The sequence below is a fragment of the Peromyscus maniculatus genome, chromosome 8, assembly GCF_049852395.1.
Source record: "Peromyscus maniculatus bairdii isolate BWxNUB_F1_BW_parent chromosome 8, HU_Pman_BW_mat_3.1, whole genome shotgun sequence".
NCBI lineage: Eukaryota > Metazoa > Chordata > Mammalia > Rodentia > Cricetidae > Peromyscus > Peromyscus maniculatus.
In genome coordinates this window covers 81,188,751-81,258,774 of record NC_134859.1, presented here as the reverse complement: position 1 = coordinate 81,258,774, position 70,024 = coordinate 81,188,751, and the positions used below count along the sequence as shown (strand labels likewise).

General features: G+C 49.6%; 2 protein-coding genes across 5 annotated transcripts; one reads left to right on the top strand and one right to left on the bottom strand.

The window, feature by feature from the left end:
* Positions 1 to 3,480: 3,480 nt before the first annotated feature.
* On the bottom strand, positions 3,481 to 9,697 carry Ankrd40cl (ANKRD40 C-terminal like). 2 transcript variants are annotated; one of them, XM_076543179.1, is made up of 5 exons: positions 9,623 to 9,697; positions 9,093 to 9,189; positions 7,429 to 7,503; positions 6,182 to 6,357; positions 3,481 to 5,276 (listed from the first exon to the last, which is right to left on the bottom strand). In XM_076543179.1, exons 2-5 carry the CDS (start codon positions 9,130 to 9,132, stop codon positions 5,133 to 5,135), a joined length of 435 nt encoding a protein of 144 aa, XP_076399294.1. In that variant the 5' UTR covers positions 9,133 to 9,189; positions 9,623 to 9,697; the 3' UTR covers positions 3,481 to 5,132. The 2 variants fall into 2 exon arrangements, with proteins under 2 accessions (XP_076399294.1, XP_042139387.1); XM_042283453.2 differs by having other exon boundaries at positions 9,093 to 9,642.
* A 33,606-nt stretch (positions 9,698 to 43,303) lies between these two features.
* Positions 43,304 to 54,307, top strand: Wfikkn2 (WAP, follistatin/kazal, immunoglobulin, kunitz and netrin domain containing 2). Of its 3 annotated transcripts, none has more exons than XM_076543177.1 (3): positions 43,304 to 48,576; positions 48,879 to 49,109; positions 51,571 to 54,307. In XM_076543177.1, the coding sequence occupies exons 2-3, from the start codon at positions 48,909 to 48,911 to the stop codon at positions 53,089 to 53,091; spliced, it is 1,722 nt and encodes a 573-aa protein (XP_076399292.1). In that variant the 5' UTR covers positions 43,304 to 48,576; positions 48,879 to 48,908; the 3' UTR covers positions 53,092 to 54,307. The 3 variants fall into 3 exon arrangements, with proteins under 3 accessions (XP_076399292.1, XP_076399291.1, XP_006972052.1); XM_076543176.1 differs by having other exon boundaries at positions 48,729 to 49,109; XM_006971990.4 differs by lacking the exon at positions 43,304 to 48,576 and having other exon boundaries at positions 48,637 to 49,109.
* The last annotated feature ends 15,717 nt before the right edge of the window (positions 54,308 to 70,024 follow it).

The following is a 70,024-nucleotide window of genomic DNA, read 5'->3' as shown; positions in this document are numbered from 1 at the left end:
CAGGTGATAATTTCATATGGAAGTAGCAGCATGTTTATACCTAGCTCCATCGACTATTGTATAAAGTATTATCCCCAAGTACATATGTTGATATATATAATAGCAGTTCCTGTGGCTTACAGCTTCTCAATGCTAACATCAGTTTATAGGTAAAGAAACTGAGCGGCACATTGTCTCATCTGGGGAGTGGCTTCATGTCGGTCAGTGTAGGGCTTGGAGACTGGGTCTCGGCCTCTTCTCACTGTTGTGCCACTGTGTTCCTTCTAGTGTGCATTGTGGATCGTTACAGGATTTATTAAGTAAAAACTCTCTGCCAAACTTTGACGAATCATGAAGCCATCATTTCCAGAGACACTATATGAGAAATGTTAATGGGGACAGAGCCCTCTTGGCTTCCCCAGATGATCTAGAGATACAGCAGTTGGTGGGGAGGCTGTTTCTGAAGCTGTGGGAGGTTAAGGCAGGTGTAAATGAAGGCAGTTGTCAACAACAGTCTGGCAGACGCAAAGTCACCTAACTAAGCTCTGCTTTGTGTAGCATGTAGTTCGATGACATTGTTGTATTAAGAACATAATGTAAGAAATCTGCTCAAGTACTAAATGCCAGATTGCTTTCTTCTGCCTTGTCTAGACTAACAGTGAATTGAAATGAGTACAGCGATGGGCTCCTGTGAACACTTGGGTCTATTGATGCAGATCTAAGATTGGAAAAGGCTTGATCATTGGTGTCTGGTGTAGAAGCTAGGAACTAACTTACTAGAAGAAACAGTTCTGTTGTGTAGACCAAATAGCTGTCTCTGTCATTTGGTGTGTGTGTGAGAGAGAATTGTGAATGTGTCATGTCTTTTTGGAGAGCTAGTTTTAATCCAATTACTGTGTAATTTTGAAATCAGAGCACACAGTTAATCTTTTTTAAAGTGCTTTTTATTTTGGAATTTTTTTTACCTCATAAGAGTATAATCAATCTCTGTTAACTTATCTCCTGTAAGACTCATAGCCATAGCTAGTTCCTGTATGTGTGCATGTGTCTGCGTATGGGGTAGGGTGGGGTGCACAAGTGTGTATGTGTGTGTGTGTGTGTATGTATGTGTGTGTGTATGTCTGCTCCTCTGTATTCTTAAGCAAGTCTCAGTTATGCTGTTAATTTGTCTCTGAAGGAGGAGGTTCCCCAAATAGTTCATTGTAAAATCTGATGAGCGTTTACTCTGTAGTTCTCAGACTGATGGCCCTTTACCTTGTAAATCTCCAAAGGACAGAAGATGAGCATCTCCTGGAGAGTGTAGACAGACTAGACAGATGGCCTCTGCAGCAGATCCCAGCTACCATATTTGTACCTGTGTAATCATGAGCTGTTAAGTTGTTCATGCTGTTCTGCTGAGAGTTTCTTCTAGAGCATTTCACACCTTGAATGCAGCTAGTGTCACAGGAGGACCAAAGGTCATTCCAGGGTCTAAGAACATGGCTCATATAACCTTTAAGCTGAGCCATCTAATTAAAGATTTTAGGGATGTACAAACTGAAAATTTTGTGGTGAAGTTTTTTGAGTTCACATCTGTTACATTTTTAAAGATGCATAGATGCATTGTAGATGAGTGATAGGAATATGCCTAACTTTTTATGTGCATGAAACATTCTATGGAGTGACACTTCATTCAGGGTTGAGTTTTAAGCTTGTGTTTTTGACTGGTTTTTATTTGCTTGTGAAAGGACCCAGGATGACTATGCATTTTAACTTATTTGATAACTGCAATTGTAATGCCTGTTCTTGGTTTAAAAGCTACAGCCGAAGTGTTCGGTGATCTGTGTCTTCCTTTGCTCCTGCCTGTCTGCTCCCCTAAGAGTTCCCAGTGTTGCCTATTTCAAGCACTTGGATGGGGCAAGAAGTAGGAGGTGGGGAATACACAATATCTATCTATCTATCTATCTCTCTATCTATCTATCTGTCTGTCTGTCTTTTTTATATATGATGGTGTCCATCATATGTTCTGAATTTGCCATTTTCAGTTACTATATTTGAAAACATTTATTTGAGATGTAGGATACAGCACTTTGAAGTTGATCATGTTGCTTTTAAAGAGTGTGTTTCAAGTTAGCTGAAACAGGGTAAATGACATTTTCATTGTGTCAGAATTATGGATTTTCTATTAAAATGCATTTCCAGAGTTTCATAGTTGATCTATTTCTTCCCCTTAGCCATACCAAGTAGATCAGTTGTCTATCAACAGGTTGTTTAGGAGCAACTTTGCAAACAGTGCGGCACAGCTAAGTGCTGTATTCAGTCCTAGGTACATACTCTTGAAAAACTCTTAAATGTGCCAGGAGATGGATGAACAAATGTCTTAATGTCATCTTGTGTGACGAAGAAAAGAAAACCCAAACCAACAAAACCCTGGGAAGATCCCATCAGCACTTGTGTTGGATAACTAGTGTGACACTTCCCCACCACGGAATTCACAGGCGTGAACATGAACTTTGGCTTCACATGTGACCATGGATGACGCAAGATATAATAATATCCCCAAAACGCAAGCCACAGAAGGATCTATTCATTGTGGTTCACTTTGGTAAAGGTCAAACCAGGCTGTTAAAAATACATTGAGAAATGAAAGAAACGTCAAACAGTTGACATACAGATCAGTTAGTGGCTCCTTTGAGAATGACCTTGGAGGGCAAAAGGGTTTTCAGAGGAATGGCCACTCCTCTCTCAAGCTGGGCGGGCTCTTTTCTTTTTGAATTGTATGTTTTTGTGCTTTTGTGTATTTGCTATTTCTTAATAAAAATTTTTTTAAGTGGGAAAGGTTTTGGTGTAGGTAGTGACTAATAAACATACTAAATTAACCTTAATGCATGGCAGATTTTAAAAGGCACACTTTCTCCTTTCATTCTTTAAATGGTCTCACTGTATAGCCCAAGCTAGCTTGGAAATTGGAAATCTTTTTCCCAACTGCTTAGGTTATAAGTACAGCACCACACTTACACTACATACAAGGCATGCACACTGTGTGATACCTTTTTTTTTTTTTCCCCATTTAGGTGGCAACCAGGGAATGGCTGCTTCTATCCTAAGTAGCTTTCCAGGGAAGGGTTAAGTACCATGAAGTATTAGCAAAAATGTTGACTCTTTAAGACAAAATGATCAGGACTTGAAAACCCCGAACAGATATATGCTCAGGGGTCACATAGCCAAGAATTAGTTCCTAGCAGTTACTCCACCACATCCTGCTCCTCAGGTGAGATTCAGCCCTTTTTGAGGTGAGCTTGAGGATTGGTTTTGGTTTGTTTGTTTTTGTTTTTTTGAGACAGGGTTTCTCTGTGTAGCTTTGGCTGTTCTGGAACTAGCTCTATAGACCGGGCTAGCCTCAAAAAGGTGTGCACCACCGTTGCCTGGCATGCTTAGTAATCTTAGTAGTGGGGTGGGTCAGTGAAGAGAACAGGAGCAGCGCCCCCTGTCCCCTGCCCCCGCCCCTTACCTCTTGTCGTCTCGTTGTGGGAGCTGAGCTGCACCTGGACTACCACCACAGCACAGCACAAAAGGAGGTGCATCACTTAACAAGCTCCGTCACTGGAAAGAAACAGGCTGTGTGCATCAGGGAGTCAAGGGGGTTGAATTTATTGTAACCCATACATGCTCTGGGGCTTCTTAGTCTAAGATTCTGCTGCATGGTTCATACCACTTGAAACTGGGAGTTATTATTGGAGTTCTTTCCTCTTGTTTTTACACTCAAGATACAAAGTAAAACTTTACTTACTTTTGAAACTCTCAGGTTTTGTTTTAGGACTTAAAGAAAGGGGTCTTTGAATCTGTAATCCCAGCACATGAGAGGTTCAGGGTCACCCCTCAGCTACACAGGAAGTCTAAAGCCCCCTGGGCTACTAGAGCCCCGTGTGTGCCCCCCCCCCGCCCCCTATTTTGTTTGTTGTGGAGTGTGCTTATTTACTTAGAGCAGGTAAGAATTTGCTCTTTAGCCTTGTGGTTGAATTACTGTTCACACTGAAGCCACTGGATAACACCTACTTAGGTTCTGCCCTTAGGATAGATAGCCTTACCCTCCTGATAAATTTGTCGTGTTTCAATTAAAATTTATTCTAGCCGGGCGGTGGTGGCGCACGCCTTTAATCCCAGCACTCGGGAGGCAGAGGCAGGCGGATCTCTGTGACTTCGAGGCCAGCCTGGGCTACCAAGTGAGTCCCAGGAAAGGCGCAAAGCTACATAGAGAAACCCTGTCTCGAAAAATCAAAAAAAAAATTATTCTAAACAAATGTATTAATTTAAAAACAGTTCTCGGTGTTCTGCTAATGGTGATTTCTAGCTGTTAACCAATCTCACACCCCTGCTAAATTTTCCTCATTATTGAAAGTGAAGCACAGGGCAGTTGTCACTTGGGGCTCCTTCCTGTCGTCAGTCAGTCGTTACTGGAGCTGGAACACTTCCAAAGCGCATGTCCTGATAGTGCCCCTTCCATTAGAGTTCTGATACCAAGCACATGGCCATACTGTAAGCCGTACTCCTCCAATAGTTGGGTAGTGCCTGCTCTGCCTTTCCCTTCCTCAAATCTCAGCTGCTGGGAAGTCAGTGATAAGGAGACTGGACTGTGAGCTGGGAATACAAATGGAATGTGTGGGTCCATTAATTAAACTCATTTCATAACGATCAGAGGTGATTGGATAGTTGAGGAGATATGGCTACGTAAAGAGGAATGGGTGAGTGAATGTGGGCAAGTTACAGCCATCTAAGACGGGCCAAAAATGTACTTCAGAAGACTAGCTGGGGATATGACAACCACCAACCTTTGAGTAAGCTAGTGAAGCCACCACCAACTACAGTGGTGTGAGCTGTTGTCACAGGTCTCAGCCTTGAGAAGTTAGTTGTTGACTCAGATCCTAAGTCATCCCATTTGATAGGTAAGTGGGGCTGGGCGTGTATGCAGCTCAGTAGTAGAGTGTCAGTATTGGGGTACAGCACTTCAAAATCAACTTGGCCTCTCATGGGTACTGTAGCTGTGTTTGTCAAACAATTCCTGCTCAGAGAGGTCGGAAATGAGGAAATTTTTCAAAGTTCAAATGTGGTTAGCTAATTGTCACATGGGTCTAGGCCTCATATTGACAATGATTCCAGATCCTTCTCTCGTGGAGCTAGTAAGTCAGTTTTGCAGCTTCACTGTTGTAGCAGGGTCTCTCCGTCAAGGGTGATGCTGTGTGCTGAGTCCATTCAGAGTTTCCACTCTTCACCAAGAGTTCTATCTCCTGAAAGTTCTGGAGTCTTTGAATGTCTTTGTCCTAAAAGTTGGGGAAAGACTTAAATGATTCTGGAGTACTCTGTGAAGTCACTGGAATAAGTGGCACTGGTCATTTCAGGGTCTTTGCCTCCAGGATGAATCATTAGCAGTTGGTTTATTCTTAAAATTTTAGTTTTTGAGATGGGCTCTCTGTGTAATCCTAGCTGGCCTAGAACTCAGATCCATCTGCCTCTGCTTCTCTAAATGCTGGGATTATCAAGGTGTATTCCCTTAAGCCCAGCTCAAATTTATTTTTCCTATTAAAGCTGTCTGGAAATTATGATTATCTTGTGACATAATGGTAGTTTACAAAGAATACATCAACGAGATAAAAATTGTCAGAGGCATTGGGGGGGGGGGCGGTGTCCTGGAACTCATAATGTAGACCAGGCTGGCCTTACAGAGATCCGCCTGCCCCTGCCTCCCAAGTGCTAGGGATTAAAGGCGTGCGTCATCACACCCAGCTGGGAAAAAAAGATTCTTAAGGAATGAAATTTGGTGTTAAAACTTGAGATCTGCATTTTCAGCCTGGAAAAAAAATTCAGAGAAACATCATTTCTCGGGATTGCAAAGGTGGACCTTCCCTAAGTGGTAAGGGCTGGCCACATTCCAGTCTGAGGACAATGCTGCTTTTTATCAGCCAGTCAGTGTTGCAGAGATTGGCAGAGCTAAATATAAAAGTCTTAAGTTGGGGTGTCACTTGTCACTCAGGTGTTTAAGAAGTGTCTGAACTAGATTTGTGTAACTAGCAGAAATGTGACTGGGAGTGGCCAAGCTGCCTTGTGGCTCTCCTATAGGCAGTCTCCACCATCTTGAACTTTGTGCATGGTACATGAAAACGAAACATTGGGCTTTGTGTGACATCATTTACCCGTAGAATTATGTACTTGGTGGTGTGTGGCGTACCTTTCTAAGCAGTGTGTTCGGCAGCTTCCTCAACTTGTCCACTTGCTCTGGGTGGATCCCCAGTTCACAGCAGCTCACTTGTAGTAGGTTCTGATAACTCAGCTCTTGTCTGTGCAGTTCAATTTCAATGAAGTCATTTTCCTTGGAGTTGTGAATTCTTACTTTAAGCACCAGCTCTGATCACCCATAAATTCAAACATAGGTTTTTAGATAAGAGACCCATTTTAAAGATTGTTCATATTATCAGTCATCACAGCAAAGATGACCCTAAAAACCTCGGAGCTTTTTGAGCTGGGACTTCAGAGTGCTGGGCTGACCTGAGTTGTGTGCCCCTGTCAGATCTACTACAAACAGAAAGCTTGCAGTTTGATGCCAGCCAGTCATTCAAGGGGTGTTAATATTTTGAAAAAAGATGTGTCTTTCTGAATACCATGTTGTGTGCAGTTGCCTGTGGCCAAAGCATGCTGGATGCTCTGGAGCTGGAGTTACAGGCAGTTGTGAGCTTCCAGATGAGAACCTAACTGGGTTCCTGGAAGACCAGCACTCAGCTTACTGAGCCTTCTCTTCAGGCTCTGTTTATCTTTGGAAGCCCTTTAAGTCCTGCTTCAGCCTTCCGAGTGCTAGAATTGCAAGCATGCACATCACGCTTAGCTAATTCCTTTCTTGTGGTTGGGGATCTGGAGCGTTAAGTACATGTGGGAGGGTGTCAGTCTACCCTGAGGTTATATTTTCAGCCCGTAGGAAGAGATTTGAAATATGCGCTGTAGGGCTGGAGAGATGCCTTGGTGGTTAAGAGCACTGGCTGCTCCTCCAGAGGACCTGGGTTCCATTCCCAGCACCCACATGATAGCTGACAACTGTCTGACTCCAGTCCCAGGGGATCTGGTGCCCTTTTCTGGCCGCTGAGGGCACCAGGCACACACATGGTGCAGATACACATGTAGAAAGAGCACCTGTACATATAAAAGTAAAATACACAGTGGGTATTTTAATGCATTGGCAATGTGTAGCAATCATGGTACTTAGTTGGCCATTTGAGAAGTTACTAGGAAATATGTGTCATTGGGCAAGGTACCAATCACGGTACGATTCTTACGGCATCCCTTAATAGCTAGGATGAGTCAATGTCTTGTGGGACTATGGCATTGAGTGGGAATCTTGTCAGCTTACTCTCCCAAGGACAGTATGAACTAGAACTCCACTGGGCAGACCACATGGTGAGCACAGCTCTACAGCATGGTCCTTACCTGCACCCATGGTGTCAGCTTGGCCGTCACACGCGTCAGTCGGCAAGTGTGGATTCGTGCCTTGACTTTCTTCACCTGGCAGAGAATCGGGAAGGAAACGGGCTGAGAAGTAGCAGTCCCCAGCATTTGCCTCTGCTTCCTGCCTCCCACCGCCCTTCCACAGACAGGCCAGGGAAAGGACAGTAGTTCATTTTAATCTAATAGTAAAGTTTATTTTATTTCCGGGTGGGGCATGCCATAGTGCGTGTGTGAAAGGTCAGAGCACACCGCACACCTGAAGTGGGCTCTGAGGGTTGGGCTCGGTCTTGATCTTGTGTGGCACGTAGCCATCCCATAGACCCTAGTTTTGATCTTGAGTGAGTTTTCTTAATTACCAGCCAAATCATGAAAGGAAGCCAATTCTCTATTTTAAAGTGATGCCTAATCTGGGAAAGAAATATTTATAATCTATGCCCTTAACTTTTTGCTGGTATTTTTGATATGCACTGTTTTGTGTTTCTTGCTCTCTAGTAAAGCTATATAATAGAAAGCAAAGACGTATTAGAAATCTTCCTTAGAGGAAGATGAATCGCTGAGTTCGAGGATAGCCAGGGCTACACAGAGAGACCCTGTCTCAAAAAACCACCACCACCAACAACAACAACAAAAAACACTTGAAGGAACTGGGAGTGGGGTGGGGTGGTGCACATCTTGAATCTCAGCACTCACGAGGCAGGATGAGTTTGAGGCCAGTCTGGTCTACAGAGAGTTCCAGGACAGCCAGGGCTACACAAGGAAACCCTGTCTTACAAAACCTTGAAGAGCTGAGGAATTTGCTCAGTGGTACAGCACTTACCTGTCGTGCCTGAGTCCCTAGGCTCAGACCCCCCCACAGAGCAGCAGTGAAACTCCAAAGACATGAATGAGTTTACAGTAGAAGAGGCAGGTGATGGTAAGGGGGAAATGGCAGTGATGCCCAGGTGAGGTAAAGGCAGAACACAGGACTTAACAGTAGGGAAGTGAAAATGAGTAATTTCAAGCCAACATCTCTGGAACACTAGATCTGAAGCCTTGAGTGTCTCCAAACGCAAGCTCTACTTGTACAGCAGTGTCCAATACTCCCAGCAAGGAGACTCCCTGCTCAGCACAGCCTCCTCACACAGCAGTAATGTCCCTTTCCTCAGCATACAGGGATTGACAGGTTTTGTCTGTCTGTCCTTCCAACCTCAGCCATGGAGATGACTCAGCCCTGTGTCCCAGAGGCTGAGGCTTCTGTCTGAAAGCAGCATCTCAGACACCAGTTTGTAAGTGGACTGTGCTAACTCATCCAGGAACTGTCCCAAGTCTAACTAGGAGGAGACAAATTCAGGCCTGAATTCTTCCTTTGACACAAGTTCTGACACTTTGGGCAAGGTATGAAAGCTCTCAGCCTATTTTCTAGTCAGGAAAATGAAGCTAAGAAGCCCTACCTCATGGGGTGGTGAGAAGAAAAAGATGCTCGCTCATAGGGTCCTCCTAGCACCAGTTACCAGAGAGTGCTGGCTGCTGCTTGCATTTGTATAGTTGATGCAGGGACAGAAGCTTTTCAGTTCTGTGCGCATGCCTGGCCCACTGGCCACCACCTTCTGAACACTGCCCTCTGCCGCCATTCCCCTTGAGGACTGTTAGAAACAGGATCCGCTCACCTGCCAGCTTCTCCTTGATGTCCTGTTCAGGCTCCTCCATGACAGATGAGTGGCTTCTCTCAAGTTACGTGTAAGCTCACAACCAAATAAGTGTTTCCTGGCATCTCAACAAAAGTATGGGAAGTAAGGTAGTATGCTCATCTGTCACCGGCCTTGTAAAATGGGCACGGTCTTGTTTATTGCTAAGTACACAGGCTTAGGTGTGCCATGTGACTTATATAGCGTGCTGCAAGTGAAGTGAGGCTGAAGTTCAAGCTTCACCTCCCTCCTAGGCTGGGACTCCTGGATACAATGCACAGGAGTAACAGTTGGGTGGGAATGGAGCCCTTGGCTCTGGCCTGAGTACCAGGGACCAGCCAAGCACCCTAGAACCCTCCACCAGAGTCAAGTTTCCCTTGGGAAAGATTTGTGGATCTATATCAGGGATAAGAAATGTCAAACCCTTGATTCCTGGGAGTGAACATTCCCTCCCAGCCCGTCCCTTAGTTGCTCTGCATGGCTGGAAAGAAGCTGGAAGCCCTTGGCCATACCTGGGCAGGCTGTCTTCTTGTGAACGTGATCCCTTGATTGCAAGCATCAAAGTGCAAGAGGGGAGACTTGGTGAGGGGTGGGTGGGGCGGGGCAGGCCAAAGTCCCCGGTGAGGCTGCTGGACCACGCTCTCAAAAGCAAGCATCGCAGCCGGAGGAGCGTGGACTGAGAGCATGTGTATGGGTGACTGGCATTTAACATCCCTGTAACAGAAGACAGCAAATGGACAGTCCGTCCCGTGCACTGAGTGGTCTTCAACCTCCAAACCCCGGAGGATCCAGGAGCTCACAGATGATACTCACACCTACTGCAGGAAACCCGCTGCCTGGCCCGCCACCCTACCAGGAGTCCGAGTTAGGTGGTCTTCAGGGGGGCCAGTAGGCACTCTGGTTAAATGGTTCAAGTCCTCTGATTGTAATGCACAGCTATGGTTGAAAATCACTGATTTAGCCAAATTGCTTAAGGAGAAAATGAGGGAAACTTTGGTCCAAGAAAATGAAATGCTTACAGACAGTCATGTGGTCAGCTAGGCACAGGCTGGCAAGAGACTTGGATGGCATGGCTGCCTCCCGTCCCCCACCCCCATGCTGATGATGTCTTCCTGTGAGGAGCGGAGGAAGGTAGGAGTGACAGACAGGAGGAGGCAGGTCTGCCTGACCTGAGCATGGATATGGAAATGTACTTTGGCCCGTTGGGCTGCCAGGGTGTGGTGAGCTGAGCCATAAACAGGCATCCTGAATCGCCCCACCTGTTGGAACAGGCTGGGGACAGGAGCTGCAGCTGGTACACTGAGGGAGGCCTCTGTCACATTCCCGTCACAATACTGTGGTGTCCGCTCAATCACTCGGTGGGCATGTGTGCACTCAGTCACCCAGCGGCGCCCATTGCTTTCCTGTTAGCTCCCCACCTGCTTTGATGATTTGAAATCCGCCTTCACTCTACTGTTCCCTGTGTCTTACTTGCCCATTGGTGTCTTGTCTAACTCGTGCTAAGGTATCACCGGTTTAATTATAGAGGATTATACTGTGTTTTCCACAGCCAGAAGAGCTAAATCCCCTTCATAGCCTTTATTTTCCAACTTTTTTTCCTAACCATTGTTGCAGGGTTTGTTTTGTTTTGTTCCTTATACATTTTTTTCTTTTAAAAGTGTACCAAGGGCAGATAAGATGTGGATCAGTAGGTAAAAGAGCCACCAAGCCTAACAACCTGAGTTCAATCTCCTGAGCCCAGCTAAGGATGAAAGAGAACCAACTCCATATGCAAGCTTTACCACTGAGCTACACCCCCAGCCCAGGAGACAATTCTTTATGGGTCTTCACATGCATTTTGGCAGAGCGCAGATAGTGGCTGCCTTTTTTCCATGCCGGTCTTTCTTTTTCTTTTTCCCCGAAACAGGGTTTCTCTCTATTGCCTTGGCTGTCCTGGAACTCACTCTGTAGCCCAGGCTGGCCTCAAACTCAGAGATCCTCCTGCCTCTGCCTCCTGAGTGCTGGGATCAAAGGTGTGGCGACCACTGCCTGGCTCCACACAGGTCTTTCAAGGATGTTTGTACCAATCAGCCTTGGAAGGCAGACAATGCTCTCCTGACCCCATATAATAAAGACATATAATAAAGACAATGTCTTTTGGGGAAGCATGATACACACACACACACACACAAACACAAACACAAACTCAGAGATGGGGCAGCAAGGTGGCTTTGCAGTCTAGGAGTTTGCTGTGAAAACCTGCGACCTGAGCTCCATCCCTGAAAGCCACATAAACGTGCAAGGAAAGGAGTTGTGGAAGTTGTCCTCTGACCTCTCTGCACTCACTGTGGTTCACACACTGTGGTACACTCATGTCCCCACACATCATGCTCGTAGGAACAATAATAAAAACTAGGAACAATAATAAAAACTTTTCAAGATTGTTTTCTCGTACCCTAGGTTCTGCCTCTGGAAGCTGTTTATTATTATTCCTATCTTTATTATTTACTTAGAGACAAAGTCTAGTGTATCCCAGGCTGGCCTCCAGCTCCCTATGTAGTTGAGAATGACCTTGAACCTATAACCCTCCAGCCTCCCCCTCCCAAGTTCTGGGATCACAGGAGTGCACCACCACCCCTGAGTTAGGTGGTGATGGGGAATGAACCCAGGGCTTTGTGCATGCTGGACAAGCACTCTACCAACCTCACTATGCCTCCGGCCCTGCTCCTGTTTTAGCTATTGTACACAGTATGGGGGGGGGGAGAGTTTGTTTTTGTGGGGGCGGGTTTTGAGACAGGGTTTCTGTGTAGTTTTGGTGCCTGTTCTGGATCTCGCGCTGTAGCCCAGGCTGGCCTTGAACTCACAGAGATCCGCCTGTCTCTGCCTCCTGAGTGCTGGGATTAAAGGTGTGTGCCACCACCGCCCGGCAGGGGGAGGGGGAGGATTTTTAATGGCAGGAAGGTTTGGTAAGCAGCCTCATAGCACCTTCTGCATCCCCGTGTGGTGTGGAAAAGATAACTGGGGAGTCTTGGTGACCCTACAAGGTCCAATGGTGTGGACGAGTGTGTTGGGTTTGGAGATGAAGTCTCCCTGTAAAAAGCCCATCATTCCAGCTGGGGGTGCTGTTGGGAGGTTATTGGGTCTTGGGTATGCTAAGTATGGGGTTAGGCCCAGTTGGAGGAAGTGGATCAGGAGGTGAGGGCCGGGTCTCTCCTGGGCCTCTCCTGTCATCTAGGCTCCCTGGCTGCCGTGAGGGGAACAGCTTTGCCGAGGCCCCTCCACTTGATGTTTTGCTTCAACACAGTCCCACGGTGCTGGTGCCACAGGAACTCGAGTGTGGCCTCTGAAACGAGAAGCCCAAAGACATCTCTCCTCACTTGTTTGTCTCAGGTATTTTGTCACATTGACAACAACTGAAAGAAAAAACAAAACCCTTGCTTGTAGGAAATAAAGACTGAACCAACTAAACGGCACTCGAGTCCTTGCCGGCCTTCACACACAGAAACAACAGACTCAGCACAGAAAGACCTATACAGGCTTGTCAGGTTCCCTCCAAGGAGGGGCACAATCAGCCCAAGACAGAGAATTACAGGTTCTTTTATGGGCTGCATCAGTATTTCAGGTTGTGGCTCTGGCGTTTTCTGGCTGATTCCTCATAGAGGCCAACATTTCCAGACTCTTGCCTACTAAACACCTGTGTAAGTCTCTACAGGGAAATTCTTAGGCACAAGATCACTGGGCTGAAGGAAGGCACACAGTGTCCATGTTGATACAGCATCATGGTGGCTGTTTCTGTATCTTATTTTCTTTTTGTTCTTGAGGGTGTTTTGACTTGCATTTAAAAAGCCTCCCCCTGCCCCCTGAGAATGAAGAGATGATTTATTGGTTAAGAACACTTGCTTCACAATCATGGGGAGCAGAGTTTAAACCCAGGTTTCCACATGACAAGACATTCTACACGCTTGTAAACCCCAGCTCTGAGGAGGGCAGAGACAGGTGGATTGATGAGGCTTGCTGGCATCCCATCTAGCTGGCAGAAAAGTGAGTGCTGTGGAATAATCCTGTACACTGAAAATGTGCCCTCATTGTTAATAAAAAGCTGATAGGCAGGATATTCGGAGCAGAGAGAATGCCAGAAAGAGGGATGGAGTCTGAGGAGTCGGAAGCCAGATGCAGAAGAAGCAACATGGGAAGTTCATAGATGAGGTAAATGACCTGGGGGTAGCACATATAGAAACGGGTTAATTTGAGTCATAAGAGCTAGCTATAAATGAGCCTAAGCTATTGGCCGAGCATTTATAATTATATTAAGTCTCTGTGGTTATTTGGGGATTGGCTAGTGGGACAGGAAAGTCTGTCTACAAGTGAGACCCAGGTTCAGGGAGAGATCCTGCCTCAGGGGAGTAAGCAGAGACTGGGGAGGACAAGAGGACACTTCAACATCCTCTTGTTTCCATGCATATGTGTATATTTATGTGTGAGAGTGTACATGTGATTGTAGGTGTCCACAGAGGCATCACATCCCTTGGAGCTAGAGCTACAGGTGGTTGTGAGCCACTCTGTGGGTTCTGGAGATTGAACTTAGGTCTTAGGTCCTCTCCAAGAGCAAAATTCTTACCAGGGTATGGTGGCACACCCATTTAATCCCAACAGAGCCAGAAGCAGGCAAATCTCAATGAGCTTGAGGCTAGCCTGTTCTACATAGTTCCAGAACAGCCAGAGCTGTCTCCCCCCAAAAAAATCTTTGTAAGGTGATTAATATGCCATAAACTTTGCTTGATGTATCTTGCTGTATTGGGGATCAAACTTGCTTCACAATCATGAGGACCAGAGTTTAAACCTAGGTTTCCACATGACAAGACATTCTATACGCTTGTAACCCCACAGGCATGTTGGGCTAGCACTCTACCACTGACCTAGCCCTCCAGCCCATACTGACCCATTTTAAAGTATTCAGGCTTTTTCCCCCTCCTGCATGCACAGGCTTGTGCAACATTCACTGAGATCTTGTTTCAGAATTGTTTTCTCACTCTGAAATAATATCTTGTGTTTATTCTCTGTTACCTGTTACATGTCGTTTCCCTTGCTCGTCCTAATAGTGTATCATCTACCATTGGTACCTATGGATTTGTCTGTTCTGGACAGCTCATGTCTCTGGAGTGATATGTAACTTTTCCTGTGTCTGATTTCTTTCACTTAGCATAGTGTTTTCAAGACTGTCCATGCTACAGTTGGGATCAGTCTTTTGTTTCCATAAATTGATGGAGATTTGTTTTGGTCCCTATGATTTTGAGCTATGATGGCCAATGCTGCCACAGTCTTGCACAAGATTTTGGTGTCAGATGTTCTGTGTTTCATGGGACGATCAAAGAAAGAGGGTCACTTCAAGATGCAATTCAGACTCTGTCACAGCAGGGAGGAACCGTCCCTAGGAACTGAACCCCAAACAGCCCTGCAAAGGAGGATTGATTGATTGTTACACAAAAGTCGTTTTTTTGGGTAAAACAAGTTCCTTGTAACAAAGCCCTGATCTAATCTGTATGTTTTCTGAAGGAAAACCTCACACCCCTGCAATTTTAGTCCTTATTGTGTACCGTTTGCAGTACCCAATAATGCAAGACACTCCAGGTGTGCCAGGACTGTCTAGTGACCAAAGTCACGCAAAGGTTGTGAAGCTCCTCCGGAAAAACAGCTCCATAGATGATGGGAAACAATCACTGTTTTCTACAGTGATTTCCTCAAGAGCTAAGTACTTCTACATAACAATTATTCATTGTGATGTTTACCTAGATATAGTGAAAACAACTATTTCATTCGATACAATGATTCTTCTAGATTTCTACTACATTTTGGTTGTTTTGTTTTTGTTTTTAAGACAAGTTCTCACTATGTAGCTCTGCTTGTCCTGGAACTCAGATCCTTCTGCCTCTGCATCCCAAGTGCTGGGATCAAAGGTGTGCACACCATGACCAACAAAATTTTGGATAGACTTGTATCTTTTTTTTTTTTTTTTTTTTTTTTTGGTTTTTTGAGACAGGGTTTCTCTGTGTAGCTTTGCGCCTTTCCTGGAACTCACTTGGTAGCCCAGCCTGGCCTCGAACTCACAGAGATCCGCCTGCCTCTGCCTCCCGAGTGCTGGGATTAAAGGCGTGCGCCACCACCGCCCGGCAGACTTGTATCTTTGTTCCTCTTGAAGATATAGATATGTAGGGCTTGCATTTTGGTTTGGAACCACCCCTATGTTGAATGTTTTCAGGAGCTGCCAGACTGTTTCCAAAGTGACTGCTACTCCAGTGTCACTGACCTTTTGAGAGGCTCCAAGCTCTCCACTTCCTCACCAAGATTTCATTCCTATTGTTTTCATTTAGTCAGAAATCTAATTTCCAAGATCGTCAAAGATGATTACAAAGAATCTCTCTGAAAATGTCCCAAATTAAATTAGAGGCTCTTCATCCAAGTGAGACATTTGTGCTATAAAAGCTTTTAGGCTATGATATTTTAATGCTACTTAGTTTTTCTTAATATTTAAAATATCATTGTGTGTGTGTGTGTGTGTGTGTGTGTGTGTGTGTTAAAGGACAACTTGAGGGAGTGAGTTCCTCCCACTATGTGGGTTCTAGGATCCAACTTGGGTCATAAGGCTTGGTGGCAGAGAGCCTCTATCCATGGAGCCATCTTCCAGCTCCACGACATCACTTGTTTTAAACTGTTCCCTCTACTATGTATGTGGGTTATATCTCAAACTTTGGTTTTGAGACAGTGCTTCACTATGGAGCTTTGGTTGCCCTGGAACTTGCTATGTAGACCAGGCTGACCTCAAACTCATAGGGATCCTTCCTGCCTCTGTCTCCCTAGTGCAGGGGTCAAAAGCATGTACCACCATGCCTGGCTTGTATATTCTTATTTTAGTGTAGTAGTAGTTTTTCTCATTGCACACACACACACACACACACACACACACACACACACACACACACCTGCCAACAGCATCTTATTTTGGCTCGTGAGTTGAGGGAACTGTCCATCGTGGTAGGGAATGCAGAGCAGCAGGGGGCAGCTGCTTTCTGTGTCCGCAGTCAGGAAGCAGAGAGAGACGAATGCTTATGCTCAGCTGGCTTTCTCTTTTTTATCCACTCTGGGAACTCCACTCACACTTAGGTTGGTCTTCACACCTTAATTAGCCCAACCTAGAAACTTCCTCACAGGCATGCTCAGAAATGTGTAGCTGATTCTGGATCCTGTTAAACTGATAGTATTAACCATTGCACTTAGCAGTTGTAAATTCATGGAAAAAGAACACATTTTAGCTGGGTAGTGGTGGCACACACCCTTAATCCCAGCACTTGGGAGGCAGAGGCAGTTGGATCTCTGAGTTCGAGGCCAGCTTGGTCTGCAGAGCGAGTTCTAAGACAGCTAAGGCTACACAAAGAAACCCTGTCTTGAAAAACAAGAAAGAAAGAAAGCAAACAAACAAACAAAAACCAACAACAAAAATCAAAATTTAGCAACAACAAAGCAAACAAAAAACAACCCTACACATACATACACATACACATAGGATGAAAATCCTGGGAGAAGCAAATTACAAATACTCAATTTTTAAATAAACAAAAATGTTTTCTTTTCTAAAATGTAATTATCCAGTAAATAAAAGATACATAGAGGCAGGAGGATTAGAAGTTAAGGTCACCCTTGGTTACACAGTTTGGGCTACATGAGAGTCCATCTTAAAAAAAGAGAGGGGCTGGAGAGATGGCTCAGTGGTTAAAGAATACTTCTGCTCTTCCAGAGGACCTGGGTTCTGTTCCCAGCACCTACATGGTGGCTCACAAAGCCTGTAACTCCAGTTCCAAGGGATCTGACACCCCCTTTTGGCTTCCAAGGGCGCCTGCATGAGTTCACCTGGAGCATACAGGCAAGCACACACACATCTACACATAAACACGGAAGAAAGAAAAAAGGGTGTTTAAAGGCTTTTCTCAATGAACTTCTCCACATGGTCTTCAGAGGGAAGCCTGGGACCTGGCCTTCTGAGAGGCTGCTTCTGGCCAGAGAGCGAGCACTGACCCTGTGAGTATCCTTGCAGGCATTCTGCATGCCATAGTTTGAAACTGCAGTCTCCAGAGAGACCTTAGTCCTCCATTGGCCTCCAGTTTGAGTGGCTGTGCGTTTACTGTCTTTTAATTCTAGCCTCTAGTGAGTGTGAAGGAGGATCTCAGTTTAGTTTCGACTGTGGAGGTCAGAGGACAACTTTCTGGAGTCCTTTCTCACCTTCCACCCTGACTCGGGTACTAGGGATCAAATTCAGGACACCACGCTTGTGCGGCAATTATCTTCATCAATTTTTGCTTTTTTATCTTTTTTTCCACATGGATAGTCAATGCTTAGTGAAAGTCTATTTCCCTTTTCTCCATCTTCCCAGAATGACCCTCCCCAGGCCTGAATCCCCTGGAATAATCACTGCGGTCACAGGCCTGAACTCCTCTCCCCCCAGCTCACACATGGGCCATGGGCAGGGCGGTCCCATGCTGCCATTCCTCTCACGTCCACGAGGGGTCGCACCATACCTTCCTGAGTTCTCTCCAAGAACCTGCGTCTCGGTTAATCCCATCCCTTGGCCCCTCCCATCTCTCCCAACACCACCTTCGGGTTTAAAGCTCCAGAACTGTATTCCCGGCTAGCCCAGAAACTCATCTTTGTAGCCACCTTGCGTGATTTGAACCGACCTGTGGGAAGCATGCATTCTGACGTCCTCATTCAATACTCCTGTACTGTACTTTCCTCATCAACAAAATATAATAATAATAATAATAATAATAATAAATTCCCATTGCGCTGAGCACTATCCGAGTGAGTGGGGAGCAGGATCTCATTTTGGCCATGGTGCTCAGCATATCCCAGGTGCTCCGCATTTCCCAATATACAGCAGGTGCCTAATGAAAACAAGTCCCCTCACCAAGACTTTGAAGTCTCTTCATAACTCTCGCTACAGCCTCGAGCTCTCTTTAACCTTTGTTTTCTTAGGCACAGGGGGCAGCAAGATTCGCTGGATGGGATCCCTATAGTGGATGCAGACTCCACAAACCAAGTCAGGCGTGAGCTTTTTTTTTTTTCTCTCCATAGGAATTTCAGCCTCCATCTCTGTTTCCTATGTTGCATGGTATGAAAGCATTTTCTGAAAAACTCAGGGTTGCCTTGGTGTAATCTAAACGTTTTTGCCCTCCTCCTTGGCATCCTAGCTAATGAGGAGATGGCTCCTGATTTCCAACACTTATTTTTCGTGGTGGACATCTACAAAGATGGCCTCCGGCCTCACTCAACATCACTTGCTAATGTCTTTCCACTTCAGATACATTGTTGCCAGTGTCCACCACTGCTGTGCCCACCAAGGAGCCAAAGATCTTCTGGGTCTCAGCTTCACCCTCAGCTTCTCTTGACCCCGGAACCTTTCCTCAGCCCCCAGAGTAGGAAATGGGGGCCTGGGCTATCTCAGGCTCTCTCTTTACAGACAAACCATATGGGCCACCACGTCCAGTTGATGTGGAGATACTTGTAGCGTATTCTGAGATGTTGGTATCTCTTTCCCCTGAGCTCTGTGGCACCCAGATGCTGAGGCTGGGGTGGAACAGGAGAATGTGGTCCATGGTTAGGGTTTTGCTGATGGAATGCTCTCCACTCCGATTGCTCAGCAGTCAAGACCCCACACACCCTTGCTGCTGTCACAGTGGTGGGACACAGTGTGTCAGGATCCGTCACAGGTGGTGGGACACAGTGTGTTAGGATCGTCACAGGTGGTGGGACACAGTGTGTCAGGATCTGTCACAGTGGTGGGACACACTCTGTCAGGATCCGTCACAGGTGGTGGGACACACTAGGTGTTAGCATCCGTCACAGTGGTGTGACACACTAAGGAGGAAGCCCAGGTAGCCGTGCCCTCAGCCTGTCACACCTGCCCCGTGTTCTAGGCACTCGGGTACAGGCTGACTCATACCCTCCACCCCCCGGCCTTGTCTGTGCTCCTGGTAACATGTAGGGTGGAGCCAAGGGTGTTGGATGAGGTTTCCAAGGAGCTGGTGTTCAGCCCTGAGGGGTGAGGAGTAGGCAAGTAGCAGCTACTGGCTGCACACAACAGAAAACCAGTCTCGTTAATTCTGCCCAGGGAGAATTTTCTGGAAGGGTGACTGAGCAGTCCACAGAATCGCAAAATGAACTAGGGGACCAGTCTCCTAAATTGTCCAGGAACCCAGAAGACTGACGTAGAGCCACAGAGAAGGACTCTGGAGGACTGTGCTCCTGCCCCCAGGGTCAGCTTATCCCTATATGCTGGACGCTGGGGACACATGATGGACAGCGTCTCCAATGGCCAGGGCTTCTCAGGGGGCCCAGGTTCAATGCCCATGTTCTTTGTCGGGACGTTGTAGGGGATCTTTGGCCTGTCAGGCTCCTACAGGGGCTCACATTTGGATTAACCCCAACTCCACCGTGGTGTTTAGCTGCTAAGCAACCGAAACCAACAAACACCAACCTCTCTAATTTCCCTTAATTTGCAGTTGCCAAGAGGCAGTCTCCAACTTGCCTAGGCAGCTGGCCACCCAGAGCACGGCTTGAAGATGCGGGTCAGAGAACCCACCAAGATCAGAGAAACTGTCCTGACAATTTGAGTGCTTCTAGAGAATTCTTATGCCAGCTTTCTCCCTGTGGCTAAGGTTATCGAACTGTTTATAGTGTTGTTTTTTTTTTAAATGTATGAGTGCTCTGTCTATGTGCGTGCCTTGCATGCCAGAAGAGGGCACCAGATCTCATTACAGATGATTGTGAGCCACCATGTGGTTGCTGGGAATTGAACTCAGGACCTCTGGAAGAGTAGTCAGTGCTCTCAGCTTCTGAGCCACCTCTCCAGCCCATGGGTCACTAAACTGTGCAAGGCATGGATTGAATCTTTATGTGGATGATTGCATTGGGTCTTACGTCTGTGTTGTTTGCTTTACGGTTCTTTATTGATGTGTGTATTTGTGTGTGTATATACAAGCACCGATGCTCACACAGGTAGAGGGCAGAGAAGCACACTGGACAGCTTGCCCCGTTACCCTCTGTCCTACACCCTTGAGGCAGGGTCTCTGGGGACCCATCTGTCCCCACCCATCAGCATTGGGGTTACAGCCCCACAGCCATGCCCAGCTTTCACACAGGTACTGGGGACCAGACTCAGGCCCTGGTGCTTGCTCAGCAAGTGGTCTCACTTCGCTGGCCCGTCCCTCCGGCCCCTGAGAACTACTTTTCAAGTCTGACAGGAACGACAAGGATTAGACAGGTAAAGGGCAAATGGAAGATGTGACAGGAAGTGGGAGGCACTGAATGTGTCTGAGGAGAGAAGAGGGGTGTGTGTGAGAGAGGGATGAGAATGGGGAGCCGTGGAGGTGGGGGAGTGACTCGGAGTGACTCAGAACCCCTGGGTTGCTTTCACCGACTCAGTCCACCTTAGGAGCTCCACAGTACAGTCTGTACCTCTTTCTGCCCCCTCCACCGGCCTCCCCATTTCCTCAGGCCCTGCCTGCTTGTGTCAGTGTCTCCTTGGCCCTCAAGGCAATAGCTGAAGCCTCCCGATGGTCTCCTCAGTCCTCTCACACAGCCTGGCTCCTGGGCCTTCTAGATCTGCGCTCCCATGGATGCAGCTTGGCTCTGGCTCCCTGGGCTACAGCCACGCTGCCCCTTGGCTCCTCCACCAGCTGGTAAGCCTCGGCACTGGCATTCCTCCCTCCCCATGAATGTGCTGCTGCCTCCCAGCTGCGGGCATGCCCGGGCATGTTCGCATGGTGAGGCGGAAGGCCAGGGCTGATAAGCCTCTGCTTATCTCCCTGAACTCTGTGAACATCTTCCAGCCAGAGTCCATGTGGGAGACTGCAGAAGTTGGTGGGGATTGGAAGACTGAGACAGGGGGATTGGAGAACTTGTGGCCTACCATGATGAGCCATGGGCCTATGCTCCAAGTCCCTCCCTCTTGCTCAAATGGACCTGCCCCCCGCAAGCGTCTCTGTCTGGTGGGTGGACGCCCTTCCGTTTCCCCCTAGAGAGCACGTGTGGCAGCCTTGCCTTGTGCCTGGCCCCGTTCTAGTCTTGTGCCAGCATACTGTAGGATCTGTGCATGACGCACTTACATTTTAGAGATATAAATGGCAGGAAAACCAGTGCTGAGGAGGGAGGGCCACAGTGCAGGTGATGTTCCTTCGTCCATGAGGCAGGCTGGAAAGGGCTTGGCTGGGCTGTTTGAACTGAGATCTAACGAAGCATGAGAGTGAGCCAAACACACAGGTGGGAAGGAAAGTTCCAGGTCAGGGCAGCAGAAGGTGCCAAGGTCCCAGAGCAGCAATGGTGTTTGAGCCACAGGTGGTTAGAACGGAGCGAATAAGAGATGAACAGAGAGCTAGGTGTGTGTGCGTGCATGCGTGTGTGCGTGCGTGCGTGCGTGCGTGCGTGCGTGTGTCTGTGTGTCTGTGTACACTGTAGTGTCTGGTGGGGACTTAGGACTCTGTTCCACGCGTAGGAAGAGCTCTCAGGAGCCAGCCAATAGGGCGCAGGGAAGCAATCTGAGTTTCTTAAAAGGTGCCTGTCTGCCAAGAAGGAGGAGGGAGAAGGGAAGCAGGGTCCGGTTAGGGAACGTTGCCATCGTTGCCATTGCCAAGGTAAAACTGGTACGGGTGATGGCCGTGGGAGGCAGACAGACTCTGCGATCCTGGCGTCTGCCCATGAAGTGAGGACGGGAGACAGGAATGAGATGTGGCTGATATTTGGAACCTGAGCATGTGGCCAAATGGGATTACTGCTTGCAGACCTGGTAGGCATTGTTTCAGGTCCACTAGTTCTGGGGAGAGGAGAGGATTTCCTGACCCTAGGCACACAGGCTGGCTTGTGAGTGAGCACAGGGCTCTGGGGAGCCCTGCCTTCAACAGTGTTGAGGAAGCAGAATGTTACAATCTGTTTCACAAATTCATCCATCCATCCATCCCTGTCAGGCTCATTCATTCATTCACTCATTCAATTCATTCAGCAAAACTTGAATACGCACCAAAGATAATCAGTCAGACTCTTGACTGGATTCCGTGAAAAGAGGAGTAACCCAAAGAGACAGCGGTGCCTGCTGGACACGGTGCTGTCTGTCTGCTGGACACGGCGCTGTCTGTCTGCTGGACATGGCGCTGTCTGTCTGCCGGACACGGGGCTGTCTGTCTGCCGGACACGGTGCTTTCTGCTGGACACAGTGTGGCTTCATTCCTTGACACAGTGCCTCCTAATTTTCTGGAAACACAGTATCCTTGCATTTCTACTTTCTAATTTGTTTCCTGGCTTTTTGGTCAGAAGACAAGCAATTGGTAAGCGGATCCATGGAAGATAGATTACCTCAAGGCCAGGCATGTATGGTACTATGTGCCAATCTTCCCACTACAGGAAGTAGAGATGGAGGATTGAGAGTTCAAGACCAGCCTGGACTGTATAATAAGACAACATCATGTCTCAAAACAAATAAACAGGAACAGAAATACATCTTGTAGGAGGTGGGTGAAACAAGATTGGGCAGGAGGGCCTCCCAGGCAGTTTCAAAGACCAAATCCCAGAATCTTCTCAACCCAATTTGTTTTTCACAAAGTGGCCGCCTCATCCTTAGGAAGGGAGAAAGAGAATGGACCATAGTGACCCTTGGGGGCTTTTTGGGAAAGGTTTTTGTCTTGGAAAAACAATCCTGAGGCAAGCTGCCCTTGTGAAAATGGCCTGGTTACCAAGATCTAGGGATTAGGAATCTCAGTGAAACAGAACAGGTGTGTGTGCATGTGGGGGTGGACAGTGGGCCCCTCGGAGGGGCCTCCTTCATTCCCTCAGAGCAAAGCCGCTCCACCCAGGGCAGGCAGGACTCTGAGTGTGTGCAAAGGGGGTTGCCGCCTCTGCTATCTGAGGGCTTCTGCTATGCGAAGAATTTTCTTTGTGCTTTCTGCTGCTTTATCCTGCAAGGAATGGGGAGTGGAAGCATGGGTCTCTGAAGGCTCATAAACCAAAGTCCCCACCTCGGTCCTGCCATGGCACAGATGGGTGACCTCGAGTAATGTGTTTACGTCCCTTCAGAAGAGCAGAGCTCACACAGCACAGAGACCTCATTAGACGGGGTTTCGAAGAGGCAGACCCAAGCAATTGTGGAACAGCTCCAGGAGAGATGGGGGTCACTGGGACAAGAGAGGAGGCTCACACAAGAATCTGAGCTGGACTGAGTCAGGGTACAGGGCGGAGGGAGAAAGATTTGGGAGATGTAAGTAACTCAAGGAGCATGTGTTGGGAAATCGGTGACGGCCGTGGCCGTTTCTCGGGTTTCTGGATTGGGCGTTTGACGGAACGAACTGTTCGCTGAATCGTGAGGCAGAGAAGGACGATCAGGTTTGGAGGATGGAGTCAAGTTATACCTCGGGGGCTTCAGTGTGAGAGGTCACACCCACTGCTAGAAATATAGATGTGAAGTTTGGGGAACACATTGGATCTAAAGATGCTGAACAAAGGTCACTGGAGCCTGGGTGGGGTTTGCAGCAGAGGACACTGTGTGGAACCCTGCTACAAGAAGAGTGCAAAGTGGCGGTGTCCTGGGGACACACGGAGAACAGAGACAGAGGGCTGAGTCGACGGAGTGCAAAGAGCAGGAAAACGTTCCTTCTAGGTCTGGCCCATGGAACGCTACCTCCAGCCCAGTGATCCTTCTCTCCGGGGCTTGGCAGATTTCCTCTGTAAAGGACCAAGAAGTTGTGTCCTGAGGATCTGTGAGCCGCACAATCATCACAACCCTAATACAACCTGAGAACAGCCATAAGCAGTGTGTAAATGAATAAAAACCAGACATGGTGGTGAGTGCCTATAATGGCAGCACTCAAGAGACAGAGGCAGGAGAATTAGAAGTTTAAGGTCATCCTTGGCTGCATAGCATCTCTCTCTCTCTCTCTCTCTCTCTCTCTCTCTCTCTCTCTCTCTCTCTCTCTCTCACACACACACACACACACACACACACAAATACACACACACTGTCTCACACACATTCTCTCTCTCTCTCTCTCTCTCTCTCTCTCTCTTTCTCTCTCTCTCACTCTACACTTTGTAGGGTCTTACTCTATAGCTCATGCTGGGCTAGTCTCTCTCTGTAGCCCAAGGAGGCCTTGAACTTGTGACCATCCTTCTGACTTAGCCTCCGGAGAGATGGGAAGCATGCACAGTCGTGCCTGACTTCCTTCCTTCCTTTTTTTTTTTTTTTTTTTTTTTTTTTTTTTTGTGACAGGGTCTCACAAGCTCATATTGGCTTGAACTATGATGCTGGGGCTGTGTTACTGTGTCGGGCCATCAGTCCAGCTTTGTGTTCTCTTTTCTATCAGTCACCTGGATTCTCATGTCCAGGCCAGGTATTGACAATGGCAAACATCAGTAAATCTGGATCACCACAGTGGTTGAAGCAATAAAGCCCAGATCTCTCAATTTTTCTTATCTACCCTTTTAAAAAAAAATGACATTTTGCTGGGCACTGGTGGTACACGCCTTTGATCCTAGCACTCGAGAGGCAGAGGCAGGCGGATCTCTGTGAGTTCGAGGCCAGCCTGGTCTACAGAGCGAGATCTAGGACAGGCACCAAAATTACATAAAGAAACCCTGTCTCAAGAAAACCAAAAAAAAAAAAGGACATTTTACTTATATTGATTTTGTGTACCAAGTTGCGGGTGCCCGTGGAGGTCAGAGGACAGTTTACAGGAATCGGTTTCCTCCTTTTACCATGTGGGTTCTGGGGGTGGAACTCAGTCCATCAGGCTTGGCAGCATGTCCCTTTATGTCCCTTTAACTTTCTGGATCTCCTTTTTCTTTTTCTTTTTCTTTTTCTCTTTCTTTCTTCCTCCCTCCCTTCCTTCCTTCCTTCCTTCCTTCCTTCCTTCCTTCCTTTCTTTTTTTCTTTCTTTCTTTCTTTTTTTTTTTTCCTTTGAGACAGGGTTTCTCTGTGTAGTTTTGGTGCCTGTCCTGGATCTGTAGACCAGGCTGGCCTTGGACTCACAGAGTGGATCTCCTTTTTCAAAGTGAGAAACAAACTCAGATTGTGTCTGGCAACTGAAGTTTGGGGACTTCTCTCTTATATAAGTCCATGTCGCTTTAACTCAGAGCCGATGTTAACATGGTTGTGTGGGTTCTTTGAGAGCAACGGATCCTTTTTTGCTCTTGATGCCTTGACTGGGAGTGCTCTGGTCAGACACTGTGGTGGGTGCATAGGAATGACCCCCATAGGCTCAAATATTTGAATGGTTGGTCTGTAGAGAGTGGTGCTACTTGAGAGAGATTAGGAGGTGTGGCCTTGTTAGAGTGGGTGTGGCCTTGTTGGAGGAAGTGCATCACTGGGGGTGGGCTTTGGAGTTTCAAATGCTCAAGCCAGTGTCTCTCTTCCTGCTGCCTGGGGGATCCAGATGTAGAACCCTCAGCTACTTCTCCAGCACCGTGTCTACCTTGCATGCCGCCATGCTTCCCGCCATGGTGACAATGGACTAAACCTCTGAACTGGAAGCCAGCCTCAATGAAATGTTTTCCTTTATAAGAGTTGCCATGGCCATTGTGTCTCCTCATAGCTATAGAATACTGAGACAGGCATGCAATGACCACAAAGTCACCCTGAGCCAGTAGCTTCGGAGTTCATTGTCTCATGCCGAAGAAGGAAAAGGAAACACCAACAAGGAACGATTTGAGCAAATGCGCACTTAAGAAAAGGACTTCAAGGAGTGACCGCCCCGCGTTGCCCTGCCCAGCAGCCTTTTCTGGCACTCACATCAGGAACTGGATAGAGACTGAGATCGTCTCTATTGGGCTTGGTCAGTTTGGAGCACATCACAGCCTGAGCCAGTGAGGTGTCCACATGCCTTATACCTACTCCCTGGGTCCAACTGGAGAATTAATTACTCATCCATCTAAGGGAGGGGTTACTGCAGGATTTGTCAAGGTCTTAGAAAAACAAGACAGGTTCAGGCAAGAGCTCATTGGTTTGCAAGGAAAACAGAAATGAAAGAGAGACTTCATGCAAAACCTGGGGTCTGGGTTGGGAAAAGCAACTCTGTCTAGATGCCAACCATGAGGAAACCATACTGTGAAAGTTTCAGATCCCAGAGGTGGGAGTGTGGTCCAGTGGTAGATCCTCATTGACTCTGAGTTCAGTCCCTTGCCTGGAAAAAAAATAAAAATAAGAATAAATAAACAAGGGGCTAAAGATGTGACTTACTGGTCAGAAGCATCTGCTATTCATCTAGAGAGCTGGAGTTCGGCCTCCGACACCCAGGTCCTAGGTCAGGTGCTCAGAACTGTTATCACTCCAGCTCTGAGGGATCTGACTCGCTCTTCTGGCCTCTTCAGACACCAGCACACATGTGATACACACACACACACACACACACACACACACACACACACACACACAAATTATATATATGTATGTACACACATAAATGATATATATACATATGCGCACACACATATGTGTGTGTGTATATATATATATATATATATATATATATATATATATATATATATATATATATATATACACATTTTTTTTTTGAGACAGGGTTTCTCTGTGTAGCCCTGCTGTCCCGGAACTCTCTTTGTAGACAAGGCTGGCCTCAGATTCACAGAGCTCCACCTGCCTCTTCCTCCAAGTGCCCAGTTTAAATAAAGTATTTTTAAAAAGGATAAATAAATGGAAAAAAAAAAAAAGGTCCTTGAGCAGCAAAGGGCCATTAAGCCTCATCTTTGCACAGAGTCAGAATAGCCAATGTCCTTCCCTGGGCCCAGGAGCTCAGGCTGTCCCCTTCACATGGAGAAGTAATGGCCTGAGGACAGAGAGCAAGGGATGGGCTGGGAAACGATGTCTAAAAATGCATTTTCGGTGTGGTTGCTGGCATCTGGAATGGACTGGAAGCAAACAGATAAGGCGCCTTTTCAGGTTTCCAGGGAACCATGCCAGCAAATAAGCCAGAAGCCAGAACTAAAAACAGAAAAATCTATTTGACCCATCGGGCCTTCAGACCACCTTCAGGCCTTGAAACTTCTGCCCTTGGGAACTGTGGGCTGCAGAGGATGAGCTGAGCAGCAGTCGGGAAGCGCGTCCAGCTCAGAGGTGGCCTTGGAGAGGTGAGGCAAGGTGGACTTCCGGAGGAGGGTGGGGCTCGGAGCAGCGGAGAACAGTGAGATTCCTGACAGAGGAAGATGGCCCCAGGGCCCGGCCCTTTTCCTGTTCTCTTCTGAAGATGATGGGGGCTGTGATTTCCTATCTGAAGCCCCTGGGTAGGTGTAGAGTGGAAGGGACTCAGGAGGCTGCTGCTCCAGATTTCAAGGCTCCGTGAGAGGCCCCGAGGAGCAAGAACGGCTTATCTGCTAGAGGGCCGGGTCTGGACAGGATGGAGAGGGACTCAACTTACCTGTGGGGCAGTGAGTATGCTCTGTGAGAGAGACTCTTTGGTGACCTTAGGCAGCTGGTGGCGGAGACTGGCAAATTGCTCGCCAAAGATAACCAGTGTCCCACCAGAAGAGCCACATGGAAATAAAGCGTGTGTCTAGGACACCCACTGCATGTGGTTTTCTCCTTGGCTGGAGTATCGGCTCAAGACTACTGGGACAGCCGTGTCCAAGATGTCCTGCCCTGACTGTGAAACACAGACCAGCTGAATCGTTCATAACGAAATAGATTCACACTAAGCCATCAAAACCTTGTGTTTGCAGCTAGTGTTCCCCCAGATAAAGGAGCATCAGAGCTGTAAGAACGGGAGGGAACAGCTGCTGGACAGATGGACACTAAAGGGAGGTGGATTTGCAGCAAAGGGGCCTGAGAAGGGGAGCTAGGAGGGTGCAGGGCTGACCATGTTGCTCAGTTGGTAGAGCACTTGCTTAAAGATGCTCAGGAGTCTGGGTTCAGGCCCCAGCACTGCATAAAGTTGGTCCAAGCCTGTAACCCCAATGCTTGTGATGTGGAGGCAGGTGGATCTGGAGTTCAAGGCCACCCTCAGCTATCTGGGGAGTTCCATTGAAGACCATTGGGTCGGCGGGGGGGGGGGGGGGGGGGGGGCACAAAACAAACAAACAAAAACAACAACAACCAAAAGAAAACACCTCAGGGGAGAGAAAGATTTATTTTAGTTCACAATTCTATGTTTTAGTCCATCACAGAGGGGAAGTACAGGAGGCAGGAACTTAAAATAGCTAGTTATGTCTTCTCTAAGGTCAGGATCAGAGGGAAACAAGGGCATGCATGCACAGCTTGCTTGCTTGTGCTCAACCTGACGTCTCTACCCTTACACTGTTTAGGACCCCTTACAAGGGAGTGGTGCCACCCACAGTAGGCTGACTCTTCTAATACCAGTCAACTTAATGAAGACAACATCCCACAGACAAGCCCGCAGGCCAATCCAGTGCATGCAATCCCCCACTGAGACTCTCCCCAAGTTATTCTAGGTTGTGTCAAGATGGCAAACTATCTAATGACCTATCATGCCTTATCTCAAATAAATAACTAAATAAATAATGCAGAATGGGGTTCAGGAAGAAGAGGCATTAGGTAGTTTGAGAGGAAACTATCTCTCTGTCTAACATCTCTATCTATCTATTTGTTGTTAGTCAAGGGAAACACCCAAACAACTGTTTACGGAGGGAAAGAGAACGTAAACAATTTAGAGACCAAAAGCTTAATTAATTAATTTGCCTTTCTCTCCTTCGGATCTCATTTGTGCATTTTCTAAGGACCCTCGACATCTCTCTGTGGGGAAGCAGTGGGGCAGATCGGTAGGCTGCCCTGCCTGAGAGGCCTTATCAACGTGCCCTGAGATCGCTCAGGTCTTCCTGCGTCTTCCCCTCCCTGCATCACGTCGCCTACAGAAAAGCCATAGGTGCGGTCAGCAGAAAGTGGCTCCGGACCCCACTTTGCCACTCTGGTGCTGCTCTAGGTCCTTCCTTAATTGTTCCTAGTCAGAGGATCTGTTTTGATTTTTTGGGAAGTCCTGGGAGGTCCTCTCCCTTGAGCATTCTCAGACTCCCCTTCCTTAAGTGGTCTTGATCCCAGCAGACCCGTGACATGCAAACACCGTGGTTTCCATGGTGTGTTCCACTGGGTGGAGCTTGTTTGGGGTCTGTTGAAATCTTGGCTGGAAGGAGCAGTGAGGACATTTGGCAAGCTGGACTCAGGGCAGTCTAACAGTAAGGACACGATGATGAATCTCTTTTGTGGGATGACAAGAGCTGGTTTGGCAGGTAGTAGCCCTTGCTACTGTGTGGTCTAATGACCCTTGTTCAATCCCGGGGACCCACAAGGTGGAAGGAGAGAACCAACTCCTACAAGGTATCCTCTGACCTCCACATGTGCGCCAGGGCACAGGAGCACCCCATACACATACAATTTTAAAAATGTCAAATATCCACTAACAATAATCTATTTTGCAGTTAGGTATGGCAGCGTAAAATTATAACCTCAGCTACTCAGGAAACTGAGGCAGGAGGATCATGAATTCGAAGGCACAAAATAAGACTTTGTTTTTTTTGTTGTTGTTGTTGTTTGTTTGTTTTTTAAACACAAACCAAATCAGGAATGGTGGCAGTCACTTTTAAACCCAGCACACAGGAGACAAAAGCAGGCAGATCTCAGAAAGTTCCAGGCCAGCCTGGTCTACAGAGTTCCAGGCTACCCAGGACTGTAAAATGAGACCCGGTCTCAAAAGCAAAACATCATTAAGGGGGGTGGGATGCGAGGGAATCAAACCACACAAAATCTCCAAAAGATAATCCCCAGAGACAGAGAATCTGTTTTGCAGACAGATCCTGAGCCAGGTAAGATGACGGACACGTAAGGTCCCCTTGGCTCCAAGGTGCTCTCCCTCTGGGTAGAAGGCAGGCTGCTGTCATGCCACATGCTCAGTGCTGTGCAGAGCAGGATACACTGGGATGAGTTTTAGGTCTGGAGATGGGAAACAGCAGGAAGAAACAAGCCAGGCTCCTCAGCTGATGAGTGGATAACATAAAGGAGAATATCATTCAACCACAAAGAGGCACAAAGTACCCATTCACACTTTAATGTGGACAAACCCTGAAAACATCTCACCGAGTGAAAGAAGCCAGACCTAGAAGGGCCAAGACTGTCAAATTCCATTGTTGTGAAACACCCAGGACAGGAAAACCCATAGAGACATAAAGCAGGTTTGAGGTTGCCAGGAACAAACACTAATGAGTCTGGGTTTTCATTTCAGGATGATGAGAAAGTTCTGGAATCAGTAGTGATTCTGGCCTACTCGGGCACGAGGCACACACATGGTGCACAGAAGTAACATGCAGAAAGGCACCCAAATATTTAAAAAATGAAAATGAAAACAAGCCCACAAATGCATGTGCGCACACACATGCTTAAATACAAGCACACACAGGCATGCCTGTATGTATGTTTTTTTAAATGTGTTTTTCCTACATATATATCTGTGTACCGTGTATATGCCTGGTGCCTGAGTAAGCCAGAAGAGGGCGTCAGATTCCTCAGAGATGATATGACATATGGTTGTGAGTTACCACAGGAGTGCTGGGAATCTGATTCAGGTCTTCTGGAAGAATAGCCAGTGCTCTTAACTGTTGAGACATCTCTCCAGCCCTTTGGCATTTTGCTTTTTGTTTGTTTGAGGCAAGGTCTCATTCTGTAGCTCAACCTGACCTGCTATGATCCTCCTGCCTCAGTTTCCCAAGTGCTGGGATTACAAGTGTGAGCCAGCATGCCTGGTACATTTGTGTTTCCTAGACATACTTGAAATGAGTCCGTGACTGGGAAGAGAGGGGGAAAGAGCGTGGTCAGAGGTAATCCTTGAGGTTTGCTCCAGGGACTTGGCGACTGTGCTGGACAGTCTTATGTCAACTTGTCACAAGCTAAAGTCATCTGAGAGGAGGGAACCTCGATTAAGAAAATGCACTTGGGAGGCAGAGGCAGGCGGATCTCTGTGAGTTCGAGGCCAGCCTGGGCTACCAAGTGAGCTCCAGGAAAGGCGCAAAGCTACACAAGAGAAACCCTGTCTCGAAAAAACCAAAAAAAAAAAAAAAAAAAAAAAAATGCTTATGCTGGGTGGCGGCGGCGGCGGCGCGGCGGCGGCGCACGCCTTTAATCCCATCACTCGGGAGGCAGAGGCAGGCAGATCTCTATGAGTTCAAGGATAGCCTGGTCTACAGAGTGAGTTCCAGGACTGCCAAGGCTATACAAAGAAACCCTGCCTCAAAAAACCAAAACTAACTAACTAAATACATATATAAAAAAGAAAAAAGAAAGAAAGAAAGAAAAAGAAAATGTTTCCGTAAGATTGAGCTGTAGGCATAGAGCCAACCCATTGGCAGAGATGTGGGTGAGCCAGCCCCAATGTTGTGAGCAAGGGAGAACTGTCTCCGTTATTCATCTGCCATGTGGTGGCATGAGCAGGGGAGAGATGCCCCCAACCCTCACCCATCAATGCCTGAGGCAGTTGGGAGAGCTGGCCCTGAGCTCAGAAGAGCTGGAGAGCTGTCCCTGCCCTTCATCGGCTGCAGCATTCAGGACATGAGGGATGGGATGGCACTTGCCAGGGACTGAAAGCTGTCAGGATGACTTCGAACTATGCTACAGGAGTATGGGGTGGGAAGGGATCTGAAGGTACAGGGGTAGCCTCAGAGGCCCTCGCGAGGGGTGTGCTGACATCTGCCTGCAGGGCCATCATTTCCAAGGCTTTCATTTTTCATTCCCAGCATGTAGTAGAATAATTAGGAAGTCATGAATCTTAAACATTTATTTCCTTTATGGAAGTAAAATTCATCATAGATAAACGGAGGACTGAATGGGAAGATGCATGTGAGGTGACTAAGAACAGATTGTTAAACACAGATGCCACTGAAGAGGTAGAAAGATGGACTCGCACCAGACTTAACTCCGCACATCATTCTGGTCTCCCTGGTGGGTCCGTTCATCCGTCCGTCCGTCTGTCCGTCCGCCCAGCCCACCTCACCCCACCCCCATGCCAACACCGAAGTTGTTCATTTAATAAGAAAAACACCGTTCCTCCTTCCAGTGCAAGTTAGTTTGGGGGGAGGGGAGGTTGTCAGGCATTGAAGTGTGACCGTGTTGAACGGCACTAGAATCATAGCAGTTGTTAGTTAGAGTGGAGACAGGCGGTGAGTGCACCATGGTCCTGTCTGAGCTAAAAGCCTGAGCAGAAGGATGCTATGAAGAGGAAACTGAGGAGCAGGCGTGGCCAGAGTACCTGGAATAGCGCACTTCCTGAAAGAGGAACAGGTCTCGTTCAGAATAGACATTGTAGTCTGCTAAGGGCCGAGTCGTACTTCCCAGAGTCTGCACAGACCCAGACCCTTTGGCAGCAGTGTTGGGGAGGGTGGCCCACAGATAGGATATACATGACCAAGGCAGACAACACAAATCTTGTTGGGTTCATTCTGGAGAGGGATTGGGGATTTGTAAGTAGAGTGCAGAACTCACATGAAAACCAATAAATCTGGTATTTGCTTCTTGCTGATTAAACTTGGGACCAGCAGACCCAAGCTTTGGGGCTCCTCCAGGCTGAAGGAGCTGAGTATTCGTACCCTACCCCTCTGGGAAGGAAGAAGGCTTGATGGGAGCCCTTGAGAAAGTCTTTCTCCCCTTCTGGAAAAGGCTGCCGAGGCAAGCCTGGATTCCCCTCTCCTTGGGTGGGGTCTCCATGGAGGTGGATATGTTTAGTTCATTGAGAGACGACACACAGATAAGGGAGTGATGTCCCACAGTTGCCTGGTCACTTCCACCCTCCTGGGGCAAACCCCTATGGAAAAGAGCAAGAGGAAGGCTGAGCAGGTCCTGTGGTTGGTCCCACAGGTGAGGTTGTGCTGCTGGTGGCCATGTGGGAGCCTGAAAAGGAAACCTCTCCCCTGTTCGTAGTCATTCCAATTCCCTTCTCACAGGGCCCAACATTGATCCACTCCCACGCTGCCTGCTGTTTGTGGATTTACCTTTTCCAGGCATTCAACCAAAAGCAAGAGGATGGTACCTGGCTACTTCCACTCAGCATGTTTTCAAGGTTCGTTCATGTTGCATCTTTGGGTCACTATTTTTATTCTTTTTGTGGCTCACCTTTCGCTGTGTGGCTTTGCCACATTTCCATGTGTGTTTGTGAATGAGCTAGAAGGCAGTCCCAGTCTCTACAGTGTAACACGAATTGCTAAGTGGTCTTACAATCAAAAACCCAGAGCCAGATATTGGGGTAAATGCTGAAAGATCAGAGAGACAAAGGAACAAGCCACTGCCACGTCTTACCTCTAGGACTCCTCGGCCTGAAAAGGCTCTCCAACCAAAAGGCCTCTTGCCGAAGGGGGTTCCTAAGCCAAAAAGCTTTAGTTCCTGTCTCCTCACGCCTTACATACATACCTTTCTCCGACCACCACTACAGCACACAACTGTATGCTTGGACATCTAGTACAAGCAAAGATGGGGGTGCAGGTCTGGGAACACCTGTTGTCTCCCTTGTGTTCCCCCAAACCCATGGTGAAGCTTCCAGATGCCTCAGCCATGAGGGATGCTGGCAGGGTACTGGGCAGGGCTCGCGGCCACTGCTCATGATGGGTGAGATTACCCAGGAGCTGCACCTTTGTTACCAGTCAAGATGGCTTCTTCAAACTTCCCAGGGCAGATAGGAGGCCTCACTCAGCAAGGGAGGTTCTGCAGAGCTGAGGAACCCGGAGCCTTCATCTGTAGCACAACTGCCTGTGTGGGTCACGGGAAGCATCCCTCCTGTCCAGCTGTGGGTACCACAGACAGATGTGCTCCTCGTCTACCGGGTGGCCTTGTGAATCTCCACCTTGCTGTAATGTTTCCTTCCTCCGTCGGCTTTGCATATATACACTTTTTGAGTGAAGAAGACTTACCCAGAAATGTGGCTGGTACCAAGGTGGTTCGGCAATTCAAGAGATTAAAAAACAAAAACAGCAAACTTGCTGTCTGTGGAGGCCCACACCTGCCATCTCAACACTGGGGGCAGCTGAGACAGGAGGATGACAGATTCCAAGCCAGCCTAGGATGCATGGCCAGGCCCTGTCTCAAAAACAATAAACTTGCTCTGCAACCCTATCAAAGTCTCAGAACGGCTCCTCATTAATCCGTTATGTAAACGTGTGTGGAGATTATATTCAGATCAGAGGGGAGCTACGTGACGTCAGTGTTCCGCTGTGGAATGGCTCATATGAAAGCTGAGAAGAAAACACAGGCATGGCAACATTGTCTTTGGATGTCTCGAGATCTGTACATTTGACTTTAAAGGTGGTAGCTCAAAATGTGGGCCGCATGTAAGATTCATCTGGGGGATTCTTAGATCCGCCACATCTGGCCAACACTTCTGGGTCCTGATTTAATTGGTGAGGGCAAGGCACTCAGGTGCTGTATTTTTTATTTTTTTAATGACTTTTCCTGTTGACTCTAAGATACAGCAGATGTTAGTAGAGCCTCTGGTTGTGGCAGGAGGTGGGGGCGGGGCAAGAAGGGAGCAGGGACTCAACCTTTTTGTCCACTATGGACAAGGTCTGGGTGGCGAACACACACACACCACACACACACACACACACACACACACACACATTCTGAGGATGGTCGGTAGTCAGGGCTGCAGTGGTCTCCTGTGAGGATGGTCGGGAGTCAGGGCTGCAGTGGTCTCCTGTGAGGATGGTCGGGAGTCAGGGCTGCAGTGGTCTCCTGTGACTGTAGCAGATACTTTGTACACAGAGGTGGAGTGGTGTGGGAGCTGGTCAGAGTTAGGGAGGATTTGGGACGGGAGAAAGGGAACACAGATGGGCTTGGAAGGCAAGGAGGGGCTGGAGGGAGTGATTTAGGGATTTGTTTGCGGTGGGAGAGACTAGAGTGCATCCAAATGCTAACAGAACTGGTCCAGCTAAGAGGAGGCGGTGAGGGGCTAGAATGCATGATTGATGCTATGGAGTTCTGAGGACGGAGGACAGGACTGGGGCCCACCCATGCTGCACAGTGTTGACCTTATGTAGGAAGGACAGTGTAAGGGGGTGGGAGGAGAGGATGAAGCAGAGTCCGAGGGTGCATGGACTTGCTGGGTGAGTGCCGAGAGCATTCCCGCGCATGCAGGGCTCTCTATGCATCTTCAAGGGCATGAGGCCTCAGCCCACACCCTGGGTTCCCTTTTCTTTCTCCTCTCTTCGTCCACATGGTGGCAGACCTGGAGTCACCAGCCTGTTGAGGGCCCAGCCACCATCACTCCCAGATCATGTTCTCCAGTGGTGTCGGGGGAATTAGCTCCTGTTTGCCCTGTATTAATGATGATTCCCTAGAGGAACAGAACTGATCAGATGAATTTGATCAAATGATAAATTATTTATTAGAGTGGTTTATGTAGTCTGTGGTCCAACTATTCCAACAATGGCTGTCTCCCAAGGGAAGGTCTAAGAGAACAGTAGTTGTTTGGTCCTTGAGGCTGGATGTCTCAGCTGGTCTTCAGTACATGTCAGAATCCCCAAGAAGTAGGCTGTAACACCAGCAAACGGATGAACTTGCCAGAGAGCGTGAGAGCAAGCAGACAAACAGCAAAAGCTTCCTTCTTCCATGCCCTTTATATAGGATGCCACTAGGAGGTGTGGCCCAGATTTAAGGTGGCCTGGGTCAATCTAAGTCCCGTTTGGACTTGTGGAGATACATTCCTTCTAAAGTGGCCACCTCAAAGTTTCTCAAATGGTCTGAATGGAGTCACCAGCCACCTCCACCCCTCTCAGCTTTTGTACACATGGTTCCCTGCTCTCCAGCTAAGATCTGTCCCTCTGGTCTCTGTGTTAACAGCACTTCCTCCGGACACCTCCCTGATCTCTGCCGCAAACCAAAAGCAGGAATCCACGCGCCAATGTTCTTCTCTGGATTCTGAGCTGGTGGGATGTTCAAAATTGACTCTAGGTACCCTACCACCATTCCTAGGTAGAAAAACAGACAGGAAGGGCAATACAGATTGCTGTTGAGAGCCTTCCAGAATGTACTGTCCACACGTGGATCTGTTGAATGTCTGTAAACCATACAACTTCCAGGGCGTGAAGATGAAGACTCACACTGTCTCACATCTGCCCAGCGCCAGGGAGGGCAAAGCACCTCAAGCTTATGCGTGGAGCAAACAGCTGACCGCTTAACCCTCCCTACAAGCAGGGCATCGCCTGGGACCGAGGGTGAGGTCTAACATGCTGCAGATGGCGCTTCCCACCAAGCCCTCTCCCAGCCCCTCCAGGGAGTGTGGCCGAAGGCACCAACTTTGAAACATGCCCCAGTGTTCTCTCTTACACCTGCAAGGAACTCTTGTCAGCTCCGGACTCGGCCCCAAGCTGATCAGTTGGACTGGCTTCCACACCCTTCCCTTCTCCCCTGCTCCTCCTGACCATTCTCTCTAACCAACTAGGCCCAATGATGGTGACTTTCTTGGGATCTTGTGAAGGAAAGATTTGGGTGGTGTTCCACTGAGCTGGTCTTTTGCCATGTGTGGGATTATCTGTGACATTCTCTCTGCATTCAGCTTGGCTGGAAGTTCTGAGAAAAAGCATACTCTCGTCTGGTCCTGTGATGCTCCTCTGAGGCTCTCTGAGTGGCTGGTTGGGCCTCCCTTGTGCCAAGGTAAGGATGGAGGAATTCTCACATAGCGTAGGCTTCCTCAAAGGAGCCTTCACAAACAAAGAGACAAACACAGACACTGTGATCTTTAAGGCCTGACTGGGAAGTTGTACTTCTGGCACATTCTATTGTCAAAGCCAACCCCAGCCAGACTCGGTACAAAGGAAAACACAACTTGTCTCTCTGTGGAAGGGGTAAGGAAGAACATGCCACCGTGATCTTGAACGCAGCCTGGTTGAACCGGAAGTGGAAGCCTTGGGCCATGTCTTGAAGGCCTTTCCCTTGGGAACATTGCCAGCCTGTGTCTAACTTCCTCAGTTCACAGGCTAGAAATTCTAACTTGAGGTCAAATCTCACGGTTGGAGGAATCCTGAGTAAAGCAATGCTTATCGTGATCTTCATCCTATGCCTCCTGCCACACCGCGGTGACCCTTTGAGGAGTGACAAGTTTGGAGTTACTTGCAAGTGCCCATGCAACAACTTGCATTAGAAGGTCATGAAGATGATGAACACCTCCTAGGAGCACCCATGCTTCTACTCATCCTTCCCAGGCCCAAACTAGTTCCATCAACTCAACCGAGCTTCAAAGAAGGCTATGTACTTCCTTGAATCTCTTCCTGTCTTTCAATGTTATCACCACAGTCTTGGAGTGACGGTAGCCATTTTGTGACTATGAGAAGAAGGTAAATAGACTCACAGAAGAAGTGAGGTCAAGTCTGAGTGTGGCTTAGGTGCTGAGTCGGCCCCACTGCTGAGGCAGGAGGTCCTGAGTGGGTGAGGGTGGACGAGCAGGTGAGTGCATGTCCATCCATTTCTTCCTCCTTTTGACTGTGGATGTGATGCAAATAGCTATTTGAAGTTCCTGGCTCGACTTCCCTTCCACAGTGGAGCATAACTTGGAATTGTAAGCTCCCCTGAGTTTCTTTTTCTTTTTCTTTTGGTTTTCTGAGACAAGCTTTCTTTGTGTAGTTCTGGCTGTCCTGGAACTGACCCTATAGACCAGGTTGGCCTTGAACTCACAGACACCTGCCTGCCTCTGCCTCTCAGGGATTAACGGTGAGTGCCACCTCTGACTGGCTCTGAGTTGCTTTTTCTCAGGGTGTTTTTATCACAGCCACAGGAATAAAACTGGCACAGATACTGAGGGATTGTGACCTCTTCTGCATTGGTGACTTCCTTTTCATCTCCAAATGCTGTCTTTCAAAGGGCAGGAATAATTTATTATTGTTTTCTTCCACCGATCATGTTTTGGGTATTATGTCTAAAATCTTATTGCCAAACTCAAGAGTATTTAAATTTCCTTTTATGTTAGACTCCAGAATTTGAATAGTTTCATGTTGTATATTTAGCTCTTGGGCATATTTTTAATCAATTTTTGGGAAAAGCATAATGTTTATTTGGTCTAGATTTATTTATTTATTTTGCACATGGATGTCCAATTGGCCTGCACCATCTGTTGACAAAGCTATCTCTTCCTTGTTCCATTATTTTTGATCTTTTGAAAGAGATCAGTCAGCTTTGTCTGGGTCTCTGTCTGGACTCTCTGTTCTATTCCACTGATCTGTGTCTAGTTTTCATCAGGACTACGTTGTCTTGGTCACTCCAGCTCCATTTTAAGCCTTAAGATGAAGTAACGTCAGCCATTAAAGGTTATTTTCTAGTGTTCTGTTTCTAGGGTGGGTTTTTCCTTTCCATGTCAACTTCAGAATCATTCTGTTGGTATCACAACATGGTTTTCTGGGACTTCGTTGACTCAGTAGATGACATAGAGAAGAATTACTGCTTTAATAATATTGTCGTACAGTTTATGATCACAGAGAACCTCTTTAGCATTTCTTTGATTTCTTTCATCAGTTTGTAGCTTCCTTTGAAAAGTGTTTTTGTTTTTATTTTCTTTTCTGTGTTGTGAGTGTTTTGCCTGCCTGTATGTTTTTGTACCTCGTGCACGCCTGGTGCCTAAGGAGGCCAGAAGAAGATATTAGAACTGAAGTTACAGATGTTGTGAGCCACCATGTGGGTGCTGGGAACTGAACCTGGGTCTTCCAGGACAGCAGACAGTGATCTTAACCACAGAGCTATCTTTCAGGTCCCCAGTTGTATAGTTTTTTGCATGTAGATCTTGAATATACTTTCGATGTTTATTCCTCAAGTAGTAGTTAATTTTTGTTGCTCTAACAGAATACTTGAAGTGTGGTACTTTCATGACTGAAATTTGTGACTATGAGGAGGAGATCCATAGACTCACAGAAGGAGTGAGGTAAAGCCTGGGTGTTGCTTGGCTACAAAGCCAACACCATTGCAAAGGCAGGAGGTCCTTAGTGGGTGAGAATGAACGAGCAAGTGAGCACATGTCCCTTTATTTCTTTCTCCTCTTGGCTGTGGGTGTGATGTAAATAGCTTATTTATTTCATAGTTTTAGGAACTGGAAGTTTAAAACGGGGCTGTCCTGTCTGTTCTGCCTCCAGCGAGGGTCCCTCCATGGCAGGCAGATAGCATCATGGTGGGAATAGGTGCAAGAGAGAGAAAGTACAGGTGATACATTTTGGTGTTTTGGAAGAAAATGGTCCCCAAAGGGAGTGGCACTATTAAAAGGTGTGGCCTTGTTGGAGTAGGTGTGGTCTTGTTGGAGGAAGTATGTCACTGTGGAGGGCGGGCTTTGAGGTCTCATGTATGCTCAAGCCACACCCAGTGAGGCAGATCACTTCCTTTTGCCTGTGGGATCAAGATGTAAGAACTCTCAGCTCCTTCTCCAGCACCGTGTCTGCCTGTATGCTGCCATGCTCCTTGCCATGATGATAATGGACTAAACCTCTGAACTGTGAACAAGCCATCCCAATTAAATGCTTTCCTTTATAAGAGCTGCTGTGGTCATGGTGTCTCTTCACAACAATAGAAACCTTAACGAAGACATGCATGAAGACAGAAAAAGATCTGAAGGCCAGGCTTGTTCTAATGTAGCAATTCTCTCCATGAGAGGAGTATCAATCCTTTCTGAGTGTGACGCCCCTAATGGCCCAGGCACCCTCCACAGGACCCATGTCCTAAAGATCCCACCACCTCTCGATTTTGCCTCACTGGGCCCAGCTCTCCTGCACGGAACCTTTGGGGACAAACCACACCCAAATCATAGCACCTAAGGGTCTCTCTCGATCACACTTCCTCGTTCATTTCTTCTTTCATCCTCTCCCCCTCCCCTTTTCTTTCTTTCCTTCCTAATCCCCCCCACCACCACCCTCTTGTTTTTTTAGAGACAGGATCTCATGCAGTCCCAGCTGGTCTCTTGAATTGCTGTGTAGCTGAGGTTGACTTTGAGCCTCTGGGTCTCCCGCCATTACTTCCCCAGTGCTGGGGCTGAGGGATGCACCGCCGTTCTCACCGCCGTATTTCACTGTTTAATGATAGTGTGGTTGGGTTTGCTGTTTAATTTCTTCTGTGAAGTTTTCTTCCTATTGCATGTGTCATGGTGTGAGCGGGGAAGCACGTGGTGTGTGTGTGTGTGTGTGTGTGTGTGTGTGTGTGTGTGTGTGTGTGTGTCAAAGGAAGCTTTTGGGGGTCAGTCCTCTCTTTCCATCTTTATGTAGCTTCTGGGGACTGAACTCGGGTCATTAGACTTGTGTGGCAAGTGCTTTGCCATCCAGGGAGCCAGCCATGTTGCTGACCCATGTTGATTAAGTTCAGCTTCAAATAGTTCATGTGTTAATCTTGCATCTTGCAACATTGAGCCTTCTGATGGACACAATAAAGAAAAATGAACAAGTGGTCTTAAGAATTTGGAACAGTCAAGACTCTATCGAGTGTGAGACCTTTTTTTTTTTTTTTTTTTTTTGTGTGTGTGTGTGTGTGTGTGTGTGTGTGTTTTGATGTAGCCTTGACTGTCTGGCCTATGTAGAGCAGTTTGACCTCAGACCCATGGAGATCTGCTGCCTCTGCCTCCCCATTGCTACAGTTAACACCCTGTGTCCACCTTGGGTAAAACTTCTACAAAAACTATTGACATGAATGCATGCATGGAGTCACCATGAAAAAATACGTTTCTCTTCCTCTCTCCTTTTTTAAGAGTTGGAAGGATGGTTTGAGATAGGATCTCATTGTATAGTTCGGGTTGGCCTGGAATTCACTATGTAGGCCAGAATGGCCTCAAACCCATGACAACTCTCCTGCCTCAGACTCCAAAGTGCTGGGATTTTAGTTGTGAGTCATAATGCCCACCTTGAAAAAAATGTATTTATTTTTTATTATTTGTGTTTATTATTATTTATTTATTTTGGTTTTTCAAGACAGGGTTTCTCTGTGTTGTCTTGGCTGTCCTGGAACTCACTCTGTAGACCAGGCTGGCCTCAAATTCTTAGAGATTCGCCTACCTCTGCCTCCTGAGTGCTGGGATTAAAGGCGTGTGCCACCACTGCCTGGATATATTTCATTTTTAAATATTTGTTTATTTGTTTATTTATTTATTTATTTATTTATTTATTTATTTATTAGTGTGTGTGTAAATAGTTAGGTGGGGCGTTGCTACAGCACACATGTGAGGTCAGAGGACAGCCCTGTGCAGCCGGTTTTCTCCTACCTTTAACTAGGTTCCAGAAATCCAACCCAAGGCGTCAGGTGTCCATGGCAAATGCCTTCCTCATGGGACCACCTTGCTGACACCCAAAATGTATTTCTTATGATGTGCTGCATTTTCTTCCCCCGAGGAGCCCAGATCACAGATGGACTCTATTCAGTTCGCTTTCCCTTCAGTGCCTGCTTCCTGAAAAGTTTCTAGAACCATCCTGACTGGGAGGGTGAGAGGGCTTAGTGGGTCCAAGTGATTGGCAGGCAAACCAGGTGGTCTGAATTCAACCCCTAACCTATACTAGAAGGAGAGAGAATCGACTCCCAAAGACTTGCACATGTGTGCCCTGCTCACACACATCATATGCACACATGCTCAGGCACACAATAATAATTTATTAAAGAAACGCACCCTGACCATCAGTTTCCATTAAAGAATAAAACAATGCCATCATAACATTTAAAAAAGAGCCATACACCAGGCCAGGTGTTTCATTCACATCTGTAGTTCTGGGCCAAAGAGAGGATTCCAGTCCAGCCTGGGCTTTATAGACAGACCTTGTATAAAAGTGAGAGAAGGAACGGGAGGAAGAGGAAGGAAGGGGAGGGGGAGGGAGAGAATGCAAGATCAAGAGCGAGCCAAACCTAGCTGGGCATGGTGGGACACACCCAGCACTCAAAAAGCTGAGGCAGAAAGGTCACAAGTTCCAGGCCAGCCTAGACTGCATAGAGAGACCCTGTCTCAGTCAATGAAAAAGAGCCAGTCAGAAAAGCAAAGGAGAATTGGAATGGAAAGGAGGGTGGGAAACTGTGTCCAAACTGGGTCTTGGACTGTCACAGGAGGGACCAGGGCTACCATGTAGCAATATCTTCATTGTCTCCAAACCAAATGTCTGCAAAGGCTCAACTTTGGATCCTGACGTCATTTGTGGGGGACTCAAGATTGAGGACTTGGGTTGGCAGGCACAGTCCGTCCCTGCTGAGAAATTCCAAGTTCAAGGTGAAGCTGTCTGAGACATTCAAGAAAACACACAGACTCCAGCTGCACAGGGGGAGAGGGGAGGGGTTGAGGGCTCAGAGGCGTGAGTTCAAGACATAGAACGGGCCGTGTGCGCGGAGAAATGACGCGCGTGCCCCCCCCCCCCCCCCCCGGTTGATGTGAGCGATGGAGCCACCTGAAAACGGGGACCTCGTTATTTATTGGTGTTTCCAAAGGGCAGCTGGAGCTTGGTGTGAAGTTTGTGTTCCTTCTGTTATTAATGAAGTTATGGCTCCTGGCTGGATGAGAATAAAAGCAGAGGGGGGGATAAAAACCTGTTATAAAAAAAAAGAGAACATGCTGCAGCGAAGCAATTTGCTGAGCAGAAGCTGGAGGGACCGAAAAGGGCGGGTCCTGCTGTGCCTTTTAACCAGCACCAGAAAGGCCCTTGAAGAGTTGCAGACAGGTGTGTTTGTTTAGTGGGCCGTTGGAACAATGCACCACATACTTGGCAGTTTAGGGCGCAGAGCCTGCCTCGTCGCAGTTCTAAGGGCCAGAGAGCCGAGATGAAAATGTCCGCAGCCCTCGCTCCCTCTGAAGCTCTGGCTGACAACTCTTGGCCTCTCCGTTTGGCTGTGGGTTCCCCGAGTTGGTGGCCGTATCCCTCCTGTTTCCTGTGTCCCCGTGTCCTGTGCAAACGCTTGCCATCGGGCCTCGGGTCCTCCCAGGATAATCTCATTTCAAGATCCTTAATGGCGGCGAAGACCTTTTCCCCAAATACGGTTACATTCCCAGGTCCTGGGGTTGGGATATGGAGGTACTTTTGAGGGTCACCCTTCGACCCAGCTCCACTGAGCAGGTGACTTTGTAAGCTGTCATTCTGTTTGGCTCTGTGCTGACGGGAGCCATAAGCCTAAGCGACCCTTGACCACATGCTGCCATATTTGGGTTTCTCTCCTCTTTTCTTAGATCTAGGCCTTGCTTAAGTCTCCATGGCACCAGAACCTCTTCCCACAGATACCAGAACCTCTTCCCACAGATACCAGAACCTCTTCCCACAGATACCAGAACCTCTTCTCAGATATCAGGTGAATGAGCTGCAGTTAAGCAATTAGGCAGCTTAACAAGGGCAGATAGATAACCTTCAGAGTAACATTTCCTGCTGGTGAACAGCCCATAATTAAGTCTATTCCTGCTTGCAGCCCCCATTACTAAGTCCCTTCCTGCTTGCAGCCCCCATAATTAAGTCCCTTCCTGCTTGCAACCCCCTTTGCCTACCTATATATGCCTTGAGAGTAAAATAAAATTTTGGAACTTGATCAGACGTCCTGTCTTGCTCTCATTCTTTGTGTCTCTTGTCCCTCTCATTCGCCAGCCCTCCCTTTGGGTCCCCGTTGAAGACCCCGCTGGCCGGGGCACTGTGTTGTTATTTACAGACTAGCCTGGGAATCTGCAGTCAGGATGTTGCTTTCCTGGTGCGCGGGGATTAGGAGAGCTTCCTTTCTGGTATGGATTCTGAGAGGGGTCAGAAAGCTGCTGTCTAGGGGATAATGGTCCCTGCCAGAGGACAAGGTTTATGCGAGGCCGGAGGGGAAGAGCTGTGTGATGCTCTGAAAGAGCTGACTGAGGAGAGCGGCTGCTGCGGGTGGGCGTAAGGGAGAAAATGGTTATGCCGGTGTAAACCGAGACATAGTTCCCGGTGGTCCACACCGAATGTTTTTATCCCCATCCTGAACATGCAGGGACTATTGTTAATCCAGAATCTTGCAACAGTAGTCAGTGTGGGGGTGGGGGTGGGGAGGACGGACCAACGCTTCTCATCCTGGTCGGCCTCCTCTACACCATGTCCACGTCCAGGGGCACAGAAAGCAGGGTGCACTGATGATGAGATGCATTTCAGGGGTACTGATGGCTTTGGAGAACATGAGCCCCTTTGCTGGACAGCCTGGAGTGTCAGGGAACCAACCGCCAAGCCTGAGGCCATCTCAGTGAACAAAAAGCAAGAACAAGGCAGAAGTGAGGACCATGGTCCCCATGATGGTCCAGGGGAGCTTTTAAGATGGGTGGGGGGCCCTAAATGGGAGGGAGGCCAGGCTCTTCATGCAGTGTCCTTCCTGACCCCTGAGGCGTGGGAAAGCTGGAACTCTATCTCCTCAGGCAGACAAGAGTCAGGAGCAGACACCTTCAGACCCGCCCACCCCTTGTTTGTCTTGGCTGAGGGCTTCACGGGGCTTTTTGAAGCCGATTCCATGAGTGCAAATCTGGAGGAATCAGGACAGGGATCACAGAGGCCGGAGCTGAAGGGGCCTCAGATGGGGAACTAGAGGTGGTCCTCCCTTGAGTGACACCTCATCTCCACTCTGTGCACATCGCTTGGCCCAAGAACCGCAGAGGGGCAGGGCCTGAGCTAAACCCCTCCAGGACATGCAAGCTCTCAAGGCCACCCAGCCCTGGGTGCCTGGGGTGCGCCTCTGCGCTTCAGGACACACACTGATCCTTCCAGTATCCAGGGGCTCTGTCAACAGCACCAGGCCTCCCTGGACCGTGCCCCACCCCTCCCAAGCCCATAATTCCTCATCTTGACTCAGTGCCGACCCCCCACCACCATCAGCTCAGCCCGGACACTCCCAGGTCCTGTTCCACACAGATGCTGGTGGGTCACGTGTCCCACAGCTGAAGGCCTCCCCCATCCGCCTCCACCATCTGCTGAGGCCCCATAATTATTGCAAGGCTCTGTGCAGCCTCACTTGGAGGGAAGAGCTCATGTAGCCTTGTAATGCAAGCCAGGCCTGAGGCCGCTCTGGCAGGGGGTCCCCAGCTGGGTAATGAGTTTCGCTGAGGTGGCCTGGGCTGTCCATCTGAACACCTCATGGAGGACAGCGTCTTCTCTGTATCCCATCCCTGCTCCCTGAGTCCTTCCAAACACAGGGCTGGGGGGGGGGTTCCCCGAGACTGGCTTCCCACGTGGGACAGGGTAGACACCCTACCTAGAGCCTAGGCAGGGTGGAGCGGAGCACGCTGCTGGTGTGTCTTTGCTTGGGCTGTCTTTTGAAAGGAGCGGGGCAGCTTCCCCCCCCACCCCTCCTAAACCTGCTGAGCTGCCCTCATCTCCCCTTCCTGGAGCCTGGGCCCCACAAAGGGAGGGCCTTGGCTGAGGAGGCCAGCGCTGTGGGCCAGGCCTCTGGGAGAGGTGTAGGGAACTGCCTTCTTTCCTCCTGCAGACTGCTGCTCAATCTCAAGCCCTCCCTACCCAGTGTCATCCTGGAGCATAAACCCCAAGCCCAGCCCCTTCTGCCCTACCCCTCAGCAGGGGTGAGGACCACCCCACCCCCACCCCATATTTCCTGGGCTTATCATCATCATCATCATCGTTTTGACACACTTGGTTTCTGGGGCAAACAGAACGTACCGTTGTAGACTTCTGTGTGTGCAGAACCCAGCACATAGTAGGTGCTTTAAGAACCATTTGAGGAGAGAGATGGGATGGGGAAAGAGGGAGCAGACACAATGAGAGGTAAGGGCCCCCACTTGTGTATGAGGGTGGTGTCTGCAAGGCTCCTCGGGGGGCTTTGGGTCGCCTGCAGTGGTGTGCGCTGCCGCTGCCCCAACCACGGCTGCTGCTGCCGCTGCTGCAGGGTGAGGTGGAGCTGGCTAATTTGGGCAATAGTGTCAGCTGTGTTGTCCTGTCAAGACCCCACTTGCTCAGGAAGCTCAGGGTGAACCTGAGGTCAAGGGTCACCCAGAGTTCACTGACTGAGTCAGGGTGACCTCCTGCCGTCTGTCCGCAGTACCCAAGAGCAGGTCCTGAGCTCACCCTGAGGAGTGAGAAGGGTGGGCGAAGCAGTGGAAAGGGATCTCTGAGGCGGACCAGAGCCCAGCACTCACCCTCGCCCCTCACACTCAGTGGCTGGGAAACTAAGCGGCATCCCATATCCTTGGGGAAGAGTGACAGCCAGGAGACACCCGCAGGCCAGGCCTCTGCCTAGCAGCTCGGCCCATCATCTATTCCCAGTGAGGAGCTTGGTGCACAGTGGGACCTCCTTCCTCGGGTGTGGGGGAGTCACAGAGGGGCTTGGGGTGGTGGGGCGCTGAAGGAGGAACTTCAGAATAGCTCAGAAACCACTTCAGGGCTGAGGCCGAGGCTGGGGAGGCCTCAGCAGGGCTGGCAACCTTGCGGGGATACAGGTGTAGGCCACACAGCGAGGGAGGACTGGGGCCGGGCTTCCTTCCCCTGGCTGGGGGACTTGGCAGGCCCAGCCTGACTTTCCTGTTCAGCTTCCTCTCCTGTACAGGTGTCTCCTGGGGCAGCCACGAGGGTCACCAGTGAAAAATGGGTGAGAGGCTTTTCCCACCAACCCTGAAAACAGGGCCAAATGTCTCTGCCATTCCTCTCCGGGCCTCAGCAGACCCCTCAGATACCCAGCATCCTCCTCCCTTCAGAGGCTTGTCCTGGCATAACGGCTTGCGGCGACACCTTGTCCTCTAAGTGCTGCTTAGAAACGTGTCCCTTTCCTTTTGTGGTGTCGCAGGGAGCTGAGCGAGCCACAGCCAGGGCAGGGTTGTGTGGAGGCTCCAGCTTCGAGCAGCAGGAGCACGGATTATGAAATTACAGGGAATTCCAAGCAGCCGCGTCGCCTGCCTGGTGTCTGGCTTCGTGGCTGGAATGGGCCTCCGCCGAGGGAGGTTTGATAACTCAGCAGATCACGGCCTGACACCCTTCACTAGTGCGTTGACGCTGGCAGAGAAGATGGAGCTTAGACCCATGCAGTGGGAAGGGATTGGCTCAGAGGAGGAGATGCTGGGGAGAGGGAGAATCTGGAGGGGATGATCTGGCAGGTGATTTTTTTTTACAGTCCACTGGAGTGGGGAGTCGTGGTTGTTACAGTGTATCAAGAGCCTAGTGGAGGGCCCTGGACCCCCTTCTAGCCACTTTCTCGTTCTTTACCACTGCAGCTCAGTCTACCCCCAACCCCTGTTGGCTTATTCCTTACAAAGGCACCTCTCTCTTTTTCATGTTTTACTTCCCCTGTCAACCATGCAATGACCAAGATGCCCGCAAGCTACTGGGACAGAAATTGTTTCTAACCTCCTGGCCACTTAATGGCTCTCTTCCCAGGCCTTCCACAAATACAACCCTCGGTTTTCGAAAACTTCTTGACCGTTCTGCAAAAACAAGGCTGTACCTTGATAGCAGTTCTGGCAGATGGATGGGGGAGGGGTGGCTTTAACAGGCCCTGCATCCCCCCCCCCCCCCCCAGCAAGCTGCTGCCCTTGCCTCCTGTGTGACTCAGGGCGAGTTGCTTAGCTTCACTGTGCATCCTTTGCTTACGTCCAGACTGGCGGCATGGTTTGCAGCAAGGAGCATGTGAAACGATGCCTTAGAGGGTCTGGAGTGTGTACGGAGGCATTGGTGTGATTGGTGCTTCCGAGGACCCTGCACAAATTCCACCAGGAGCCTTTCACTCTGTGTGGTGAAGGAAGTAGAGCCACATGTCCAGAGCGCCTGGCGCCCAAGGGCTCGCCAAGGAATGGCCACTGTGGCCACCGGTGAGGGCAGCTCGGGGGTGGTGTAGTGAGGTCCTGGGACACTGTGGCTGCACCAGTTTCTTGGACTCCACCAGTGTGTGTAGAGAGAGGAGCGAGGAATGTGATCCGTCCCAGCAGCCCGGGGGAGCCAGACCATATCTGGTATGTCTCTCTGGAATGATTTTGGGGGAATTCACCGAAGCTGGAACTTAAGACGTGGACTGCCGGTAACCCGTAACACAGGGATGTGGTGCTGTCCGTGTGCATACCCCCCACCAGGGGACCTGGTGCCCGGGGTGGGAGTCGGCTTACACAGCACAGCGCTGGCTGCTTGGGCCCGCCCTTGAATGGCCGTGAACTTGTTTTTCCACGTCATTTGCTCTCAAATGTACTACCGAGCTGGGCGACGCTAACACAGAGGCTCAGGTCCCTCCTCGTAACAAGCGATTGTGTGTTCTTCAGAGGTGGCTGAGGAGGAGGAGGGGGCCCGGCCCCAAGGAGGTGGGGAAAGGGAAACAAACCTGCCTCACAGTGAGCCTGCGTGTCCTGGGGCCAGCTCCCCCCAAAGCACATGCCATTTCTGTCCCTGGAAGGGGTTAAAGGCCTTCTGGAGTCAAGAACAAGCAGGTGTCCCACCGTGCCAGAGACCGCTGCCTAAACTGTTTCCAGCTCCCCCCCCCTCCCCTTCTGCAATACGTCTGTGATCAGCCACGGGACAGAGGCGCCAGCAGCCGGCCTCTGACAGACATCAGGTTAGCTCGCTCCCACTGGGGTGGTGGCCCAGGATATAAATCCAGGCTCGAGCCCCTGCTGTGTCCCTCTCCCTAGCACCCGGGGTGGGGTGGGGTGGGGGGGACGAAGGAGTTTCCTTCCAAAGACCTTTCTTTTATCTGACGCCTCACAGCTCAGCAGGCTGCGCTTGGTGGAGGCAGTCACAGCGGCCGACGCCAGCAAGCAGCCTCAGCAAGGCGACTTGCAGGGGTGAAGAGGGCAGGTATTGCCAAGCCTGGAGAAGAAGGGCCCTGGCGGGCCTCAGCCCTTGGTGTCATCACAGGGAGGCCCTCTGGCCACTGCAGACCGCACCATGTGGGCCCCGGGGCGTCGTCGTCATCGGTTCTGGTTCCACCGGGGGCTGCTGTTGCTGCTGCTCCTGGGGCCACCCCTTCAAGGCCTAACGCTGCCACCCATCCGGTATTCCCATGCGGGCATCTGCCCCAACGACATGAACCCCAACCTTTGGGTGGATGCCCAGAGCACCTGCAAGCGTGAGTGTGAAACTGACCAGGTGAGTGGGACCCCTGAAGCCTAGGACGGACCATGTGAGTGGGTCTGTGATGGTGTGGGAGCTAGGACGTGGGGACGGCTGGGGAGTGCCTCCAGGAACGTGAAGGAACCCAGACCCTGCCCGCCCAGAGACAAGCAGGGCTTGGTGCCGGCCTCTATACAGCTGAGGCCTGGAAGAGGGCGTGGTATCCAAATCCATCCTGGAGCATTCCTCTTTGGGTTTGTGGAGGGCTGCGTTGGGCCAGCACCACACTGGGCACACAGCATGTGTTGGGATAACACAACAGCCTGCCAGATGTTCAGTGGCCCACTCACAGGTGAGGGAACGGGTACCCACAGGAGTGATGCCATAGCCAGGTGGGCTTGGAAGCCTGCCTGCCTGATGCCGTGTTCGCAGCTAGTTAGACCTGGTTTCCAGGCCCTTTCCCAGGTTTGGACTCGGCCACACAACGATGAGGCTGCTGGGCCGTTTGGGTGGGAGCGAATCTGTGCAAACACTCCAAGCGTCCTGGGAGGAAAGTGGACTGAGTTCCCACCTGTTGGGCTCTTCAGTGCTTCCATACTTTCCTCCCTCCTGGACGCTGCCGTCAGCAAGGGCCACTTCCAGATGGTTCTTGCCTGGCTGCCAGGTGGGTTCTTCCAAGGGCCATCCTTATCCAGTCCTGCTGGGAGAAAAGTCCTTAGGTTTACCCTAGTACCCATGCCTGCCCTGGGTGTGGCCCCTGCCTGGCCATCTCTGAGGTGGTCCACAGTCTCCTGGACTTCGGGTCTGGGTTGGGCATCATTAAATAACATGGGAGGCTCCAGTGCTGCTGGAAGTAGCTGGTCGCCCTGGGAAAGCATGGGGTTTCCATGGAGAGAGTGGCTTCTGCCTCATGTTCCCTGGGGACCATTCTCAGGCTTCCCAAGGCAGGTACTCCAGTACCCAGTGGTGGTGCTGAGGAACAGGAACAGGAAAGATGACAATCCTCCCATCCATAGGGCTCATGCCATCCAATGACTACCTTTGGAGAATCTTTTTCACTGACACTGGCTAGCCTGAAGTCAGGTGGCACCTAGGGACAGCACAACTCTGGCTGGCTTTGCGTGCTGTCTGGAGAAAGCACCTGAGTGCAGCTAAGGATCCAGGTAGCCCACGGGGACATTGTAAATCCTTAAGTGAAAGTATTCTAAATATTTCCTCCAGGGTCCCTTCACCAGAGCTCCAAGGGTTCTGGTTCCTGAGTGTCCAGACACTCCTGGACCTCTGGATCCTGGGGGAACTGCCTACCCACATTGGAATGAAATAGCCCTCAGGCCAAGGAACAGGCTTTCCTGTTCACAGGTCGCTCTGCCCCCGCCCACCCTCCATTCTCAAGCTCTCTCCCTGGAACCTCAGCTCTGGATAGGACCCATCTCCATTTCCAAGCATGCCCTGTTGTGGCGCAGAAGCCCATGCCAAACAAGGGCCGCAAAACAAAGTCCTTATTCTAAGCCCAAAGGGGGAGAAACAGTCAAGCTGTGGCTCCACACAGCCGGGTGGGGGGAGGACTTTCCCCCCCTCTTAGCTCATGTGGAATGTCGGAAAGGCTGGGATCAAAGTGGGAAGGACAAGAGGCCAGGGTGGGCGGGGACTCCTTCACACAGCCACTACCTGGTGGAGGATTAGCCGCCCAGCCAGCCGCCCAGCCACAAGGTGTGACATTGTGCAAAGCACCACATGCAACCCTTGTTTGTGTCGGCCCTGGTGGCATGTGCTAATTTTGAAGAATTAGAGTAAAGCCTTCCACGACTCCACAGAAGTCAGAGAGGATTACAGACTAGCAAGTCTTTGCTCGTACCACACAGGGGGACTTTTTTTTTTTTTCTTTTTCTGGTCACCAGGGTTCTCTGATATCCCGGGTTCAGTGTTGGGTTGGGGGTCTTTCAGGGGAAAGAGAGGTGTGACTAGCCTTGAGCATGAGTCCAAGATGCAACCTCTTCAAGTTAGTGAACACATCCTCCCCTCGGTGGAAGAAAGAGAAAAAGTCATCCTCACGCCGCTTCATCTAGGTCACCAAAGGGCCTGGGTCCGTTTCCTACCACCCCTCACCTCTGTGGCTTGAGTGTCATCTCTGCCTCTCTGGGTTCTCATTTTGAAAATGACAGTGAGCACATGTCCCCTTTCGGAGGTCTGTGGCCCATCTTTTCCCACACTACCAGCTCTGTGATCTTGGGCGAGTTGTTTGACCTCTCTGTGCTTTAAATTATGTACCAAGTGGGAATAGTGGGTGTGCCCCCTTGGTCCTGGAGGAGAGCAGGTAAGCTGAATATGGGCGGGAGCCTGACCGACAGTAGGTGCTGGGTCTACGTGGGATCTTATCTGCATTAAGGGCTCTGCGGAAACACATATATAAGTCCTCATGTCACAGCCTCTGCGGCAAGACGTGGGAATCTGTTCTTGCTTCCTCTGTTCAGAACTCCTCTCTCTCTGGCTCTTTCAGGCATGTGAGACCTATGAGAAGTGCTGCCCCAATGTGTGTGGGACCAAGAGCTGTGTGGCAGCCCGCTACATGGACGTGAAAGGGAGGAAGGGCCCCGTGGGCATGCCCAAGGAGGCCACGTGTGATCACTTCATGTGTCTGCAGCAGGGCTCTGAGTGTGACATCTGGGATGGACAGCCCGTGTGCAAGTGCAAAGACCGCTGTGAGAAGGAGCCCAGCTTCACTTGCGCCTCGGACGGCCTCACCTATTACAACCGCTGCTACATGGACGCCGAGGCCTGCTCCAAGGGCATCTCCCTGACTGTGGTCACCTGCCGCTATCACTTGACCTGGCCCAACACCAGCCCTCCACCGCCCGAGACCACTGCACATCCTACCACGGCCTCCCCGGAGACTCTGGGGCTGGACATGGCGGCCCCGGCCCTACTCAACCATCCCGTCCATCAGTCCGTCACCGTGGGGGAGACCGTGAGTTTCCTCTGCGATGTGGTGGGCCGGCCCCGGCCCGAGCTCACTTGGGAGAAACAGCTGGAGGATAGAGAGAATGTGGTCATGAGGCCCAACCACGTGCGCGGGAACGTGGTGGTCACCAACATTGCCCAGCTGGTCATCTACAACGCCCAGCCCCAAGATGCTGGCATATACACCTGTACAGCCCAGAACGCCGCTGGCGTCCTGAGGGCTGACTTCCCATTGTCGGTGGTCAGGGGGGGTCAGGCAAGGGCCACCTCAGAGAGCAGTCTCAACGGCACGGCTTTCCCAGCAACCGAGTGCCTAAAGCCCCCAGACAGTGAGGACTGTGGAGAGGAGCAGACGCGCTGGCACTTCGACGCCCAGGCTAACAACTGCCTCACGTTCACCTTCGGCCACTGCCACCGCAATCTCAACCACTTTGAGACCTATGAGGCCTGCATGCTGGCTTGTATGAGTGGGCCTCTGGCCATGTGCAGCCTGCCCGCCCTGCAGGGGCCCTGCAAAGCCTATGTGCCGCGCTGGGCCTACCACAGCCAGACGGGCCTCTGCCAGTCCTTCGTCTACGGTGGCTGCGAGGGCAACAGCAACAACTTCGAAAGCCGCGAGGCCTGCGAGGAGTCGTGTCCCTTCCCCAGGGGCAACCAGAACTGCCGAGCCTGCAAGCCTCGGCAGAAACTCGTCACCAGCTTCTGTCGAAGCGACTTCGTCATCCTGGGCAGGGTCTCCGAGCTGACCGAGGAGCCTGACTCAGGCCGTGCCCTGGTGACCGTGGACGAGGTCCTGAAAGATGAGAAGATGGGCCTCAAGTTCCTGGGCCGGGAGCCGCTGGAAGTGACCCTGCTTCACGTAGACTGGGCCTGCCCTTGCCCCAATGTGACAGTGAGCGAGACGCCGCTCATCATCATGGGGGAGGTGGAGGGTGGCATGGCCGTGCTGAGACCCGACAGTTTCGTGGGCGCCTCGAGCACACGGCGGGTCAGGAAGCTTCGCGAGGTCGTGCACAAGAAAACCTGTGACGTCCTCAAGGACTTTCTGGGCTTGCGCTGAAGCTGGCCACCTACCCTGACCCTCCTCCACCCACCCACCCCCTGCCCTCAGTCAGCCACTGGGTGAGATCCGGATTAGGCAGCCACAGCGGCCAGCGGGGAAACCTCAGCTAACATGTGGGGAGAAAGCCATCACAGGTCTGAAAAGGATCTCTGTTCGTTGGGTTCCATTAGAAGGTCCGTATCTCTTTTTAGCTGGGAAGGAAGTTGGCAAAGGGTGAAGAAAAGACACATGTAAGTTATTTCCCATGAGGGGTCCCCTCAGGTAGTCCCACCCCCTCCCCCTTGCTGACCCAGGTCCCTCTGCCCAGTCTCCTAGTCAGGGGTCAGAAAGAGATGGCATCTGCATTGTTAAATGGTTTAGCTTGCCCAAGGGGTGTGTGGGAAGAGATAAGAGAGTCCAAGGATTGCTTAAGGTAACTTCCCCCATTGCCTCCTACAGAGGCTGCCTCTCACTAAGGGCAGTGGGAAGCCCAGGATGTAACCGATTCTAACAGAGGTTGCAGGGACGACTGCCTTTGGTGGCGTCAGTTTGTGTCCCTGAGGTCACCCCACCAGCAAAAAAATTCATGTTTTCTCTCCTGGGCTGCATTGGTTTGTTGGCTTGCTTCTGTTCGTTTCAGTTCAGTGGACACTTCCTGGGTGCCAGGTGCTAGGACCCTAGAGAATGACTCCGCTCCTCTAGCAGAGCCAAAACGCAAAGTCCTGATCCTAGGCTCCCCCAGGAGCCAGTGAGTGACTGGCAGCAGTCAGCCACTTCCATCTGATGGGTGGTGTGCTTTCATGTGCCATGGACTTCCTTGGAGAAGCTCCAGGATCTGTTTTGGTAGCAAGGGAAGTAAGGAAGACAAAAGGCGGGAGGGGCGGGGGACAGCCCGGGAATCAGCGTGGAGGCGGGCCCATAGAGAAGGAACATTGCTCGATGCTGCCACCTGGTGGTGAGTATGGGTGCCTGCATGGATCAGGAGGGAGGAACCATTTAGGTGGGGACTGGGAGGGGCCTTTTGGAGATGGCAGCTCTGAGGTCCCTTGTTTTTTCTGGTCCCAGCCACACAGGCACTGGGTAGAGGATTTGGAAGCCCTCTCTCTCTGCATCTGTCCTGTTCCCTCTTCAGCCCTTCATTCTGTCCACATCCCTCCAAAGGAGGCATTGTGGGATGCCCTAATGTCTTCCTCAAATAGGAGGAGGATGATACTAAATAAAAATTCATAGTGTCTACGGTTCTACATGCGTGACTCTTTTGGGAGGGCAAGGAAGGGTCTGTAATCACGTCATTAGTTCTGGCAACCTCTTAGCAGGGAAGTCTCATCAGTGGGAACGAATTTGGGCAGTGGAGGGACACAGTAGATTTTCAGGTCCCCTAGGAGAGATGAGGCTCCTTAGCTGTGGGACTCAGCAGAGGTCTATGAACTAGGCAGGAGAAAACTGAACCAGGAAGGCAGCGTGACTTGTCCATAGTCAGAGGCAGAGAGGCCTAGGGCCCTGATGTGCGGTCTGAAGTGCTCTGTGGGGACAGTGGGGGATCAGGGCCATAGACATGATCCCGCCTCTGATGCTGTGGAGAAGGTGGGAGAGACAAGAGCAGGGAGTGGGGGTGGGGACGGGGGGTGGAGGATGGGGAGGGTGCTGCTCAGCTATGACTTCTAGACTTCTGGCTGAGGCCTGGTCTCCAGTGTCTTCAGGGAACCTGCTCAGTTCTGACAATGCTGACCCTGGCTGGCATTCAGTGCATTTGGTTCCGTGCAGACTTACTGCTGTTCCCCAGACCCGTCAAGTGTCTGGAACCCATAGCCTATCTGGCCCTCAAAAGAGACACCTCTCTCTTTCAGTTCCCTGGGGATGCCAGGGCCATACACAAAGGAGGAATCCAGGCCAGGCCCAGCCCAGGCTTGAAGAAGGCACCAGGAGCTTCTATTTCCTGAGAGAAGAGAGGGCAGGGGGTGGGGGTGGGTGGGAGGGGTGGGAACTCCACGCCATTACTGAAGGACACTGAGCAAGAAACTTAGCCATCAATCAGGCTGGCATGACTCATGGTCATTTCCCAACCTGGTCAGGTGTCCAGTGAGGGCGAGGAGTGTCATCCCACTCTGTCCTTAGAGGCCTGAGGACATTGGCTGAACCTGCTTCTAGGCTGCAGTGTCCAACAAATAGCCTCAGAGCCCAAGGGGCAAGTGCCCGGTCACTAGTCCAAGCTGTTCCACGCCACTTTAGTTCACTTACACAAATGGGAGTCCAAACCTCATGGTTCGATCCAGTTTACTGTTCTGCTCCCCCGGTGGAGAGGGAAGTTCGGGGGATCCCCACCCACAATGAGTCTCAGTATAGCTCAAACTCACCTCAGCTTCTCTCTGTAGTCCAGATGGGTCTCAAACTCATGACTCTCCTGTCTCAGTCTCTCAAGCGCTGAGATTACAGGCATGCTCGACTATGATGCCTGGCTAGTCATGGCACTTAGAGAGACCTGGGATTCAGTCAGTTACCTTTGTGAGACTGCAGCTTGGCATGGAGTGGCCCCTTTACCCTGTAAAGATTTCTGGCCAAGGATGGGCCGCAGGACCTAACACCTCCTTTCCTTGTTCTGGGCCTTGTGCCTTGGCCGACATCTGAAATGAGCCCCTCTCATGGCCTGAGTGGGGAATCAGAAGCTCTGAGTCCTGAGGGGATGGGTGATTGAGAAACTGTGACAATTTCTAACCTGCCGTGTGAGATAGATTTCTTTCTTAAAATGCCGTGTTGTCTTTTCATCTTTGCTAGCCTGGCCTTATGCAATGGCCGACAGTGAGCAGCTTCTCAGGCTGACTTGAGCTCCCAGGGCAGGGGTACCAGGCAACCTGTGAAGGTCCCCTGGCTCAGTGTGAGAGACATGGCCTCAATCCTGCTCCAGGACGCAGGGAATTCAGGGCCATCTGCAGCAAGGCCAGTCCTGCTTCCCTGTTTGTGTCAGAGCTCACTCCTCACCTTCTCAAAGCTGGATGGCTCCCCTTACCAGACCTTTCCTTCCCTTCCAATCTATTCAGGCTTGGCTGACACTAGACCAGAACTGTCCCCACCACCCCGAAGCTAGGCACTGTGGCTTTGTTTACCCTCCTCCCTCCCTCTTCCTGAACCCCAGCCTCCTGGGACACTCGGCTCCATTGTCTGGCCAGCTGCTCCCTAGTCTGATGTCACCCTCAGGACAGTGGCGCCAGAGAGCCACCCAAGTGCTAGGACAAAAAACCCAACTAGGGAAAGGGGACAGTAGTAACACATAGCCTCGTGGCTGTTTCCCTCGGCTGTGATCTCCGACTGCCCCGTGATGATAACATCAGGCCGACAGAGTTTACTTTGTGACCCCGAGCACCCTCTCCTGAGCCGGCAGGAGGCACAATGCCGCTGTGTAGCTGGGAAAAATAAGGCAAGGGTAACGAGAAATTTACTTAGCCGTGTGCCAGCGCACAGAACTACAAATCCAGCACTTGGGAGCCAGAGGCAGGAGGATTTCAAGTTCAAGGCCAGACTCGGCTTCATAGCAAAGTTCCAGCTCAAAAGCAAAGGTAAAACAAGAGAAAAATAAAGGAAGAGGGACTGGGGAGATGGCTCAGTAAGAGCATGAAGACCTGAGTTCGGATCCCCAGAATCCATGCAGAAATCTGGGTACAGTCTGTCATCCCTGTGCTGGGGAGGTGGATTCAGGGCGATACTTGGGCCTTGCCCAGACAGCCAGGCTAGCCGAATGTGTGTGCCGGGTCCAGTGAGAAGTCCTGTTCCAAAAGTATGGAGGGAGAGAGATGGTTCAGTGAGGAAAAGTGCTGCCATGCCTGAGTTTGATCCGTAGGCACCACATGGTGGAAAGAAAGAATCTATTCCCACGGGTTGTACACACACACACACACACACACACACGCACACGCACACGCACGTAGGCACCCATGTGCCCTGTTCTGCCTGGATGGGCTGTGACGAGGCCGTGACGAGTCCGATCTTGAACCCCGATGCCTCCGCAGAGCGTGGCTCCAGCCAGTCATTTGCAGGCACATCACCCCAGAGCTGTTTACATCCTGGACACATGATGAGCTTCCATCCCACACAACTGCAGTCATGGCCTAGATTCCTGAGCCAGACATTAGCTTTCTACCGCCTCATCCTTCAGCAGGCAGCTCCTTGGGGAAGAGGGCTCTGCTGTCCCGAGGCTGCCTCAGCCTCTTCTCCAAGCCTGGCCTCCCTCTAGGCTGGTGCTGACCCAAATCGGAATGACGGCCAGGGGCTCCAGGAACACTGCGGCCCTGCTCAGGGCTCACAAGGGGGTTCGCTGGATGAGCATGGGATCTGGGAGGAGGGCAGTGTGGGGCATTTTGTGACTACCATTGGGCCAAGAAGGGACCCTCTGGGGTCTTCCCTTCTCAGCCCCCTCCTGTATACCTCCTTTTCTTATCCCATCTCCCCAAGGAGCCTGGGGCTCCCTTCTCCTCCTCTCTAGGGAATGTGTGAGTAATGCAGGCAGGAGGGTGACAGGGCTCCTGGGTCCTATTCTTGGCCGTGCCTTCATTCTGGAATGTGCCCCGAGGTCAAGTGACACTGTTCTCTCAGGCTGTGTCAGGAGGAAGGAAGGATAAGCTTCCAGGAGATCCTCCCAAGGAAGAGTGTAGGCAGGCAGGTGGGCATGCTGGCCTGTCCTCTTCTCCCACATCTTAGGCTCCCAAACCCCTCAGTCCTTCTGCTTCAAGGTCAGGTTGGAGTCTCTGTGTTCATATCCCAAGTTAACTTAGGACAGGGAACCCTGGCATCCAGATGTCTAATAATCGTCTCCTTCAAGCTCAGTCACATGATGGGAATCCAGGACTCAGTCCCTGCATGTACTATCCAGACTGGCCCAGAGGTGGGGCCTCTTCCCAGCACATCCCTGGGAAGATGCAGGGGTACCCCAGCACACCCATGCTATCTGCCCCTTCCAAGTCTTGAGGAACGTGCCAGAGCCCTGGCAGGATGAAGTGGTAGCCATTTTGATTCTTTGTTTCTGGTTTATGGGGAGGGGCCATTGCAGCTCTGTCTAGTAAAACAGCAGAGGATGGTGGAGGGTGGCTGTCTTGTGTCCTTTGTGTGTGGCAGTCAGGAAGCAGGCCCTTCCACAGACAGGGGCAGACACTTGAGTACCCAGACTGCTGACCTGTGTCCCTCACATACGCTGACGGACTCAACCCTCACAGCCTGCGACGTCTGTCTTTATTGTCAACCTGATTAGATTTGGAAGCACCTAGGAGACACATCTCTGGGCCTGACTGGGAGGGTGTTTCCAGAGAGACTTCATGGCGGAAGAAAGACTCGCCCTGAATTGCCTGATGGGCAGCAACATCCCCTGAACTGGAATCCCAGACTAAACAAAAGAGGGGAAAAGGAACTCTGGAGGGACAGCGCAGTTGGCCCAATGCTTGCCTGGCCAGTGTGAGGACCTTAGTTCATTGCCCAGCCCCCAACCCCAGCCCCCAACCCAAATCCAGGCATGAAGAGGGAAGCCTGCAACCCCAGCACTGAGGAGGTCGAGACAGCTGGAGTCTAGTCTAGTCTAGTCCAGTCTAGTCTAGTCTAGTCTGCCTGACAACTCCAAGCCAGTGAGAGAGGCCGTCTCAAAAAAAAAGGAGCTGCCTTCCAAAGACTAACGCCAGAGGCTGACATCTGGTTTTCACATGTACATGGCATGAACATCACACACACACACACACACACACACACACACACACACACACACACACACACACACACAGGCTTTGTGCCGAGGAGAAAGCCAGCCGAGCACCCGCATTCATTTCTTTCTGCTTCCTTACAGTAGGTGCAATGTGACCTGCCCCATCCACTCCTGCTACGCCTTCCCCGCGTGACGAACTGTGCTCCTTCAGACCCTGAGGCAGACTCCGCCCTTTCTTCCTCAAGTTTCTCTAGTCAGGTATTTTTTTTTTCCATAGCCAGCCCTCTTTAAGCTGGCATTATTTTATTACTTTGCCATTTTCAGACCCCACCCTAACCTAGAATGGAAAAGAGAAAATGCTTCTTGGATTCACCAGCCCAAGGCCAGGACATTCAGGATATCAATAAGTAGTTATTTAGTGGACAAGTGAACAAAGTAAGCCTTCCATGCCTTATGGAGGGAGATGCCTCGCAGGTAACCACTTCCCTGACTTTACACACGCTGACTTTGAGACACTAAATGATAAAGGCAACTTCCCTCTGGTCACAGGGTTAAGGGACGGAAGAGCTGACGCTGGGTTGGCCTGGCTTTAGCTACGCGCTTTCCAGTGTGCTCCACATATTTGAGTCATTTTACCTAGAGGCCGAGGCCCTCGGTGGCAGCTCCCCTCCTGACTGTCCTTGCCCGACATTTCCTTCTGGTCCTAGCCTCTGAGGGAACAGAGCCTTACAGAAGGATTGTGGAGCCGTATTCTGCAGTACACACGGCACTGAGTACACATGAGTGAACTCAAAAGAGACGCAGTTTGAAATGTGGTTCTTTAGTTGCGACAAGCACATCTCAAGGGCCACAGCTCTTGTGTTTTGAGCGACACAGACAGAATCCTCCAGGGTGCTCTACCCAGCACAGCCCTGCTGCCATGGGCTTAAAAGCAGAATCATTTCCTCTGGCAGAGGACTCACCAGAGGGTGCACGGCATCTTGAGTGCTCCTTAATGCTATGCTTTTGTCCTGCCAAGGACGCTAGAGGTTTCCATTTTTAGCCGTCTGCTGGTATGTGGTCTCATGGTCTTATGGCCAACAATACTATATGGGCTATAATACTATACTATAATACTACATAATCACTCACATTGTAGGTAGGCCCTGACTTCAGCCTTGAGATCCTCATATATTTTCTCCCAGAAGGCTTCCAGATTTTCATGCAGATGAGGTTCTTAAGAAGGAAGAAAAGTCAGTACATATACACATGCATATACATGTAGACACACACACACACACACACACACACACACACACACATACACAACGCTAACTGTCAGGTGAAAGTGACTACTGAAGTGTGAACTAATTGTAGCAGAGAGAAGCCGTTGATTGGTAGGAACTAGAGACTCAGCCCTCCCATGGCCTGACACAGTGACATGTGACATGTGACAGCTGCCACCTCCCAAGCGGGCTGACAGCAGGCTGGTTCCCTGGCATGCTTTCACAGATGCCCATGTTACACTGTCATCTTGTTTCTTGTGAGGACATCCTGACTAAAGGTCTAAGAATTGCTTTGCTTGTGGGTATTGCTATTGTAATTGTACTGTGTAAGTCTTTAAAGAGGGACCAGCCAGGCTTGGAGATACAAGCCTGTAATCACAGCTACTCATGAGGCCAAGGCAGGAGGACTGTAAGTTCAAAGCCTGCCTGGGATAGAGTGAGCTTAAAGCCTGCTTGGACAGCTTAGCAAGACCCTGCCTCAACATAAAAAATAAAAAAGGGGCCAACAAGATGGCCCGGTGGGTAAAGGTGCTTGCTACCAAGCCTGATCCCTGGGCTCCACGTGGTAGATGGAGAGAAATGTCACCTCAAAGTTGACCTCTGACTTCCATACAGGTGCTACGACACACATGTGTCCCTTCCAAAATAAATCAGAGTGCAATTAAAAATATATAAAACATGAAAAAGACTAACACTCATGAAGCTCCAGCCTCAATCCTGTCCCTGTCACAAATCAGTCAGTAGAAAAAAATAAAGGGACAAGGTAGTTTAGCTTTAGGACCCTCAAGTCTCCTTGTGGCCCACGGTGGCTACCAACGCAGAAAGGTCAAGGTCATGAAGGAGCCTGAGTTCCTGGGACAGACTGCCTGGGCTATGCGGCCCCTCTGTGCCTGGGCATCTTCATCTGTAAATGGCCTAATAACAGGTGCCCTCCAGAGGCCGACTGCCCTGGGGCCGGTTGCTCCGGTTGGTTGGGAATAATTGCTTTTGTGTGCTTCTGCCAGTGGCTAAAACAAAAACCAGAGAGGGAGAATGGCCCTCTGCCCACAGCTACCTTGGAGAGCAAAATGTCATCTCCTTTGTGGGCAAGGAAGGGTCCAGGAGGGGGGGGGGGCGGCTGGAGAAAAGAAGGGGAGGGGGAAGGGGTGGGGAGAAAGAGAAGAAATAGAGAAAACCCCAGCCCTGTCCGGCCATGTCCACTGGGTTGGTCAGCTGATAGCCCAAAAAGCAGAGAAGAGGCAGCAAGGTGAGTGGAGGGGGTGCTCTTGGCCTTTAGGGAGACCCCTCAGGCCGTTTCTCCACCCTTCATTCCCAGCTCCAGTGCCTAGGGTCAGGGAGCCTGGTTCTCGCTGACTCACTTCAAGGACCTTATCTCAGTACACAAGAAGCAACAGAATAAAGGTGCCAACAGCCTCTTAGCCCTGGTATGACCAATAACAGACTCCAAAGGATCTTTTCCAGTCATCACAACCAACCATCCCATTCTTAGTAGGGCACGCTGGTGTCTTAATAAGAGAGGCAGGTGTTTGTGGACGAACAGAACCCAGCTCCAGCGACACACAGAGGGTGACCCAGCTCTGTCCTGGGCCTCCTACCAAGTGGATCCCTCTGACCAATTACATGCCTTGGTGACAGGCTCGTTTCCATCACTGGGAGCTAGCAGCCCTTAATGGGTGCTCCACATGTATTATATCATTAAGTGTTTGTAACCCTGTGAGGTGCATGTTATTCACCCCCACTTAATAGTCTCCTCATTTCAGAGATGATGAAGCATGCTCAGGGAGCTGGAATGAGTTGCCCAGGTCCCTGAGCAAGCAGGGACCAAGCCTGGGTGGGCCCCCATGACTCTGAAGCCCATACCTTTAGCCACATCCATAACAACCTCCGCCATAGATCAGCAATAGAGATGGAGGACTCTCCCTTGCATTGGCTTCCTCTCTGATCATAAGCCTTTCTTCCTAGGTTTCTCATGGGAGGACATGTTCAAAGCCAGCTTGACCTCCCCTATGGATTGAAGTTATTCTATGCAAAGAAAGAGAATATGCCTGATATTTATATATCAAATGTGCTCATCACACCAACCCTGACAAGTAACGTTTTTAATACTTCTCTGGGGAGAAAATATAAGTCTGAGTAGGTCTGACTGACAGGGCACAACTACGATGGATGAGTTTGGGGTGCAACCTCAAGTCTAACCCCCAACCCGCCCCCCCCCAACTTAAATGAGGGATGTGATCTGGAGCTCCTCACACTCCTACAGAACACTCCAGCGTGAGCTTTCCTGTTACCAGGGGGTCCTGAGCACACTCATCCCTGCCACTAAGTTTGGCCCAAGACCTGGACCAGACACTTGTGCTTTTTATACCAAAGCTGGCTCTGTGCGGACAGAGCAGCCCTGCTCTCTAAACGGTCTCAGCTCTGTGAGAGAGCACGGCTGGCTTGTGAAGGTGTTCTCAGCCGACCACAGAGTGCTCAGCCACGGGAGACCCTTGGAGACGGTATCCAAGGGGAAAGAGTTACGCGGGGCAAATCCTGCACAAGTTTCACGTAAAGCCCTCCCTCCGAAGTTGGTGGGGCTTTTGTTCGATTGCTTCTTGTTTTCAAGAGAGTCTCACTGCGTAGCCTAGGCCTTGTTCATCAGATCTCTCCGGCGCTGAGATTATAGCCACACGTGCCCCACAGGCCCAGCTCCAAACCTCATTCTTTTTCTTTTTCTCTTTCTCTCTTCCGTTTTTTCTTTCTTTTTTGCTGGTGTCTCGTATAACCCAGGCTGGCCTCAAAATCTTCAGGTAGCTGAGGATGACCTTGAACTTCTAATCTCCTGCCTAAGCAGTGCTAGATTTACAGGCCGGTGTGACCGGGCCTGGCTTAATGTGGTGGCAGGAATCAAATCCGGAGTTTCGTGCACGCCAGGCAAGCACTCTGCCACGCACCTCTCTCCTTCGCCCTCCAAGTCTCTTTTTTTTAATTTATGTCCGGACTGGAAACTATTTCAGGCAGCCAAACAGGACAGGCAAAACAATTAAGTTTCATAAAGATTTGCTTCCTACACCAGGGCAGGGTGTGGCGATGAGGATGTGATGAGGGAGACCTGGAGGGGGGCGGTCTGAGCTTGTGCAATGGACGCTCTCTCCATTAAGATGGACTTCTGGACGGGTGGAACCTTGTACAAACACTGACCTGGCAAAACTCATACAAAGAGTAAGAAAGCAAGCCACCCCTAGAGGGAGCCTCTTGCCTGAGGAGGTTTCCCGGCCCCTCATAAACTGCAAACCTGTCTTGAAAGGCTGGAATCAGAGCCTTAGCTCTTACACAACCTGATCCCTCCCCTCGTTACTGCCGCTTCTGCCCTTGAACTTCCAACCTGTCCCCCATCCCACCTCTGGGTTTGCTGAATAACCATCTCTCCCAGTGATTCTACACAAAGCATGGATCAGTGGTGGTGGGGGTTAAGATTTCCAAGTCCAAAGGCTGCTTCTTCGAGGAGCAACAGAATTTCATGTTTTGATAGCCTCCGCCGTTCCCCCAAGGGTCAGCAGCATGTATTCCCCCTCCTGCCCACACACCAGGTGACCAGGAGCCATGCCCAAGTCTTCTTCAGTTTCTCTTGTCCCTCCACTGGAGCTGGGCGATGGAGGAGGCCCAGGCTTCCCGAGGGACTTCAGTGAACACTTGGCCCCTTCTGTATGTCTTAACAACACCTAGCCTAGAGCTTCTCAAAGTCCCGTGGTCTCTGTGTGTGTGGCTCACACTTCCAGTGTGGCCTGGGATAATGGCCGGGCTTGGATACTAACTTCTGCTAGACTGCAGCTCCCTGAAAGCTTTCAAATGGTCTGTAGGTGTGTAGCAACAAGGAGGGCCTGACCCAGCGGGTGGCTCAGAGAACAAATTTCTAGAGTGGATACACATCCCATCTAAGCAAGAATTTAGGAACCAGAATGAAATTCTGAGCCCTCGGGAGCCCCTTGCGAGTTGATACATCTCTTCTGCTGTAACATGTTGGAGCGAGGGCCGGGACCAAAGACTTCAGACTGTGAAGTGCTTGTGGCTGCTTTTCAGTCTGATTAGCCAGAGCGCAGCAGTCATGTCACCAAGACTAGCACCCAGCTTGTAAGCACCTGAGTATGCCTGGCAAAGCTGGTATTAAAACTAGTTTGGGGTTGCTGGGCACCTATAGGAGAGGGGAAGTTGAGGAAAGACTATCTTAGATGACCTTCTACCTAAGCAAGATTGGGGTTTTGTTGTTTGTTTTTTTTTTTTTTTTGTTTGTTTGTTTGTTTGGCTTTTCGAGACAGGGTTTCTCTGTGTAGCTTTGGGCCTGTCCTGGATCTCTCTCTGTAGCCCAGGCTGGCCTCGAACTCACAGAAACCTGCCTGGCTCTGCCTCCCGAGTGCTGAGATTAAAGGCATGCGCCACCACCGCCCAGCTTTGTTTGTTTGTTTTTTGAGACAAGGATTCATGTAGCCCAGGGGAGGCCTCAAACTCTCCAAGTAGCCAAGGATAATCTTGAACTTCTGGTACTACTGTCTCCACCTCCCAAGTGCTAGGATTACTGCTGCGTACCACCATGCCTAGTTGATGTGGTGCTTTGATCTGAGGCTTCACACCTTAGTTAGACATTCTACTTCAGTTTAGATGGATATTTTTTATTTTATGTGTATGTGGGTATACGGATGTGTGTATGGTGTATATATGTGCATACATGTGTGTGTATACATTCGTGTGCTCCCACAGAAGCCAGAGGAGAATATGAGGTGCCCCCTGTGAAGGGTAGTTCATTATAAAGTCTACCTATTAGCCAGGCTTTGTGGTGCACGCATTTGATCCCAGCACTTGGGAGGCAGAGGCAGACAGATCTCTGTGAGTTCAAGGCCAGCCTGGGCTACAGAGTGAGTATCAGGACAGCCAGGGCTGCACAGAGAAATCCTGTCTTGAAAAAACAATAACTAAATAATTACATGATAGATAGATAGGTAAATAAATAGATAGATAGATAGATAGATAGATAGATAGATAGATAGATAGATAGATAGATAGAGTTAGATAGATAGAGTTGGCCGATTGAAAGCAACCACTGTAAGAATGGGTTGCAAAACAGAATCCCACAGCTCAAAGCCAACTCTCCAGTGACTCTGTCACAAGCTTTTCGTCTCCATTTCTTCCTCTGAAAGGCAGGAGTGATACAACTTCCAGAGGCGTGTTCAATAGAGATTGAAATGAGTTCCAGTGCACAGGGGCTTCGAGCAACACCTAACACGGTCAGGACAGGGTAAGCACTGACTGTTAGGCCTGCCCAGCTCCTGAGGTTGGCCACTCCCTCTGGAATCCCAAAGACGTTGTGACTGTGTCAAAATCAGTCTTGACAAGGAACACAGAAGACTTCCTACCTTCCTTCAAACTGGGGGAGAAAGGAAAGGAGACACACACACACACACACACACACACACACACACACACACACACACACACACACGGTCATCAACAGCTGTACGCCTGTGTGTCTCAGACCTTCCCTAAAGCCTCCACTGAGGGATGCCGATCTCTGGGCAGTCCCAGGGTAGTGTGGACAGCACTCTTCAGGTGCTCTCCCATTGCTCCCAGACCTGGAGGGCAGAGACAGAATACACACCTATCACTCCGCCTGGAAGATGCCCCACCCCTTTTATATACACACCTAAAGGCTGGGTGTGGCCACACAAACCTGTACTTCAGCACTTAGGAGGTGGGACCAGAAAATCAGGAGTTCGAGTCCAACTTTGACCACATAGCAAATTTGAGGCCAGCCCGCCTAAAAAAAAAAGAAAAAAGAAAAAAGAAAGGAAAGAATGAAGGAAGGAAAGGAAGAAGGAAGGAAGAAAGGAGAGGAAGAAAAGAAAAAGACACCAAACAACAAGAAAAATCTCCTAGAAAAACAAGCCACATATTTCCTTGCATTACGCCCAACTCCCTTTCCACAACACACATCAATGCTTTCTCTCCTCCCGATTCTGTGGAGGACTCAGAAAGACACAGTGTTTCTGTCCTGTTCTCAGTCTTCGGTTAAGGAGCCCCCGGAGCCACCTTAGTTTCTAGAGAGGCTGTGGGGGTTGTAGCTATCTTAAGCTGTCTGGAAATGGTTCAGCATCCCCACGGGCGGTTCCTGGAAACAGGAATTAGCAGAAAGCAAGTCACTGGTGCTCGACAGAACCTCGGAAGAGTGGGTAGCTTACAGAGGACAAGAGCGCTCTGGGGAAGGAGCAGGCAAATGGTGAGACTTATGCAGAAAATCGGGGTGAGGAAGAACAGGCATGCTCACTCCAAAATGAGGTGAATCCTTTAGAGATGAAGTGATGGGTGGGAAAGGGTGGTGGGAAAAGCCACCTGAAGACCACTTCTATTTGAAGCAAAAAAGTAAAGGCTATTTATTCCTAGAGGGCTGGACCTGCGTCACCAGGAATCTGGCCCCTGTGCTAAGATGGGTAATATATGTATGGGCTTATGATTCCTCATATGTGTATGTGTGTGTGTGTGTGTATGTGTGTGTGTGTGTGTGTGTGTGTGTGCATGCACTATAGATGAGGCTGTTCTTGAAGGCCTGATCTTTCTGCTTTTACTTCCCAAATGCATGCCATCATGCCCAGCTCATAGGATTCCATTTTTTGTTTTGTTTTGTTTTGGTTTGGTTTGGTTTTTCGAGACAGGGTTTCTCTGTGCATTTTTGCGCCTTTCCTGGAACTCACTTGGTAGACCAGGCTGGCCTCGAACTCACAGAGATCCGCCTGCCTCTGCCTCCCGAGTGTTGGGATTAAAGGCGTGCGCCACCACCGCCCGGCAGGATTCCATTTCTTAAGCCTTATTGGTGTAATAATGATAGTATTTCCTTCTGTCATCAACACAGAGACCAAGCTAGACTAGTGCATGTCCATGATTGTCACACTCTATGGTCTAAAGGAATTATGTATTAATGTGTGTGTCATACATACATGTCTGGTATGTTTGTGTGTGTGAATGTAGCACATGTGTGTGGTGTATGCGCACATGTGTATGTGTACACACCTGTGTGTGCAGAGGCTAAGAAGGCTAGCAGGTGTTCTCGATCACTCTTCATCTTAACCTTTGAGACAGTCTCTCACTAAACCTGGAGTTAGGATGGTGGCCAGCTAGCCCCAATGATCTTCCTGTCCCTGGCCTCACAGTGCTGGGGATATAAGGTATATGTGACCATGTCAGGTTTTTTTATGTGGGTTCTGGGATCCAAACGCGAGTCTTTATGCTTATGCAACAAGGCTCTTGCCCATCAAGACATGTCTCCAGCCTAATGAAATTGTTTAAAGTCAGCACAACCCATCCTTCACACTCCAAAGACTCCGGCACTGTGTTTTTCCAGCAACAGTGCTAAGGAAGAAAGCGACCCTCAGGAACTATAGGAGGACATATGGAGAACCGGCGCATAAAGGCAGCCGCAATCTTGTGGCTGGAAAGGAGGCTTATGTTTGACTTTAAGATTCGGTGTTTAAATAAAAAAAAAAAAAAAAGCATAAAAGCAATGTCTAGCTCTTTTTTATCTAAGTGACTTTTCTGCAATTATTTTTGCAACACTTGAGTGTATAGACAGAAGGGATGCGACCCACGGTATATGCCAAGGTTTGTCTAAAAATATTGTACACCTGTTCTGTGTTCTGCACACTGGTCATATTTTGTCAGTGAAGTAAGTACTCATAATGCTTGGAGGAATGTGTTTTTCCTTCCAAGTTCTCAATGTTTTTCCCTTCGGTAAAGCAAACCTCCTCCTCTTTTCTACCTGCATTATATATAATCCACTAGAGCCATTAACCACCTGGCGCATCCATCACTAGGGCTGTGTGTAACCACTCCTGTCCTTGGCCCAGTGTTCTTTAAGGAGGGACAACTACCGTAATATTTTTTCCACAACAGTATAGAGACTTTCTTTGATTTAGCAAGCATTTCGGGCTGCTCCCACAAGGCACATCATCTAATGTCCTGGTTTTAAGTCAGCTTACCAGCGAAAGAGTGCTGAACATTGGTTTCCCTCAGTCTCAAAGCTAGAAACACAGACTCTGTGATATGGAGTACTAAGGCGTGAATAGAAGAGGACTCAGGGTGTCGCCATAGAGGTCTCAATTCTCTGCAAATAACTGACTATACCATAAGATGTTGTTGTTAAGGAGACAGGCACAGTGGCCTCATGCCTATATAATCCCAGCTTTGGGGAGGTAGGTAGAAACAGAAGGCTCACCAGAAGTTCGAAGCCAACCCAGTCCACATAGTGCGTTCCAGGTCAGCCAGGACTATGAAATGACGGCCTGTCTCAGAAACCCGCAAACCCAACCAGCCAACCAACAAGCAAACAAGACAGGTTTTCATATTTCAAAGGGAAGCAAACAGAGCTAACACTATGGGCTTTGTGGCTTCTGAAAAATGAGAGCCTCTACATACACATATCCTATTAGTTCACTGACAGCTGTCTGTCCATCCAGTCTCTTGGCATCTTAGGCTGGTCTGCAACTCGATATGTAGCCCTTGAACTCAAGATCAGTGGGCTTCAGTGGCCCAAGTGCTGGAGTGCTAAATTACACGAGCATGCCATCTGCAATCGATTCACTGACTATATATATATATATATATATATATATACACACACACACACACACACACACATACATACACACATAGCATCATGGCATACAAATTGGCCCTAACCTTGCTAGGCAGCCAAGGATGACCTTGAACTCCTGATCCTCCGGCCACCACCTCTCCAAAGTGCTTGGATCGCAGGTATGCACCAACACTCCCAGCTTTCTCATTGACAGCTCTTCATGGGGAAGTGATGAGTTCTCACACCCCCTCTTTGCACAGCCATGTGGGCTAAGCGAGTCAATGTAATTAGACAAAGAATTAGACCCATAACTTCAAGTAGTTTCTAGGCATGAACTGTCTCCTGATTGTTTTCTTTGAAAGTGTGCTTAACCATGAGATCATCTTACAGTTCCAACAGGGGATTTCTCTAAAATATAAAATATTTTTATATTTTAAAAGGTGTTGAAACCTAAGAGTTTGAAACAGGAGGTGTGTGATTGAGTCCAGCTGATGCTACATAGCCAGACCCCAAAACTTGGCTGGTGAGATGTCTCAATGGGTAAAATAATGATGTGGTTTTGATCCCTGGAGCCCACATAAAGGTAGAAGGGGAGATGTGATTCCATAAAGCTGTCCTCTGACCTACACACACACACACACACACACACACACACACACACACACACACACACACACACTGCACATCGCACATCACATACACACAAACATGACACTAAAAAAATATTTTTGTTGTTGTTTTCAAGACAGGGCTTCTCTGTGTTGTTTTGGTGTCTGTCCTGGATCTCACTCTGTCGACCAGGCTGGCCTCGAATTCACAGAGATCCACCTGACTCTGTCTCCTGAGTGCTGGGATTAAAGGCATGCACTACCACCACCCAGCTAAAAAATACTTTTTAAAGCTAAACAAGGTGACAGACAGACATCTCTGATGGGATGGGGGATGGAAGTAAAGTCAGGATAGTCGGCTGGAAGTTCACAGAGCAGCTAACATGGACTTCCACAGCAAGCACACTCAGCAAAGCAACAGACATTCAGAGAGACTCTGCCTCAAAAACAAAGTAGAGGACCTGCATGATGGCCCAGCAGGTAAAGGCACCTGATGACCTGAGTCATTCTGGGACCCACACGATAGAGAGAAATGACTCCTGTAAGTTGTCCTCCAACCTCAAGATTACCCACACATGCAATTTTTTTTTAAATTAAAAAGTATATAAAAGTCTTCAAACTCAAATATGGAGGAATGAATAGGAGAAGCTTGCTGCTTACAAGTTAAATTCCATCAATAACAAACTTGGTGGTCAAACCTAGCCCCCCCCCCCCCAAGGCCACTTTAAGAGTCCAATCAAATGCTGACCAACCCTAAAATTTATATAGCAGGAATCTTTGTATTACAGGATTCAATCCATATATT

What these genes read in the sequence shown, in the direction of transcription:
- Ankrd40cl (XM_076543179.1), bottom strand. Translation starts at nt 9,132, where the DNA reads ATGGAGGAGCCTGAACAGGACATCAAGGAGAAGCTGGCAG. An exon ending in CATCAAGGAGAAGCTGGCAG is followed by an intron (nt 7,504 to 9,092) that starts GTGAGCGGATCC and finishes ATTCTCTGCCAG; the next exon opens with GTGAAGAAAGTCAAGGCACG. An exon ending in CGAACACACTGCTTAGAAAG is followed by an intron (nt 5,277 to 6,181) that starts GTACGCCACACA and finishes CCCAACTTTTAG; the next exon opens with GACAAAGACATTCAAAGACT.
- Wfikkn2 (XM_076543177.1), top strand. Translation starts at nt 48,909, where the DNA reads ATGTGGGCCCCGGGGCGTCGTCGTCATCGGTTCTGGTTCCACCGGGGG. An exon ending in GTGAGTGTGAAACTGACCAG is followed by an intron (nt 49,110 to 51,570) that starts GTGAGTGGGACC and finishes TGGCTCTTTCAG; the next exon opens with GCATGTGAGACCTATGAGAA.